The sequence below is a fragment of the Denticeps clupeoides genome, unplaced genomic scaffold (assembly GCF_900700375.1).
Source record: "Denticeps clupeoides unplaced genomic scaffold, fDenClu1.1, whole genome shotgun sequence".
Lineage (NCBI taxonomy): Eukaryota > Metazoa > Chordata > Actinopteri > Clupeiformes > Denticipitidae > Denticeps > Denticeps clupeoides.
Genome location: NW_021629812.1, coordinates 1 through 50,997, shown reverse-complemented (window position 1 = coordinate 50,997; position 50,997 = coordinate 1). Strand labels below are relative to the sequence as shown.

At 42.7% G+C, this 50,997-nt stretch overlaps 1 protein-coding gene and 1 non-coding gene across 6 annotated transcripts; one reads left to right on the top strand and one right to left on the bottom strand.

Annotated features, from left to right (window-relative positions):
• The first annotated feature begins 5,974 nt into the window (after window positions 1-5,974).
• On the top strand, window positions 5,975-33,579 carry LOC114774603 (leptin receptor-like). 5 transcript variants are annotated; one of them, XM_028966405.1, is made up of 20 exons: window positions 5,975-6,102; window positions 15,666-15,780; window positions 17,898-17,950; window positions 20,083-20,274; window positions 21,234-21,351; window positions 21,995-22,185; window positions 24,253-24,386; window positions 24,480-24,624; window positions 25,491-25,763; window positions 25,846-25,948; window positions 26,137-26,339; window positions 26,539-26,690; window positions 26,854-27,007; window positions 27,843-27,925; window positions 28,079-28,292; window positions 28,901-29,107; window positions 29,870-29,953; window positions 30,072-30,165; window positions 30,767-30,842; window positions 32,162-33,579. In XM_028966405.1, exons 3-20 carry the CDS (start codon window positions 17,911-17,913, stop codon window positions 32,981-32,983), a joined length of 3,285 nt encoding a protein of 1,094 aa, XP_028822238.1. In that variant the 5' UTR covers window positions 5,975-6,102; window positions 15,666-15,780; window positions 17,898-17,910; the 3' UTR covers window positions 32,984-33,579. The 5 variants fall into 5 exon arrangements, with proteins under 5 accessions (XP_028822238.1, XP_028822240.1, XP_028822236.1 ...); XM_028966407.1 differs by having other exon boundaries at window positions 5,987-6,102; window positions 15,636-15,780; window positions 29,924-29,953; XM_028966403.1 differs by having other exon boundaries at window positions 5,987-6,102; window positions 15,636-15,780.
• A 14,793-nt stretch (window positions 33,580-48,372) lies between these two features.
• Window positions 48,373-48,536, bottom strand: LOC114774604 (U1 spliceosomal RNA). The gene has a single exon (XR_003744833.1). It is a non-coding gene; the product is annotated as a U1 spliceosomal RNA (small nuclear RNA).
• Window positions 48,537-50,997: the final 2,461 nt, after the last annotated feature.

The window sequence follows — 50,997 nt, the reverse complement described above, 5'->3', positions numbered from 1 at the left end:
AATTCTACAATTTCAGATTTTTAAAATCTGTGGACCAGATATTGATCTTTTAGGTAGATGCTGCTCGAAACTCTAAAGGCAATGAGTGAACAAACTTCAGCCATTTTCAATGAATTTAAATTATAATTTAACTGGCACCTTGTGACTCCCGGGAACTGGACACACACAGCAGTCCACCTAAGGTTATTCTGCTGGGGCAATTAGGACCCGTTCAAATAGACAGAGCAGCCACAGAACGTGGCTGCAGCACTAATGTGGACTCTGTTACTTACCTTGCGTTTGATTTCAGCTCCTGGCCTTATTTCCACATGCATTCGGGTCAGTTTCTGTTGCTCCCTTGTTTCCCTTTGTTTTGGCCCTCGTGACGTTTTTGTTTGCATTCATAATAAATCCTTGGTTCCAAATGTCCTGCTCCCGCGAATCCTTCCTGCCCCCACCCCGAGACATGACACACCTCTACAGCCTTTTAAATCCTGAGTCCCAGTAGAACTGGGGCTTGAATCTATTCTCTCTGCAAAATAAAAAAGAAAAGTAAAAAAATGAAGTGATATTCCTTGTAACATTTTTATTGTTTGAGAGGACACTGTGTGTCTGTTGTGTAACCCATGAAGAAGTGAGGAAGCCAATGTAACATGACAATTCCACTGGGTGGCGTGAATGCTCTTAGACCAGCATTTCTCAGACTACGGGCCGTGTACCAGTGCTGCTCAGAAGCGGAGCCTCACTTCTACACCAATCACAATCCAGTCAGATCAGGTCTGATCTTAGTGCTTCTGTCACGATTCTTTCTGGATTCTTTCTTTTGGAAGCATGCGTCAAATGATGCCAGCTTACAGGATGAGCCAGATGCAAAAAAACATTTTACTTGATATTATGACATTTATGACGAATGTTTAAGGCGCTCTAAAAACACCGAAAGGACGCAAGAACCCGGACGGTCCTCCTCCTGAGTGACGTGAACACTGGCGTGACGCAGCTCGGAGCAGCTTCTCCTGTGATGGAACTCACCTCCAGCCGAAGCTGACGTTTGTTAGGGTGGCCCACGTAACTAACATGGCAGGGCACTTTATGTGCGGCCAGCTTCTTCTTTCCCCTCTCCCAAGAAGCTGGGGACGCGCACCCAATAAAGCGCGAAGAACGTGCACCACCAAAATCTGTTTCTCGTTTATGAACTGCTTACCAAGCAGAATGGGAAAGCAATTTGGAAGTACGGAATCACAAGACCTTGCTCCCTAACATTTATGAGCACGAGTTGGAGCACACCAGTGCTTAATGCAAGGTTTCACTGTTTTCAGGACGTCTATCCTTTCGCCAGCAGCGCTTCAGTGAGATGGTTTTATAAGATGAGTGACACATCTAATTACATCACACCAAGATAGCTGGAGCTCACAGATTTGGGAAATGAGCGAAGTAGCCACATGCATTAGACACATAATCAACTCCATCCCACTGTAGAGTCCTGGAAGTGTTGAGTGCTCAACGTTACTCTGACTAATAACTTTTTTTTCCTGTCCTTTCACAATTCACTCAACACATCAGCAGAATCTCCAGTCTGTTGCACAATCATTATAACTTTATCACAAGAGCCTACAGTTTAAAAGCAAATTGGATTTCCTCTATAGTGACTGATTAAAGGTTTCATTCACTGGAGCTGTGAGGGTTTAGCGTTCAACAACAACATTTATTTCTTATTTAGCCCCAAATCACATACAGTATGTCTCAATGGGCTTTGACAGGCCCAACTACTGACACTTTCCACATTTTAACCCTTTCTGCACACAAGGTAAAACTCATGAAGGGAAAAAAAGGAAGAATCCTCGGGAAGGTGTGAGTCAGAAAGGGACTCCCTTCCAGGGTAGAGTGAGTGTGCAATAGGTGTCCAAGCAGTATATTACTATGCTGGCTTCAAGCCATCACTCCACAATGAACAGGGTGGTAGTAGCCTAGTGGGTAACACACTCGCCTTTGAACCAGAAGACCCAGGTTCAAATCCCACTTACTACCATTGTGTCCCTGAGCAAGACACTTAACCCTGAGTTGCTCCAGGTGGGGACTGTGCCTGTAACTACTGATTGTAAGTCGCTCTGGATAAGGGCGTCTGATAAATGCTGTAAATGAAAATGTAAATGTAAACATCCACCACCATCTGATGATCACTCAGTGTCACCTGCTGCACAGTTTAAATGGGAAAACCAAGCGTGACTCAATGTGGCCTGACTATCTGGAGAGAATTTTTTTAGGACATTCTGACTAAGCGAAGGCCTAGACCCTCTAGTTAGATAACCTTGCAATGAATGTTATATAACCATTTTCAAGAATGATAAATACTAAGATTTTTTTACCAGAAATGATTTCTTCCTCCAGGACTAGATCAACACCATCCTGAATCCAGCAGTGCTCTACTGTAGTCATGCAGTATTACACACATCCTTCTTTCTCACTCTGTCTAACACACACAAATGGACACAGGCATGTGGAAATGGCCCAGAAATGTTCCCACAAAGCATACTGCATTGTGACCTTCAACTAATGCAGACTCTTCTGAATGCTAATCAGTCTTAAACATTTCATAACAACGTTCTGACCAATCTGTCATTGGCCTATGCAAGGACATACCTTTTGCTTTATAATGAAGACAAAACCAACTATATGACCACTGATTTGTGAACTGTAGGATCATCTAGATCATCTAGAGGACCACAAATTGCTGAAATCCTTAATGCTCATCATGATGGGAAATTACTCACTGAATCTGAGGTTGTATTGACTTTGTATCCTTCAATCAAACAAGTTCAATGTGTTAAATTGGACCACATAATGCCTAAAACTTAAATCAATCAAGCATCTGTGGGATGTGATGGAAAACAAGTCCAATCTGTGAAGCCCTCATGATGTACAAGCAGTGATTACCAACTTTTCCAACTTCACCCCAACCCTACTTTTATTAAGCCTAGGTGTTTCGTAATGGCGGAATAATGAGTGTGGCAGGTTGTGAAGCCATGTGGGTTGGAATGAAAATTTACTAGCAGATGTTCCTCCAGGACCAGGGTTGGGAAACTTTGCTTAAAGAATCTGCTGCTTTTGTCATGGTGCCAGATACCACAAACCACCTTCAGAGGATTTGCAGAGTCCAAATCTCTATGGGTCAATGATGTTTTCACAGGAAATGTGCATGTTCAGGTATATGCTGCATTTTGCATAATACTGTATAGTATATTGTGACATGGCAACTGGACCTCTTTCTTTACGGTTGAGATGTTTTGTTCTGCATCCACAGAACTTTGTCAATATTGTGAAATATAATATTGCCTGTCTGGATTATTGACTCCGGACAGCTGTACCCTTCACCCTGCCCAGCGCTTCCGCCCTGCCAGAAGGTCAGGAGTCTGTTAACATAACAACCTACACAAGCCAGAGGGAGCATGGAGTTCATTTTATGGCCCCTGTTCATTTTCTGGCAATGCAAACCTGGAGACTGTAACCCCCCTGGGAATGGTTTGTATTTTATGTGGTGTCACCTGCATTAAAGTTGAGGATTATTGATCAAAGGTGCATCGGCTGAGGCATTTTTTGTTGTTGTTGTAAAATACAGCAATGTGCTGGCAATTTCCACACAAAAAAATCTCTATAGATACCTTCCAAGCAGTCCATAAATAGATGGCTAAATATAGCTTTACTGTTACACAGAATATGCCTCCAGCTGCTATGGAAGAAAAATATAATAATAGAAATAATAATAAATATTTTAAAATACTTTTATGGGAAAAGTGTCTTGCATTCCAGTTAAAACAGGAGAACACATGCTAGAAAAAGTTGGGGGTTTCCACGTCCATTTTGCTCTGGCTATGCTACATAGTGATTCTGCCATAGTAGCTGTCAGGGTGGCATGAGGGCAGCTTTTGATCGCCTGTCACACACACATGACACCTGCAGCCCCTCATCTAACTTGTTATTTACCACTGCTTCTTCTGCCAAGCTCTGTGGCGTGTGCACATTTTTTCCTTCATCATGAAACCTATTCTGTTCCACACTAGGGTCTTTCTGTTTCTTAAGTGTGGCTGACAGCAGCTGTATCCCCACCTTTTTTCAGAATTCATGTATGTTGCTTTTTTTGTGAAGAGATGTAAAATTTAACATTATTTTTATTTACAGTTTGGTCAATGTAGTCAAATTTCGTTACCAGTAATTCATTCATATTCATTCCTATTCATTATATCTACAAACCTGTAACAATCTGCACCGGTGTCCAGGCCCCGCCCCTTCCTGATTCTCTGCACCTTGTTCCCGTCCTTTAAAGGAGTACCTGCACTAGTGTTCCAGGGTCCGGTACTGCGATCTGCCTGTCCGTGGGGTGTGAGTATGTGGTATTGTTGAGTGTGTATTGTGCGTGTGGTCGGTGTGTGCAGGGCAGGACCCCGAGTGGGCCGCACAAGTGTGGTCAGTGGGCTGGCAGGGCCGTCAAGCAGATCCTGACCTCGCCCTCGCCCACAGGTCTTGTCAGAGTGTCTTTGTGTGTGTAAGTTCACACAGTGTGTGTGTGTGTGTGTGTGTGTGTGTGTGTGTGTTCCACGAGTGAGTGTAACCTTTCCTTTCTCCGTCTCTAATTCCATTTGCCCCAAGTAGAGCCCTTCATTACAATAAACTGTTTAAGCACCTGAAGTGAAAGCGATACCAGTGATTGTCAGTGTGAAACATTGCAGCACAGCACACGGTGACACAACAAATTGTGTCGTCTGCCTTGAACCATCACCCTTGGTGAGCAGGACAGGCGCCCGGGGGGCAGTGTGTGGGGACGGTGCTTTGCTCAGTGGCACCTTGGCGGATTGGGATTAAAACTGGCAACCTTCTGATTATGGGGCCGCTTCCTTTACCACTAGGCCACTGCACCTGGGTTGTCCTCTTGCTCGGTGTCGTGAGTGCAGTGTTTTTCAGGATACTGAATGCAATTTCTGTGTTTTTGACACTGCTTTTTAGCCCACCTGGCAAAGTGAAGATCAGTGCTGGGTGATGTTGGTCATGATGGCCAATCTTGATGGTTATGCTGGGTGAACATAGAAGGCTTGCTGTTCAGCTCATGATGACCAGACATAGTTCTAGATGGTTATTGTGTTACTAAATCTATGTATAGCAAATAGTACATAATTTTCAATATAATGACAGTTAATATGATGGTTTTATAGTAAATGTCACGCATAGCATGGTGTTCTGGCACAACTGCTGCAAATATAGCATTCTGCAAGGCAGAATAGCAGAATTATATACTGCAATTTTATATACTTCAATTTTTTTTAATCCCCTATAAAACCAGTATCCACCTGTTACACCCACCTCATAGCCTTGTTCAATGACTTTTAAATAAGAACCCTCCAACAGCCATGGAGACTATGTCCACGTGCAGAATCTGGTTTGCTTTGTCCTTTATTTCTTAGCCACCATGGGTCCTGCTGTGGGCTCATGTGTTATGAAATGTTTCCTCAGCATGAAGAAAAATGCACACTTGGCAGCAGGACGCAGGAAGTGAGAATGAGCTCCTTGTATTTTAGGAGGGTGGTCGTCTGTGGGAACTTTGTGATATCACACACCTAATTCAACTAGATGATGCCCTGGGGAGAAAAATGAAACCATCACCTTGTTTAGATTATGGCTGGAACAAAACTCTACAGGGGGGTCTCAATCCACCAAGATCAGATCTGAGTCAACTTCAACAGATGTTTCTTGTTGGACTCATTACAGAGATCCGTGTTTCAATGACTCAGCACATTTTTGGAGGACTTTACAAATGTAAAGAATTTTAAAGGCATTTAAAACCACTCGGTATTTACATTAGTAAGGGGGGGTATGGGCAAACCTCCAAACTCACACACACACACACATCCCCTCCAAGTATCCCATCGCTCAGAAAGTGTGGTTAATGATTGGTGTGTATTCCGGGCCAGCAAGCTCAGAATAGCAACCTGTTTGCCCAGAGACCCAGTGGTAAGCAGATGAAGACCCTCAGTGTCCCATCCTCCAGAGCCAAGCACCCACTTCTGATCTGCAAGTCATCGCTGATCGGACCCTCTGCGGAAGATCCGCACAGATAACCTCACAGACCAGCAACAGGTCAGTCTGCATACACAGTCTAAAAGCGTCACAGCATGCATTTGGTGATTTAATGATGTTATTAGCCAACAACAAGAGTTATAGCAGAAAAAAATGTCTGACGTGGCATTCAGCAAGTCAGCTAAATCTTCATTGTGTGTCTGCGGAGAAAAAGAACATTTAAAAAAGAATGTGTGTGTGTGTGTGTGCTGTGCAAAAGCTTTATGCAGTAGTGAATTTAGATTAAAGATTTTTAATCTTCCCAACAGTAACTATCTAAAAGTGTAAGACACACAAATACAAGTGATTAAAATGTGAAATTGTCTATTTCATTTGATATGTGAGAAACTGTTGATATCTAAAGATGTGCTATCTGAAGGTTGGTCTCTCCCAGCTCTGTAGACTAATAAATGATATCCTTCAAACCAAAGTATACAAATAGAGAACAATATTGTATTGCTGCTCAGAGAACAGTAGGATAACACAGTTGCTTTCTCTAGACACGTAATGTCATTGTTTCATGGAAATAAGGAAATTCAATATTTGATTAACATTTGACACACTACACACACACACACACACACACTTTATCACACTTTATCAGAGTATGAAACTCAGTTCCGTGTGATCTGAAAAGGTCCCAGTGGAATTCATGGCGCTGGAAGCATGCCTTCATCTCTAAATATCTCATGAGTTTATGTTGCGGGAGAATCTCTGTGATCTGCAAGCCAGATGTAATGTAAACAGCATCCCGCAATCCAAATTTGATGAGCTGCTGGTAGTTGTTTGCTGACATGTATAACCTAATACTGAAATGTATTTTTTAAGCGACGAAAGGTTCTCTCCGTGTCTTATTCTGGCGAGTTAAATTAGGCTCATTACACGTGGACCAGATCTGGCTCTAATGAGGCCTGAGTTATGTCACCTGTTTGCTTGGTTACTGATTAAAGCTCTCGACTCTGTCTTCCCGGAGCACGTCCTCGTTGTCATGTGTTCTAATGAGACACAGAGTCAAAGCGTTCATGCTCCTTAGCAGCCCCCAAATAGGCTCCTCCAGAAACAACAGGCTGCTCAAAGAAGACCGTGACTGAACATGAGACGAAATGAAACGTGTTGCACATTGTGCAGAAGCTGAGCAGTCGAATCGTGGCCGCAAACATTGCAAGCAGTGATGGGAATAACGCCGTTACTGAAAAAAGAAGTCATTTTTCAGTAATGGGTAATATAACCAATTACTGTTTTAAGAGAGGGGCGAGTGGAAGGGTGAGACAAACAGTTGAATTAAAGGTTGACTTAAATTTCATGGCAACAGCCAACCAGAGGCAGAGGTGGGTGGATGTTTAAACAAACACATGCACAGACGCACAGGGAAGACTGCAATGGCGAGTTCAAAATTAGATATTTTATACTGAAATTACTTTAATGCACAAATTAAAGCTAAGAATGGATATGTTAAAGTTACATGATACACTGGAACCAAGTATTTCTCGATTTTTTTCGTTAAATTCAAAATCTGATGAAGCTCTCATGCATCATCAAAACTAGCGGCCAAGAACGTGGAGGTTGATATCAACAAAGCCTTTTTTTGCTGCTAAAGCCAGAAATATACTTGCTGTGAGCTACGTATGCATATCCATGCAGAGTTTGTACTGATATAATTGCAACTGTACTGTGCGCTGTAATCTGTAGTGTGTACTCCTTACCACCATGGGTCAGTGTCGAGGCCACAAACCAAATAAATGAATACCTGCACCTTAAAATAGTCATCTGTTGAGTGCATTTCTCGAAACACTGCATGTCACTGACCGACTTGAACCAGTAACTCAATTTGGACTGCGGACTAAACCTTATGCTACTCCTAAACCATGTGCATGTGCAGTCCAAACTGAGTTTAGTAGTAGCCTAGTGGGTAACACACTCACCTATGAACCAGAAGACCCAGGTTCATTTACATTTACGGCATTTATCAGACGCCTTTATCCAGCGCGACTTACAATCAGTAGTTACAGGGACAGTCCCCCCTGGAGCAACTCAGGGTTAAGTGTCTTGCTCAGGGACACAATGGTAGTAAGTGTGATTTGAACCTGGATCTTCTGGTTCATAGACGAGTGTGTTTCCCACTAGGCTACTACCACTCAAAGGGGGTATGATAAATTCTGTAAATGTAAATGGGTTTCTGGTCCAAATCGGGTAGCCACACTGCCCCTATAAAGTTAGTTTGCCTTAAAGGGACACTGACAGGTTTGTGGTTTGCTGAAGAGCTGCTGACACCGGTAACTCAGACCCGACCTCCATATCTACCGTACACCTGCTCTAGTGGTTCCCATTGTGTTAAGCCCTTTATTCACCTCGATCACATTAACATTAATGACTTTTGGACAACAGCAGGGGCCATTAGTGGGGAGATGTGGCTGCCATGCTTTTGTTGATGGACTGCAAAGCCACTGAGGCCAACAGTTGGCCCCCAGTTCCAGGAAGACACATGCTGATTTATTCTAATGCTCAATTAGGGACTGTGAATCACACAACGTACTTCTAGGCGAAAGCCGCAGCGTCTGGTTGTGGTTTTCTTTTGAGTGTTACCTCCCGTTAATTTGTCTGTCACTCAGAAATGCATAAACAATGTTTTATGGACGTTTAAAGACGCTTGGTTCGAGCATGCGGCCGTAAACATTCTGCACAAAAACGTACCAAATGAGGAATGTTCAGGTTTTTGTGCTTTAGAGCCATTATATTGACTCACACATTAAGCTCCCTCAGACACTCAGTGTGAATGATGTAGCTGGCTGATTTAACCAACACAGCTCCATTCACAAAAAGCTGCCGCTGTGTCACCTGCTTTCTGGATATTGTCTGGGGTGTTGTTTCCACCGCGTGAATCGTTTTATTCTTCGAGGCTCTGATTGAAACAGTAATGTGCTCCCAGGTTCTGGGGCCTTGTTTATTGCTGTTTATGGGATTGGACGAGTTTGAATTGTGCCGAAGCCTAATAACTGTTTAATTCTGTCAGCTTGGCAGCCGCTTCTGTGTGCAGATGCAAACCCCTAACTGTTCCTCACCAATCCTGGCACTTTGTCAAATAGACTATATGTACATGCAATTTATCCACTGTGTCAGGCAGGAATCACAGAGTAGAGTGTGAGAGCGAATGTCTCCAGATCCCGTAAACCCAAGTGCGGTAAGGTGCACATGAGTAGATGAGTATTCGCCTTTTTGCCAAACGCCACCAGTGTCCCCTGTTACATATGCACATGGGCAGTGTGCGTTTTGTGTGTGTTCCAGGTTGTGGGTGTTGCTGTAAGGGATTCTGGGTATACGGAAATAAAAGAGAAAAGAAGCAGACCGCGTGTCGAGAGTCCGCGTAGTTATTCGCAAATAGCAAACATAACATCCCCGTTCCGCGCTATATGAGCTATGAGCGGAGGTGTACAGGGGAATGGGGTTCATGCTTATTTGGAGTTGAGATGAGATCAGAAGCCAAGTCCAATAGGCAGTAAAATCGATACAATGACTGAGCGCTGAGCACCTGCCCGGCGCTGATTAAATGCCAAACGTCACCCGGTTTCCGCGTTCGTGACAGTCACATGACTGGAGTCACGTGACACACTGCACACGCTCATTGCTGAGTATTATGTGCTGCCAAATGTCTCAGTCTTCAGTGAACATTCTGGCCTTTAAGACCTTAAGCAGTGGTATTGGGCCTAAGAGATTGCCATCATCAGCGATGACTGCTGATTAAGCCTTATCAACGGGCAGTGGGACTCACTGATTCTGGCGTCAGGCTTGACAGATTCTTCACGCCACACCACCTGGTTGGTCTGGAGTGCACATTCCCATGAAGCGTGTTTTTAAAAGTAAAAGTTCTGAGTCAGCTGGTAAAGGTGACTGTGATGCAACGATGATAAGCTTCAGCAATAATGCACTGGCTGAAACAGACCTGCCCAACTGACACCAAGTTTCCCCTTAAACCTTGCTGAGGCGAGACAGGGACTCGGGCACAGAGGACAGGAAATGTTTCCATGCCGCACAACAGCCTGAGGCTTTGTGTGTCTGTTTCACCACTCCTCCTGCACAAACTGTTGAAGACATTTTGCTAATAAAGTACATTAATTCAGTTGGAAACAGTTACAACAGGTTCTACAACATACATTTCATCACAGTACGTGGCTGCACCCCCTTAAATTCCTACAATGGCTACATCAGGGCAGAACATAAGGTCTGGAGAATAAGGTCTGGGCTGAAAAAAAAAACACTTTTTAGATTGTGTGTATGGTTAATTTTGGTGTGTTTACCTGAAACATATCCTGAACCACTTGCTGGACAATGAAGCTGATGTCATAAGATATACATGTTTGTGTGTGTGTGTGTGTGTGTGTGTGTGTATATATATCTCTTTCATCAAAGCCTTAATAATATTTCAACAGACCAAGTTATGTAGCAATGAGGCCTCAGGCATGGGCGGGGTTGTTCATACAGTACAGTACTGCTGCAGAAGAATGTGGCAGAGAGCCACTAAAAGCAGGGGCAGGAAGTCTGGTGCACAGACCTTCCACAAACATGTAAAGACAAGACAATATTAACCAGAAACTTTACTCAGCTTTATTCAGGACTACAAATCAGGAAAACTTTAAAACTTTAGTATATCATCCCCCTTCTAATTGAAAGTAGTTACAATATCACTCGGCATATTATAATAAATTTAGAGCAATATTTGAATCGCATTATCGAGTAGTGAGACCTTTTGCCAATTTTACAGGAGAGCAAAAACAAAATACAGTGAACAGAATTTTGAATTTTTCATAAAATAAAGTCGCCATTTTTTTAATTTGAAAATGGTCAAAATGGACACCTTCAGCTGTGTGTTCCGTGTTATAACATTTTGTTTTTGTTTAATAACGTATGATTCCTATTTTAATTATTCATATGTATACACTAAAAGGTTTGGACACACCTACTCATTTATGGGTCTTGCATTTCTACATTTTAGAACAAAACTGAGGATGGACTATGAAAGACCACGTGAGATTATATAATAAACAAAACAAAATAAAATAAGTTTTTCTAAAGCAGGGAGCTTTTGCTGTGATTGCAGCATTTCACTCGGCCACCTTAATTTAGAAAACGGGGATGGTTTTAAACAGTCCTGAAGGTTTATGCTGAACACTTTCTTATAATTCAGTTATGTTATTGAACATCTCATGATTTTGATGAGGACAATAGCAGTCATGAAGGTTAAAAAAGGTGACTCTGATTCATCAAACTAAAAATTCTAGATATGTTTCTTGCATTGGATTCTTTACCCTGACCTCCATCTCAGTCTCCATAATCTCCACAGAGTAGGTGTGTTCTAACTTGTGACTGCTAGTGTATACACACACACACACACACACACACACACACACACACACAGGCCAGCATGTGTGGGGTTAATGTTAAGCGTGTCTGAGTCAGGGCCATAGATGTCAGGCCACTGTCTTAAACGCATCGCTTCAGTTCCAAAATTAAAGGGCTAAATCTACTTGCTGACCTTTCACAATACTCTCACGTCATGTTGCTGCGACAAACAAAGGGAAGTAAGCGAGGAGTCTTGCTGCCTGGGCTATTCTCCATTCCCCCCGATCTGTGTGAGTAGAGGGAGAGGAAACTGTAAAACCTCTTTTTCATTAGAGAGGCTGTAAATTTGGCAGCGAGGGAAGATAAATGCATGACGGGGACAGAGGCAAACAGGGGAAAACTTGCATCTGTCAAGGACAATAAACCTGTAATTCTCTTCGCACTGTCATAAAGTGCTTTGTGTGCCATGTCTTTTCCTGGGGAAAAAAAAACCTTATGTGCTCATATGAAATTTGCTTGTGGACAACAAAAAAAACTTATTTACAGAGGACTTCCCACTTTGCGTACGGGGAGAGCTGCTGTGACCGAGAGATGAGGAAATCCTCCCTGCATATTTCATTAGTCATTCCCTCAAGAGCATGACATAGTGGGTGGGCTGATGTCATCGCCTCATTCTGGCACCATGATGGTGCACGGTGATGTCATCACGCTCTCGTCCCCGTGTCCACCATGTGCTCTCACCCCACTCTCACCTCTCGCACGTGCAGAGGCGAGATGCTGGATGCACTATAATTTAAAGGCAACCTTTTGTTTTCTGAACTATGAAGTAGCGGTTCATCCGGAAATGAAGCTGCACCCTAATTCCTCAGCCCAGCAGCGTTGGTTTTATTCCAAGATTATTCCAGCATTGCAAAGATCACAAATCCTCCTGGAGCGACCAAAATGTATCATTTTTTTTTGCCTTCATACCCATGTACAGCATAAGCAATGGTAACAGGTAACGGCTGGTCACCATGCGTAGCTCAGCAGTATCCACCGTTCCCTTAATCCCTGGAGTGAATCTTAAAACTGGACCTTGCGACTGAAGTTCAGGGGTGTGACTGATACTCCAACTATGTAAATAGATCAGCGCTGCCCATTTCCTCATGTCCCCCCCCCCCCCCCCCCCCCTTCAGTTTTGTTCAGAAAAAGCTCTAGTAAAACATCAGTCAGTGCTAATGCAGCTGTGTTAAGCGAAAGCATTTAACTTTTGGACTCAAGCTGTGCTGTTCTTTTAAGGGTCTTTTTTTGTCTGGTCCTACTTGGCTCATCCCACACTGTCAGGGAGAGAAAAAGTGAAAAGGGAAAGTAGGTCAGGGGGCCTTTGTGAAACTACGCCCGTCTCAGCTTTTCAGACCACTCTACCAAGTGAAGCATCGGACGATGCTAACGAATGTTGGACATTTAGTAGCTTTCATTTGAATCTGAGGAACGTAGAAGACCTGGTGCTTTAAAAAATACTACAGTTTGTCTGTCATATTGTATAATAACAGCATAGAGTTTCTCAAACCCACCCAGGCAACCTTGACATTCAGGTCTGCTCAAGTTCTGCTCAATGCAGCTGAAATTACTGCTTGTATTTTTTTTCACCAGATAACTTAGAACAGTGAAATGTCTGTAGTCATTGTCGAAGTTTATTGCTGTGAATGATTGAAATAACGCCAAATTTCCAAACTTTCTGAGAATGCAATGGGACGAGCTGTTGAACTTGGACGAGAGAAACTCGTCCATAATTTGATAGAACCTTGCGGCACCCTTCAATAGCAGCCTTGCCACAATGCTATCTCACAAAATGCCAACTATTTAGCCTGGTCATTCGTGTACTTGTTCTTGGGGTGCAAATAATTTGTTTGCAGACAAAGAACAACGTTCAAAGAAGATATAAGCTTGATCCACATCAGTGATGTTTGCTGTTTTGAATCATAAGTACCTACAAAACCACATGGCGTTATCAAAGAGACCCAGAAATCAGACTTTTGTGTTCGACCTTCAGCAGTTGATGAGAATATAAAAAGGGCAAGAAGACATTTCAGTCCCACTTTGATCTGTCAGTGGTTCAAGTTTGTTTCTATGGCGATGGACTTGAACAGAATAAAGAGGAGCCTGTTTGTTCCCGGCTGGCAGTACATAGGGAACTGTGAGATGTTGGCACAGCAGCCTGTTCTCAACTTAAATCAGTTAGCAAGATGGGTAGCCCAGTCACACGTGTTCAGCTTCTACAACTGCACTTCCACAAACAATACCTGACCCTGAATATGCAAAGGCAAAATTGCAATTATTAATCATTGTTTCAGTAATTCCTGTAATTACTTTGTTTCACATGATGAAGTATGAATCCATCTGGAAATAGTCTGTCATTAAATTTGGTGTAGTATTTAGTAACAGCTGTGGTGCCTAGTTGGCCCTGGGCTAGCCAGATGCCACCCATTCACATGTGTGCTGGGTCCTAATCGCCCTTAAATATCAGACTCTCCCAACCCCCATGTGTCCTGCATTAATGGTTTGACCCAGGAGTGGGCAAACTTTTAAGCTCACAGGGCCACATTGACTTTTCAAATTTGTCATACTGGCTGGGACGGCACCAGATGCATACATATCAGACATAAACATAAAAAGCCATTACAGTGTTAATATTTACATTGACTTTTAGTGGGAACTGTTTGCTTATCAGCCTTAACTTCGGAGAAAGGCTTGCTAACCTAAGAAAGAAAAGGAAATGAAATAGTTGCATGTTGCATGTTGAGATGTGTGTTACATAGGTGGTTAGGCACCGTCTCCATTCTGCCATGACGCCAGAGAATAAGAGCAGCCACATTCTTGCTAGTAAGTACGTAAAAACGTTGTACTGTTGACTTCGGCTACCAGCTTGTACAAAAAGCTCGCCACATCATTCGAATGTGCGTATGCACACATCTCTTTTACATTGTCAAGAATATGTCGTTTTTGCACTTATTAACCTCTTGGTCCCTCACCCCAGATATGTATTTCGTTGCCGGTGCAACCAAAACATAATCGCCAGAGACTAGAGCCCTTTTCAACTCCACACCTCCTCATTTTTGCATCACCTGACCGCTCATTTACAGCGCAAGTCAGTGTAAAAATGTTGACCTCTATCTGCGCATGATGCGCCTCCTGGTGGAGCGCCAGGCATTACAGGGTGAGTTGAAATGCAGGCCGTCATAATTATGACTTTATTTTGGCTTTTCTATACCAATCTTCAATGGGCTGGATGTGGCCCACAGGCCATAGTTTTCCCACCTGTCGTTTAACCTCACATTAACTTGAGTATTCTGTTTAGCATTGTTTTGTGTGGGGCCATCGTGCCAATTTTTATTTGGTGTCATTAAAACACCACTGTTTTCAAGATATCATGCTTCTGTGCTTCGTCCATTGACCCACTTGGCATGACACCAGTCTTACTCCCACACATACTGGACTGTTTTCATGAACAAATCAACACCATTTCTTCTGAAATGATAATTGTTTTTTTGCTGACTACTCAAATTGCAGGGACTAAAGACATGGACTATGAAGGGATTTGTTTAAAAAGTGAAAGTGAAGTGAATGTCATTGTGATACACAGCAAGCATGGCACACGGTGCACAAACTGTGTCCTCTGAATTTAACTCTGCATCACCCTTGGTGAGCAGTGGGCAGCCATGAAAGGGGCCCGGGGAGCAGTGTGTGGGGACGGCGCTTTGCTCAGTGGCACCTCAGTGACACATTCCAATTACGGGACTGTTTCCTTTCCCGCTATGCCACCACTTCTAACTATGGGGTCTATGGCTTTGAAAAGACCCTTAAGACACAGACTTGATTTTGGTGGAACATTTAGCGAATGTCAGACTTAGTTGCATTACATTTACATTTTTGGCATTTAGCAGATGCCCTTATCTCTCAGTATTTACAGGGTCATTGCCCCCAGAGACTCTCAAGTGTCTTGGGACACAATGGTAGTGAGTGGGGTTGGAACCTGAGACTTCGTGTTCCCATTAGGCTACTCCCACCATGTTTATCCTGGGACAACATGAAGAAAGTGTTATTCCAGCAGAATGATTCCATTTAGCAAGAAGAAGCAATCACTCCCCATAATTCAGGACAACGATCACAGAGCCACATAAACTAATCTGGCGTGGGCTCGTTTATTTATTTTGTATTGTATTTTTCACGCATTGAGTCAGACAGGCCCCGCCCACCTCCCTTTGCTGTAGGGCGCCGGTGACGACGACGGCTCTGGCCCCGCCCCTTCACGCCCCGGCTCGTCTCCAGCGGCTCCGCGGGCGGCACGCGGGCTGTTCCCGGTCAAACGACGGAAACTCGGACGAAGTAAGACGCAGCCCGCTCTTCACTTTTTCTCTGTGTGTGTGTGTGTGTGTGTGTGTGTTTTATTACTGAATTGCCGGGGAATGATGGTTGCTCTGCTTATCCGCATGCTGACCGCAGAATAAGAAATTTCATTCCCCACCGATTTTTATTTTTTTTTTACATATACATCTGAACCTAGCATTCTGAGTAAAATTCAGTTATTAATGGTAATATATACACAAGTACAATATGTTACTGCAGCATTTTATTGATAATGTTTAATTATGATTTTTTTTATTGATAATTGTTTAAATAATGATATGTTTTCGTATTCAATTATTCATATACATACACACACTGTATATGTACATGCACATGTTGTAGAGCTAATTTAGCATACATCAGCATGAAATGTGAAATGGCCTTCATGCAGAGGAGCAGAAGACCTCTTGATGGAGACCTTCAACCTGGCCAGGCTGCCCAGGATGCTGGATTAGAACATGATTATGACCCTTGATTGGCTGTCGGGCCTGATTCCAGGCAAAAACGTCTCAGTTATTATGCCCATTCAGTTAACTGAGAATGGACATAATATTGTCATTATATATTCATATATATTATTATAGTGTGTTTCCTGCTGATTGGCAGAGAGACTTTATTGACCGGAATGGAAAAATGAAACAAAAAATTTTCTAACCTTAACCGTTCCATACTCCACTTGAACACATTCATGTATTAATGAATTTAGTATGAATGAGTTCTCTTTCCACTATCCACTACTATTATCGCTATTGTAACTATTACGTAATCGGAGCGTATGTTGTTGACACCATCGGCAGCCCCGGTGTTCTTGTTTTGATATGCGATCATGTTTGAATATGAGGCCTGTGTTTTTTGTGCTAGTAAGGGCCTTCCTGGAAACTGCCCCATTCGTGTGAATGGACGCTTGCCCACATGTCGCTCCTCATAATTATTCAGATTCAGGTCATGGTTTTATTTTGCAGCGAGTAATGCATATGGTTTAGTGGTGTGTGACATATTTGATTTGTGGTCTTTTTCTGGTCTTGCCCATTGTACGGAGGAACCGTCCCAGCGCACGATGGAGACTGGGGACGTGTTTTTTATAAGCAAAGTGAAGTTGAAATGAATACTGAAGGGCAGGAGCAAATGAAAATCTGAATGAGAAATCTCTCACCTGACTCTGATATGCCTTCATAAATATGCTAAATTAGAGCCTGTTTCAGAGGAAAACAAATGATAGATGATTCTGACAAAGTGTATCTAAACTTCTGTGAACCGTGTGGTGAAAAACACTGCAGCGTGCCATTACGCTCTTCTGGGGAAGCTTGTTCAAAAGCCTGAAACTGCCCACTTGTTGCAATGAAGAACTGGGAGTTTTTTTTTCTTTTTTTGTTCACTTATTCATGAATAAGGCATGAATGAAATTGCACTCCCATCTTCTGCTTAACGTGCAGAGGGGAATGTATGCAGTGTCACACACTTTTTGATTGCTTGTCTCTTTTTGCCCAAATAATTAGTTTCTTACAGGAGGTCCAATGCTACAAAATGCTACAAAAGGTGTATGTACCAGATACTTGGAAATTCTGAAATGTGTATTTCATTTTTTCAAGAAAAGCTCACGCAACAATATTTTGTCTCATTATGAAATGCATTTCAATTTAAATAAAAAACAGATATTGTGTGTATATGCTACATACATTATATATAATATGTATGCTATAAATATTTGCATATAATACACTATATTTATGTATTATGTCCATGTATTATGTACTATGTATTATGTAACCATTGCAATGTCCTAGAACCCAATAACGATCCTTTTAACCAAATACATGGTAATGAGGTCGTTGTCCGATGAACTTCACAGAACTTTTTTAATTCTCTCCAGTTTTTCTCATTATTGTGATCGTCAAAATCTGTCAAAATCCCCCCAGAAATTGTGAAATCCTGAGGGTAGTGTGTTTTTAATTGCGTGTTTGAGATGACAGCATATCTTCTGGCTGAACAGCTTGAAAAGACATAGTTTGTAAAAATACGTCTTTGCTTTTTACTGAGGCCAGTCACTGACGAAATGTTGAATCATTTAACGGGCTCTCTGTTTGTCTCATCTGCAGGACGTGCTCCACGATGCTGACAGTCCTCATTCCGTTTATTATCACCGCTCATGGTAAGTCGATTGCTGCTTAATCTACTCTTCCACTGTAGTCGTTTCATTTTTTCCTAGCCTGTCCTCAGCACACTCTGTCAGAATGGTATGAATTAATTGGCCACCTCCCTATGGCTTCATATCAGTTCTGTTCTCATGTAATTAAAAGGTTTGTTAATTACAGGTCATTTCTGTCATCGCCCATCCCTGTAATGCTCCAACTAATCAAACCTGTTTGCCATTAAACCACCCAGCCTTTGCGAGAGAAGCCTTTGAATCCCGCCACCTTGCACAGAATTATGTTTGCTTGTGTGCCAGTATGAAGCACGTCAGCATATTGTCCCCCAGCAACTTTATCACATCACTTCTTCAAGCTTGCCTGGCTAGTGGGAGCTGGTCTGGATGAATCATCCTCTGTGGGAGTATGCCTCGGGGGATACGCTCTGGCAGGTTAGGGGGAGGTGAAGGCGGCCTGCCTCCGAGTGCGTGCATAAAATATAATTAGAAGCCCACTAGCTGCCAAGCGTACGTCTTAACACATTATTGACTCTTTATTGATATAAAGGAAACACCTCTGTGGAGAACAAATATGGTGAGAGACAGACAGTGAGTGGGGAGACCCGATGGAAACCCATGGAATGTTACACCCTACAACAAGGCCATCGTATTCAACCATGGTGGAATAAGCTTCTCCTAAATGTGCACTTTGGATGCTCTGCCTTATAAACTTGACACACTTTGAACTAGTAGCACCTTTTTGTCTCCCATTGCCCTGAAGGATACATGTTAGGCCTCATCTGTAAGGCCGTGGTGGCCTAGTGGTAAAGGAAGCGGCCCAATAATCAGAAGGTTGCCGAGTTTGAATACCGATCCGCCAAGGTGCCACAGAGCAAAGCACCGTCCCCACACACTGCGCCCTGGGCACCTGTCATGGCTGGCCACTGCTCACCAAGGGTGATGGGTTAAAAGCAGAGGACACATTTTGTTGTGTGCACCGTGTGCTGTGCTGCAGTGTATCACAATCACTTCACTTTCACCTTCACTTTTTGCTGCTAGATGAACAAAATGGAAAATATGAAATGCACTCTCACTGTGCATTTGGTATTTTGGGGCACTTTGGTCTATCTCACCATTATATGGCTATACTTGAAATATGCAATTTCCTAAATTGAACCTCATTGTATTATATTTTTATTGATTAGTTATTATCAGCTGCAGTTGAAAATTGGTTTCAGGGTAATTCTTAACACTCCCTGAATAGTTGGGGGCTAATAAATTAAACAGATTAGTTATAACTAAATGTTACTAATTAGGTTTAACAAATGTGTACAAAATAAAATCTATTCAATTCCTATGAGTTATTAGTTTCACAATGTACTGATAAGAATTTGTTCAATTTTACCTAATTTGTTTAGGTATTTCTTAACTTTGTAAATATGGTACTATTTAAAATTATTTAGTTAAAAATATTACTGTTTAATAATATGTCGATAAGGGTTAGATTTTTACCCTATTTGGTTGAGTGTTTCCTAACTTCAAATGTAAAATACTATTTACAAAAAATATTGCATATAAATTAGCTAAACAAAATGTGTGCAAATTTTTACCTCAATTTTATTGTGTAGGTTCTATAGGTCACTTTTTTTTAGTGTATTGAAAATGTCCAAATATAAATAATAGTTCTCAAACTGATTTATATGCTGCTGTGTGCAGCTCACCATGGGAGCACATCATGTTTCCAGACATTTCAGGTGGATAACTGTATTCAGAGATGATTCAAAAATCCTTCCATTGCACCAGACGTTTCATGACCACTTACTTACCCTGATCCCCCAGAGGATAAGCAGACAGTTGTGTTCCTTTTTCCAGTTATACGAGGCATGATTTTTACCAGGTCTGCTGTCTGTCAAACCAAATTCCTCTGTGTGTTCCTTAGTGGAACTTTCAAAAGTTTATTCATTTAGTTACTGTTTGCCTTGAAAGTAGGATGGCTCAGTTGCACTTTTTATCTGAGGTCGCCGTTGTGCAATGCTTCCGTCCATCATCCTGATGTATAGCCCTTATATGACTAGCAGTATTTTTTTTTATTTTTTTTTTACTGCAACATGCCAAGACCAGGAACAATGAAATCTGCATTGTGAAACCGTCCTCAGGTGTGGCTTCTCTGGGCACTTCAGCTGAGACTCCCATCCAGTATGAAGACGCGCCGTGGGCAGCGGAGCTTTGCTGTGATCTGACCTCGGTCGGCCTCGGAAGCGGCTTGGGGAGCAGTGACCTGGATTCGTACCACATCAAATGCCATAGAAGCTCTTTAGAGCCTGTCAGCACACATAAGGACAGCTCTGGTAACACACTGTTCCATTCTGTTCCACTTTGCTCGAATTCATGAAACATATTTCAAGGAAATTGAGTTTCATTCATAGGTTTCCACTTAAGCACACAACATTCTTGTTTTAATATGCAAAACTAGACAATATGGGAATAAACAATGTGCTTTGCTCCTGAACATTACTAAATGCTGTGGACCTGTGTATGTTAATGAATCTCTGTCTTTGAATGGACCTGGTGGATTGCTAAGTGGTGGATTGAATGGACCTGGTGGATTGTAGGGTGAAGTCTGCGAGCAAAGATTTATTCCTCCTGATCGATAAAGGAAGGCAATTAAGCATGTTAGTCAGTCCTCATTACATGCCTCTGTCTCTTTCAGCGATAGCCAGGAGAGAAATAATTAAACCATGCTGTTATCAGTAGACAGCTGCTATTGATGCTGCCATTTTCGTAGCTCCAAAATTCAATAAAATCTAAAACAATAGCCTAAAGGCATATTAAAAAAAAACATTCTATGGTAAATAAGAACAGCTTAACAGTGATTCTCTAAACTTTGTTCCTCTATTGAAGGGATCCAATAGATCTGGTTTCTGGAGGTCCTGAGCCATGCTCACGTCTTGTTAATCATCATCCCTTTGCCCAATAAGTCACTTTGAATTGATTTGCAATGAGGGGACAAGTGGGCCCAAATCACCCCTCCTTTCTACTCGGATTTTCAGGTTTTTAATCTGTAATTTGTTCCCTGTCTCTATCAGTAGTTACTGCTTCCAAAAAATCCAAAAAAGGGGTTTAAAAATATGCAGCAGGTCCAATCTTCACATGAATACATTTTATTATTTTTATAGGTTTGTGCATACCTAAAAGCAGGTTAATAGCCAGCTCTGTGATGACTCTAAAGTGCCACTGCTTTAGCTGCTTTTGAGCTAATTGCTGTAGCCCTCAAAACTAACGTGTTAATTGAATCCCCCTCTTCCAGTCGTCTGTTTGAACATCCTGTGCTGGCTTGATGAGAGGCAGACAAATCTAATTTGTAACCGTAAGACAAGGAGCACACCGGCAGACATGACCATCACAGTCAGCTTGCAGTGGTGGGCGTGAGTATCGAGTGTCTGTTTCTAAAGAACGTTCCTCCTCCACCTATCCTGTGACTAACCAGTGCAGCATACTGACATACAAGCTTGCATACGATCACGGATTTGAGAAATTGTTTTTTCAAATAAACTGTACATATGTACATTTTAATAACAGTAGACAATCAGCTTCATTATTAGTGAGGGCACAGTGTAATACTGGCTAAAAAAGAATTTATTAATTTACATCATGCACAGTTTCCAGTTCAGAAAGGGCTGTTCCATTACCTCTGTCATCACCGAAGGGGAAATGGAATGACACCGAGGGTTGGGAAAAGAAACAGAGTTTATTAGGAGAACATAAGTAGAATGGGCACGCCTCGTGCTGAAGACTGTCCCATCTGGTGCTGTGGTGTGCGTCAGCTGCAGATCTCTGCTACCCGCTTGTCCTACGCCGATGAGTTGATGAGCTGCTGGGCGTCACAACCTCAGAGCTCTTACATTATTTGACTGAATGCACTTCTTCACATTCACTGAAACAGCTGTACACAGCCTGTTGTTGCCACAGGCCATGTCATAGGTTAGATCATTTCTCTGTATTTAGGCCACAACACCATTCATCATCCATATCACATCTAAGTATTTGTATTTTCTCTTTCTCTGTCAGGAGTGTGATGGACCCACAGGCACATGAAGGTTGGTCAGATTGGGATTATGGGCACTTGTGCAAGGAAGATGGCCAAACATGTTCAACTGGACTGAGAGGTGGAGACGCCAATGTATCGGTGGTTGTGAATGTGACCAGTGGCGGAAGATCAGCACAGTCTCAGAGGATGTTCATCAACACACGCCAACTAAGTTAGTGTTTATCAGACTTACATATTTGCAACCGCTTGGCCACTCTCTGTGTGGTAATTGCATGCTCCTCCTTATTCCTGCACTCCAGTGTTACTTTCACCCAACACATGGCTTTGGTAAATGACCATTTACATTGTGCCAACCCTCTCAAAATAGCATACTTGTTTTTCTGAAATATATCTTTCATCTTTTTACTCTATATTCAGTCTTGAATACTAAAAAAAACTTCACTGTACAATACATAATATATGTTTCTCATGTTCAATCAATCGCCAACACCATTTATTATTTGTATTTCCTTTTATTTATCTGAAAGCATCCAAACATTCTTCTCTGTGCATTTTATAATTGGACACAAACCTTATTTACTTTACTTTACTTAGCAGACACTTTTATCCAAAGCGACATACAAGAGGAAGACACCAGAAATTCTCATTCGGTTTCTATAGATTTTGAGTTACAAAACTAAGAGCCCTGATAAGGCCTAACTTGTCAGTAAAAGAATATGATTGTTATTGTAAGAGCCATGTAATGGTAATAAAATACAACAGTGAGGGCTACTGTGCTGCTAATTTGGGATAAATCAAGTGAAAATTGTATATTGCATTGGTGCTCCTTTTATCAGTCCTTCTGATGCAGAGACGTTCAGAATGAATCATCTGAGCATTTTTCCCCCTTTACCCTGAGCACTTTCATCAGTTTTTTCCCTGGTTTATCGTGTGGCTGTAAAGTTTAGATATCTATATAAAGAGCAGCTTCCTGTGGGGAAGTTGCACCATCTGAGGGTATCTGCTACCCTTTGTGAGATAAATTTTCACAGAATGTGCAGAAAGCACTCAGGGAAGGTCTGGCCCTACAGATACACTTCAAGTCAAGTCAAGTCAAGTCAACTTTATTGTCAATTCTGCCACATGTACAGGACATGCAGAGAATTGAAATTACGTTACTCTCTGACCCATAAAAGTAACATTAAATACAAAAACAGTAACAGTAACGAATACAGAGTATAAATACAATTTAAAAAGAAAGGCACAATATACAATTTTAAAAACACCATATACAAATAAGGGCACATGGTGGAGAGTGCAACATCAGGAGAGTGCAAAAACCAATAGTGCAACAGAGTTTTAAGTTTAAAGTGACGAAGTGAAAGTGAGGTAGTTGGCAGACCAAAGCTGCACAGAGTGACTGGTGCATGGTCAGTTTGTGTGTGTTAGGGTTCAGAAAGTTTGTGGAGCAGAAGAGGGGAGTGAGGGGAGTGGGGGCAGAGCCGGGAGGGAGTTGAGTTTCCTGACCGCCTGATGGGTGAAGCTGTCCTTCAGTCTGCTGGTCCTGGCCTGGAGACTCCGCAGTCTCCTCCCTGATGGCAGCAGGCTGAAGAAGGTTTGCATTGGGTGGGTGGGATCAGCTGCTATGCCGAGGGCTTTCTTGGTGAGGCGTGTACTGTAGATGTCTTGGAGGGAGGGGAGAGGGACACCGATGATTCTCTCAGCTGCTCTTACTGTGCGTTGGAGAGTTTTTTGGCAGGACGCATTGCAGGCTCCAAACCACACAGTGATGCAGCTAGACAGGATGCTCTCGATGGTTCCTCGGTAGAATGTGTGCATGATGGGGGCTGGTGCTCTTGCTCTTCTAAGTTTGCGGACAATATGTAAGACAATATGTAAGCGAATGTTTGTGACAGGTTGCACCAAAATCAAGAAAATTACAATGAGTAATTGCATTTGCAAGTTTAGAATAGAATATAAGAAATTTGTAGGGATTATATTACTGGGTTTATGTAACTTAAATGTATACTCAGTCATTGAAAGCTACTATAGCCAGGATAACCATTACACATAGTTTCAGATAAAGTGATAAGGTTTATTAGAACACACTATCAGTCAGTGCATTTTTCAAATCAAAGCATAAGTGATGAATCAGTCAGAAAATACGGATCATATTTGTTTCAATCTAAATAACAGGTTCAATTATGATAGGTTGCAATTTAAGGCACACTGATTGCTTAATTCTTTGCTTGTGGATAGTTCATAAAGGCATTTATATTGTTCAATTGCTTCTTTGCAGACCCTCCAGTTGGTGTGAAGTACATCACCACAGTAGAGAATGAGGGGATACTGAAATGGCAAGCTCCCATGGCTAGTAGTGAGCCACTCCATTACCAAGTACGCTACTCCAGCAGCAAACTGCGTGGATGGAAGGTAATAGCTTTTTGTGCATGATTAATGTATTATTGTTTTTCTTAACCTGTACTTTTGTGTTGAAATGTCACTTTTTTTCCCCCTTATTTTCAGCATTTACGGGAAATTAATGAGACCTGGGCGTCTCTGAGTGACCTTTCCCTTAACACTGTGTACACGGTTCAGGTGCGTAGCCAGAACCTGCTGTTCCTGGATCACTGGAGTAATTGGAGTCAGCCATTTTACCTGTGTCCAGATGGTAAGTCACCTTGTTTTATGGCAGGGTAGGGGTAGTAATCAGTTTGATGTTTTAAGGGAGTTTAGGTAAGTCGCACTACATAAGAGTGTCTACCAAATGGGGCGTGGTAGCTTGGGTGTCCTCAGGGTTCTCGGGTTTTCTCCCACCACCCAGAGGCATGTACTCTTTTTTCTAAATAGGCCACAATTCTTATTTAAATGCTCAAACAAACTGGCTTTAGTCAACACGTTCATACCTCTGACCATGAAGGGTTAGAGGTACTACATCGCACAATCTATTCTGCCTGCACAGATTACAGCAGGAATAAAATATGCAAAATATTTAGGTGATATATACAGAGCAATTAGTTAATCATCCTAAGTCCTTTGGCCAGTATGTGTGTTTTTGAAGTAGGCGTTATTCTGCTGTCTGTGTTCTCTGTTTGTTGACAAGTCTTCTATGACTGTGTATGACCATGAGATATTACTCTCTGTGAAAGCAGTAATAATAATCCCATTTTAATAATAATCCCAAATCTTTGCTTGTGAGGTACACTTTAATTTTGTTGATGTGCTATGGGAAAAAAAATGGTCTCCGAAATACGTAAATGTGAATATAACGTCCTGCACATTCAGACCATTGTTGTTTTTGTAGACTGAAAATGTTCCCCCACTTTATTCTCAGATTTCAGAGAAAACTGACACAACACTTAATGTTTTTCAAAAATGTATTCATTGCCCAATGTCCTCTCAGGATGCAGGTAATATTTCTGTGTTCTGCTGGGCCCAGTTGCCATGGTAACTATGGCTGGAACGACGGCCTCAAGCCTGAGGGACAAAAGTAAAAAAACTAGATCTAGATGTTATCCCCTTCTTCTTGTGCTCTAGTTTACAGCTACGAGCCTCAGGTGGTATTCACCAACCCTGGAGAAGAGGTGACCATTCGCTGCACAATGCACAACGCGCGCCGGAATGCCACCAGCATCCGCTGGTGGCTGAATGGCCAGGAGCCGATCCCAGAGAGCCGGTACACGGTCATGAGTGAGAGCGCGAGCGCCGTCAGCTGGAGGGCCGAGAGGCCGGGGTTTGATATGCTCCTCTGCTGTGACCAAGGAGAGAAGGACCACTGCAGCCTCACCTATGCAAAAGTCTTCACCAGAGGTGGGTGTGAAACTGCACTGTACTGAACTGTGCTGCCCTTCACAGCCACTTTAATTTACTTCTGGACGTCTTTTACTTACAGGAGGGTTCAACGCAGGCATTACATGTCAGACAACTGTTGACTCCACTAATACAATGACCTGCAAGTGGAACAAGAGCTCTTGGGATGTCAGATTCTTGTACAGGTACACAACTTTTTGTCTCACAGCAACTAAATAAACAGTACAACATGAATTGAGTTCAATCGATTAAGTTTTAATGTAAAGCCAAAGACCTTTAGTATAACCAAGGTATTATGTTCACAATAACGTAAGGCATTGTACTGCATTTCCTTCCTAATACCTCTGTGGCTTTGTGTTTTTCACGTGACCAGGCGTTTTGATGGTCCGTGCGAGAGTATGTCCAAGGAGCTAAAAGGTGCAATACCCGAAGTGGAGTGTGATCGAGTGGAGCAGATGAGAAAATGTACCTTGCGTATAGTCCGGCTGATCTCCTGCTACGAACTGTGGCTGGAAGTGGTTGGAGGGCAGGGAGAAGTGTGTTCACTTCCTGTATACATAACACCCATTGATGTGGGTGAGTGTTGCCACATATCAGATGTGGTGTCTTAGCTTTGCAAGCTACTCCCTGTTCCAGGGCAATGCTTGGTAACAATAAGATGAAGCTTTAAGACATTTTTTTTCTTGCTCAGATTCCACATAAATGGACTTGATGCCAATTGCAACATCTGATTGTGAATGACTGTAGTCTTAAAGAAACTTTTTTTTTTTTCCAGTGAAGCCATTCCCACCCACAGATGTGCTGGCAGTCACAAGGCCCAACGGCAGCCTGAGGCTGGAGTGGAGCCGCCCTGACCTGCCTGCCTATGCACTGCAGTATGAGGTGCGCTACGCTGCTGCCCTGGAGAGATCCAGCACACCTTGGCAGGTAGGCTTGCCAGAGCACAAGTTGAAATTTGGTTCTTGGTTCCGGAATTTTCAGGTATTTTAGTGGAATGCACACTGACATGACTGACTGACTGGAGTGGTGGTGGATTTGATTTCTGTTCATATTACCATAAAGAATATTTGTGTGTATTTCGTTCCTGCAGAGGCTTGGACCCATGCTGGAGCCATGGGCTGAGGTTGTTATCACAGAGCCATGTGCAGTATATAAGGTTGAGGTACGCTGTGTAAGGCATAATGGCTCAGGTTACTGGAGCGACTGGAGCGACGTGCATTATTCTACCATTTCTAACAGCAAAGGTGAAGCTCTTTACCTACCATTATTAGGAAAGTGACTGTGGGAAAGTGTCTCTGCATGTGTACATTTGATAATAGATGTGAGCAATCTACATGCCAGTCAGCCTCAATGTTAAAACCACCTGCCTAATATTGTGTAGGTCCCCCTTGTGCTCCCAGAATCCATTGAGACATTGGTTCCACAAGACCAGTGGTATCTGGCACCAGGGCTGTACAAGCAGATCCTTTATGTTATGTAAGTTGTCAAGTTGGGGACAAATCTGACTTATTTTTTCCAGCACATTAAACAGGCACTGAGATCTGGGGAATCTGGAAGTCAAGTGAACTCATTCCAAAACCATTCCTGAACAAGGTTTCCAGAGGTTTTTTTAAAGTGTGATCCTATTAGATGAGGTTATAAGAAGGGGTTTATGTAGTCTACAGCAATCAAGCCTTCATTTTTGGTAGGCACTAACCAGTGCATATTTTAAGCGCTGCTATTATTTCGATCCAGTCATAAACTGTCCCTTATCTAAGTCACTCAGAACCGAAGACTTTCAAAAAATACTTTTCACTCACCTTGTAAATCAATGTTATATGCTTTAGCCTTTTGTGGTTTTAATGTTGTGGTTGATCAGTGGAAAGCATTTCCAAAATCTTAATGATTTCATGTTCAATGTAGCAATTTTGAATATGTCTTAGAAAAAAAGCAGTTCTTTAAATTTTAATTAATTTAAATATTTTTTAAAATGCTGTATTTCTTCTATCAAGTATGTGATACTTGACCATGAGTGTCTAATGACTCAGTACAGCAATGCAGCCATGTAACTCTCATGACTGCCTGCTGTGTTACCTGCAGCTCCTGACAGTGGACCAGATTTCTGGCGAGTGCTCCATGAAGATCCCTTAAGGAATCAAACCAATGTCACCCTGCTCTTTAAGGTATGTACGTTTCTTTCAAGTGAAATTAATGCTGGAATGCACTCCATTTCTTTCTAATTTGTGAATAGTTACCAATTTCCATGGCAACCAGTTTGAGAGATCCTTTGTTCCAGAATAAACAGAGAAAAGATTTGTGTGCATTCTCTCGTTTAGCCTCTACCACCAGAAGATCCACCAAACTGTGCAGAAGGATTTAGAATTCAGCACCAGGCTTCTGGCGGGGCTGCTTGGTCAAATGAAACCGATCAGGTGGCTTCTTACGTGTTCCAGTGGGGACAGGAAGACCATACGGTCACTGTTATGTCCCGGAATGCCATGGGATTTTCACACAAGAATATCAACATGACGTTAACCAAGCCCTCAAAGTGTGAGTATCAAAATAATAACTTGGTGGTGTAGACAGCCTGTTGCACGGGGTCCCATTTATTATTCTACGTGTTCCGTTTTTAAATGTAATACGTCATGCTAAAGGCCAGGGCTTTTTCGCAGATTAAATTAAATCAGTGTTTGCTGAACGTTTAGCCACTCGCTGAAGGTCAAGATGTCCTTTAATTATAACATTGTGAGATCATGTATCAGACTCAGGCGATGGCATTAAAAGACGCATCAGAAAGGGCACCGTCATGCATATTTCTACCGAAGCAATGAATCTAATTGACTTTGCGGCATTTTAATGCAGACTGCATAAATAGCTGTGACCATGAGGGAGGTTGATAAAGCTCTGCTGCTCTTTTTTTTTTTTAACACTCACTTATTTGTATTTTCATTATTAGTGTGTAATTGCTTTGACGGAAGCAATTTGTTGTTCTAATGTAACAGCGGACCTATTAGCTGTCACAAAACTCTTATTTCTCAGCTAAGTAGGACCAGCTTGGCTTTTTAAATAATTAGATTTGTTTCTGAAATATGTCATCTGAAAATTTTAAAAGGTGTCGCTGGTGTTTTTTAAATGACTGTCTGCTGTTTACTTTCCAGGCCGTTGTGTACGTGCGTTCAGTGCTCTGGTGGTGAACAGTACCTGTGTGGCTTTATCCTGGACCCTGCTGTCTGATAGCCCAGCTCCTCTGTCCTTTGTAATTGAGTGGTCAGAGGAGAGCCTGGATGGGGAGCTAGGAGGAGTGGCCATGTCAAGACCGAAGTGGGTCAGAGTGCAGGCTTTTGATCGGACTGCCCAACTACATGGTATGTTTGGCCCCCATTCCCTTTACATTTGCATATATGGCATTGCACAGATGCTCTAATCCAGAGCAACATACACGAGTACTTTGTAGTTCATATCTGATAATTCATACCTGTATGAAGAATTAACATTAACAGAATTAACATTAGTTAATGTTTTTGGAAATGGAGAAGTTAAATGTCCTTAATCCTTGAAGAGACTCTGCTGGGGAGTCACAACTTAAAAGTCTGGATGTAGATCTTGGTCATCTGTTGATGAGAGGAGGCTCAAGATGAGAAGGACAAGAAATGATCTGATGCTCCTTCAGTGATAAGCATTTACATTTACAGCATTTATCAGACGCCCTTATCCAGAGCGACTTACAATCAGTAGTTATAGGGACAGTCCCCCCCTGGAGACACTTGTCTTGCTCAGGGACACAATGGTAGTAAGTGGGGTTTGAACCTGGGTCTTCTGGTTCATAGGCGAGTGTGTTACCCACTAGGCTAGAACCACCCAAGCACCACCTTGAAGGCAGTGCATGTGTTGCAGCAGAGGCGTAGTGTGTGAGAATTTATGAATTCATATTCCTATATTAAGACATACATCTGTGCATAATGATTTATTTGCATTCTAACTAGCTAAAAAAAAGTAAATTATCATATATAAAGTTTATTAGTGTTGACTAACTATGTTTTCTTCTTTGACCTCTTCTTCCTCCCCTCTGTTCAGCACAACAGCACAGTAGTATAATAGACATTGTTACTCTTGTGCTCTTTGTTCAGGTCATTTCTCAGATTCGGGGAAATATCAATTTTCTCTCTACACTGTGCTTGTAGATGGAGAAGGTGAGCCAGTTCACTGCACTGGTAAGTCCTTTTTTAAAGGATTACATTTGATTTTTTTGATGGAGATGATTGGGGTAGATTGTGGTCATTTTTGCCAAAGATTGAGCCTAATGATTGGATTTTCTCTTCTACCTTCCAGTCACAAGAGATGACCCTGCGGCCTACATGCTCCTGATGATTATAGCCTTTCTGTCTGTGGTCCTGTTTGTCACTCTCATAATCTCCCAAAATCAGTAAGAAGCCTCTGTTTGTTTCCAGGTTGCAAGATGTCTGGAGTACCAGCCTTTCCTCCATACAGCAGTGCAAGGACAACATTTGACTGATTAAAAAACATTTCTAAATGACCAGGGACTTTTTCAAACCCGCATCTTGTGATTTACACATTAATTGTTGTGATTTACACATTAAAATTTCTATTTATTTAACACATAATTATAAATATATTTAATCTGACAAGAGTTAGCTATTACTCAACAAACAGTGCTTCTCACAGGAGGTTGAATAATGTGGAGCAGAAAAAAATATTGATACCTGGGTCACATAGACAGTTTGTTTGAAATAACATTGATATGATCAGATGGCGAGATATGATTTATAATTTATTATCCAAAAAAGCAAGAGGCCCAGAATACTAAAATACTCCTGTGTCGGGTGTTGGCCTCTGGTGGCAGAGGTCTGCTCGGGCTAATACATGACAATACATACATTTGCCAATTATACATGCTTACAGATACTAGGCTAATCATATATGTAAATGTTATGTAGATATTATCTATTATAAATGCATCTATTATGTAGAATAGATGTTCATGATGTTCTGCTCCTCTGTTTCAGGATGAAAAAGCTGGTGTGGAAAGATGTACCAAACCCCAACAACTGCTCCTGGGCTCAAGGCATAGACCTTAGAAGGGTGAGATATACTTGTGCTTAATTTTTTTTATACATCATATTAATAGCATAATAATAAAATTTATCCAGTACACTCTACCTAATCTGCAGGTAGAGTACCTTCAAGCCTTTTATTAAATATTGGTTGATTCTCAAGATTCCTTGAGCGGAGATACGTTTTGTGGGACATTGTGGGACATTGAGAACGGAGGAAAACAGAGGGGGAAGGAAGGAGACTGGACCTTGCACATATATTTGCTTCTCCAATTTAAAAGTTTCTTCCTGATGCATCATCATCCTTCATCTTCTGGGTGACAGCCAGCATGTGTAACTAGCCAGCAGTCCTTTCTTGTTTATTTACATGTATTTATTTTGATGTCCAGAAGACATACTTGGTGTGACACTCGCAAACACTTCTCACATGTCTGTCACTAAAATCAGTACCAGTAAGCTTTGAACACTGCTTCAGAGGGACTTGATGTAAATTTAATATTGACCATATTCTGGCATATTCTATATATATTTATTGCCTTTTAATATCTAAAAGGGGCTCTTTTGTATTTTATATTTTAAAGCACTTGTTTAAGTCATTCAGAATAAGTTTCTGCAAAATTATGTAAATGTACATTTCTTTTCCTACTGTACCAGGAAAGAAATCTTAGTTACGGCTGGAAATTAGATCTATATTGAAATTATGTGTTTACCGCTCATACTGAAAGGTTCAATTACTCATCAGGCAATTGCATCGTGTTGCTAAGTAGCTAACGTCTTTACTTGAGTAAAATGAGTGTTATAAGTCATATTTGATCTTGGATAGAATGTGTGCTCTGTAGCAAGTCATGTGGGGAAAAACCACACCTCATGCTTTTCATAAAGCTGCAGCCCATTGTTATGGAAGCCTGGGTAACTTCACAACCATTATTCCATCATGTGCAATTTCCTCATAATGAGGAACAGCCATTGACGAGCACTTTTTAAAGGCTTCATTTAGGTGCCTGGATGTGTGTATCAAATGAGGGTTTATTTTGGGCAGTGGGAAAGGAAGTGTTGGACTGACCCTCTCAACTCATGACCTTTAGCGAAAGACTTAATGGCTCTACTCCAGGAATCATGTGGCACTGAGCTCGGCCCCTTCATTTCAACGATACAGTAGGGCAGAGAAGGGGATTAATAAAAGGTCAAAGTTATACTTCCTTTCTGTCTCTTGTTCGGTGGGTAGAACTAGATGTCTGTTTGCACTGTGAAGATCTGCTCATTCATGAAGGTTTCACGTGTGAAGCAGGGGGAGGGAATGATCCTAGAATTAGCCACTTATGAGTCTTTAATGTTTTCACCATACAGGTGGAGAACATTGAGAGCCTGTTCAGACACCCAGATGGCCTCACCTCTTGTCCTTTGCTGCTGGTCTCTGAGATAATCTCAGAAGCTGAGATCATAACCAAGTCCGGGCCACCAGTGCCAGAAAAAGAGAAAGAAAACGAGAGAATTCCAAGGAACCTGAAGCTCACTCAACTTATAGAGAGCGATGAAGCTCTTACTGTCGAAACTTCAACAAAGACCCAAGAGTCATCTGGCCAGTCGTCAGTAATGTACACCACAGTGCTGCAGTCTGACAAAGCCAGACTGTCCCACAAGCAAGAGGAGAACCAGAGCAGCTCCAGTGATGAGGGCAACTTCTCCGATATCTCCGGCTCCTTCACTGGAGGTCTGTGGGAGCTGGAAAACTTCACCCCTTCCTCCAGAGAGCTTGACACCCATCGCTCCTATAACTCCATGGCCGAGTTCTCTGAGACATCAGAGCATGATGATGAAGCTCTTGAGAGCAGAGGGCTGGTGAAGGATCTTTACTATCTGGGCATGGGGTCTCAGGATGAGGAGGATGAAGATGAGGTGGAAGAAGAACACAGAGACGCTGACGATGGTGATTATGATGAAGGCAAAGAGAGCAGTGGGGACGAGCAAGATCTGAACTCTAGAAAAGAGGCGCAGACACGCGTTGAACCACCTGAAGAGCACAACCCTCTGTCGGCACGACACAGTTCAAGGAACAGCACCTCAAGCTCTGCCTCACAGAGGGCCGTGCCACCCTACCTGCCTCAGTTCAAGGCTGCTTCCTCCAATCCTCTCAGAGGTAGGGCAGGAGACAGCGCCCTCACACTGTGATATGTGGTACTGCAGCTTAGAAGGAAACAGAAAGGACTGTGCTCTGGTCACACTACGGCCCTTAGCAACTGGTTTTAGATCAGTTCGGCAAGCTACGGGGATGACCTCGCCACAAAACGCTGGCCCCAGATCAGCTGACAATGTGAATATTCGTGACAATGAGACTCCTGTGCCATCTGCCTGTAACTTCATGGATCTGAATGTAAATTTGACAGGGTTATCATGATGCCTGTCATATCTTTGCACCTTGAGTCAGGCTGAAGGATGAGGATGAATAGTCACAGCAATTCAGAGAGGAATAAAAGATGGATTCTGCTCCCAGAAGCAAGGCACTGGTGTATGGTCGATGATCACAAGATCTCGAAGTGCGTGACTGGCGCTGGAAAACTGCATTTTAAGCTTACACGAACGTCTATTTTTGTTGTATGTGCACAATCTTCAAAAGGTTTAATATATAACAAAAACAACAGCAAAAACACATCCCATTAATTTTCACTGCGTGATATATTTTTTTTGTAAAGAAGGCTGTGTGAATTTACATTTGTGTACGGTGGAAGAATGTGTAATATATATATAAAAAACAGAGACCAAGATAATTGTTGAATGTTTCTTGTCAGTTTATTTGAGCAACAAGAATAATTTTTTTGCAATAATAGCTGATTCCATTAGCAAGTCACAGAATGCCTAAGTTGGGGGTAGGGGTCTGTCAGTACTTCTACGGAATGTTTCTTTGGATATCTGAAATGCGGTGATTCACTTTTCTTATGTAGACAGCCTTGATGAAACAAAAGACATGAACCACAATGTTCAGAATGCATCATGAAGTGCACCGGGAATACATACAAAGAGAGGAATATATTTCAGGCTCACAAACCAGGTTGTTATGGCACCTGAATTCTGAAACATTTTGTGCATGGCAAGTCATTATGAGAGCTTTAAGAGGCTCCATTTCAGGATTCTATACACTGTGAAGCATGTTCCTTTTATAATTTCTTATTTTGGTGATGAATTACTAGGTAAGTCCTCTGCTGTCACTGAGAGGTTTCATTTATTTGCTATTTCGTTGGTACTCACTGCTGAAAAGGTGTGACTGGATGTGACTCCTAGATCATATAAATTGTACGTCTACTTCTGTGATGGCCTGCAGAGGGCGCTCCCGACCAATTATTAATGTCTTCCTGCAACGATTCATCATGAACAATACAAACAAGACTACTTTTTCTGAATTTGTGGACAAAAGAATGTATATCATAAAATGCTATAGATTTATGGGGGGAATATTTCATAATGAGATTTTCTGGTTACACCTGAGGGTTTCGTCCTGGGTACTCTTTTGAGCCACACATCCAAATCCATATGTAGTTTTCAGCTCATTAGTTCTTTTACTGTAATAGCTTCTTAATAATGCTTTATTCTGATTCACAGAGGCCCAAAAGGCTTGAAAGTGAGCAGTGCTTGACTCTCGCGGTCATCAGTTTGAATGGCCCTTCTGTATGCAGTCATGTGTCTCTTTGCACTTCCACCCCAGTGATATACATTCTCCTACAGGCATAATAATATAATGACGCTGACTAAAACAGGCCAGGCAGTTTTAACAAGGTTCTCTCTCGCATTCTTCCTGACTCATCAGCTTTGCTGTGGGGTGGATGTCCGCCTGTCCAGTTAAAAATGCATGCAGGCAATGGGGACCGTGTGGATCGGGTTGGTCTCTGGCGGGTAAGGCAGCAGCATGAAACGTGTGTTAAACCATACCTTACACCTTTAATGGTGGAGTTAATGGTTAAAACCCTTTCTGCTCTTGTGAAACTGTAAAACAGGAAAATTCATTAATCCCTGTGGAACCAAACACTGACAAATGGACAGGATTTGCACTTCAACGGTTTTGTAAGATCCAGGGCTTCATTTATCTGTAAAGGTTTGACGTGCACTCCCATCACGGCACAAGGCATCTGTGCCATGTGACTGTCATCGACCGATCACAGCAGAGGGGTTAACAATGCCTCCCGCTTTTCAGTTCATGTGATTGGACGTAAGACAAGACTGGACGTAAGCAGGCCAGGAGAATCGTGAGAGACGACCTTTCTCTCACTACTCACCCTTTCATGTAGGCTAAGCCAAACCTTTACACAATTTTATAACATTAACTCGGGGGGCTAATTTGTATTTCCGCATTAGAGCTCGCATGTCACGCTGGAGTCCCTGGACTTTAAAATTTCGGTATAATTGCAGCCTCGGAATAAAGGTAGCTTCTTTTATACTGGGCTGGGCCAGGCTGTGCACTGTGGAGAGAGTGTGGGGGGGGGGTTTCTAATTGAATTTTTTAAAATTATTTTTATTGATGTGATTTCTTTATGATTACATTTTTGTACCATGGCTGAATTGCATTTTAGGCCACAGCTTGAAGGGCTTTACCTATGAAGGTTTTGAGAGGACAAATCTGTGGAAAAGCGGAGCGTTTAATCACGCCTACTCACCTCTCAGGCGGGCTTTATATTCCACTTCGACACGGATATGAAACATTTTTCATGAATTCCTTCCACATTTTTTTCCTTTTCTTTTAAACACTCTCTGCTCTAATTTGTCTTCCTTTGTTCCTCTAAATGGTCTGCTCTGCACACTGACACAGGCCTGCATATCACCAGCCATGGTGACTATCCTAGACTATGAGGAGCCATCTCAACGCATTAAGAAGATCATTGAGCGAGCGTGAGGCTAAACAGAAACGTGAGTCACTCATACAGGTAGAGGAGGCTGTGCGCTGTGCGCTGAGCCGGCAGAGGATGAAACTGCGTTGGGCCTACGCTGGCAAGTTAAGTGCAGCTAAGTGCTCCTCCACTCTCTAATGGGTTTCATCGTTGCAGTTTTAAGAGCCTAAGCCCCCTAGAACCAGAGGCCCCGGGTGAGGCATGGTGCTGCTGAAGCAGCCTTGAATTAGATTGGGAACGTGTCCAGCCAATGACCCAGCCCTGTCCCTGCCGTATGGGCCACGGCCATAAGTAAACAACCAGAGCTTTTTGTACATTTGTTTTGCTACACGAAGCATTCATTTTATTTGCAAATCTTGGCCACCGTCATCAGGTGATGCATTTTAGGCATGAGGTGAAATGGAGGGTTATATTTTAAACCCACACATAACCTTTCCCTCTTAGTCTGCCGCTCGTAGAATGTGCAAAAAAAAAAAATGCTGGAGCTTACAGGGTCATGGCTGTATAAGAAAATGGAACACTGACTGTGTGACTGTCATTTATTTAAATTCACCACACAGCACAACAGTCAGCTCAGATTGGATCAGGCATAACCTTTAAGAACCTTAAAATAGACTCAACCTACAAAAACAAAAACATCTTCTGTTCATTGTTTTGCTAATGAAAGTGGGTAATTAATCATTTTATTCCTTTAATGTGTGTATGCAGTAAGGAACTGGGGTTGGGGGGTCCTGGCTTGTTTTGGACACAGACATGAGGCATAGACAAGGCTGGCATCTGACCACGGTGTTAGACAAAATTGATTAAATGTAGTGTACAGAGAGACAATCAAAGTTTGCAAGGTCACTGGTACAGCAATGCTTTTATAGTCATGATAAAGGAAGGCAATGGAGTCCTTAGATTGCTGGTAAACACCACTATCTTATATCTGTCAACAGTTTTAAGCTCAGGTGTTCAATATTTGAAGAGGACAGCATGAAAAAGAGAAATTTTCCTGCATAATGCATGAGATGGGAGTACTTTACCATGAACCATAAATTCTTCAGCAGACTTGACTATTATGCATTGGAGTCTCACAGGTTGTCACATCTCAGGGTCGAAGGGGAAAGAAGGCGCACAAGGGAGGCATAATAATGATAAAAGGGAATTATTATAACATAAACTTGACAAGTGGGCCAAAAAGGGCTAAAGAAACACAAATGAATGAGTTCCTTACAGGCGTGTGTCTTCAGGAGCAACACCAAACACAAAGTAAGGGTGAGTCCACATCAATGCAGCATTGTTGTTCTGCTGCAGTCTCTTCCTTTTACAGAACCCAGCTGCACCCAGCCATGATACAGATGTGTTATTCTCCATCTACTGTCAGGATTGACTGCAGCTGTGCTCAACACCGGTGGCCAATCCTGACGATGCATAAATGCCGGATATTTCCGCCCCTTCGAAATCTCCGGCATTTTCGTGAACTCTGTGTACGAACTTGACCTGTTTATGTTAAAGGTGTATTTTTGACTTCTGGCAATTGCCACACGCCTACGGGCAAGTTTACATTCTTTCATTAAGTAAAATTGTTTTCGGCCACCGCGCCATTCTTTATTTGTGTTTATTGTTTGTTTAATAATAAAACTCGTTCCCAGCATGTCAGACCTCTGCGCTTCCATCCCCCGTAAGTCCGTATTCGTGACATCTACATTCTCTTCTTTGACCTGGTTGTCACCCAGATAAAGAGTTGAGAATTTTACCTCTACACAGTTACTGGAACAGTAACTGGAAAATTACGTAATCTTACAGGTTAAGTATAGCTGAATGTGAGGAGGTATAGTTACAATTCCTAAGCCTTCCTTTCACTTATCCCGTTAGGGGTAGCCACGGCGGATCATATGCCAGATGCCCTTCTGGTCGCAACACTCCCCATTTACCCAGGCTTGGGACTGGCCCCAAGAAACGCACATGCATCTCCAGGGCCTGGCATAGTAATTGTTATATTTTGGATATAAGACTAAGTATTCGTAAATCAGTGCCACCATCCAATATTCATTATACACATTTGAATGTAATTGGTACAGAAATAACACAAATTTATGTAGAAATACCAGAAATACCACTAATTTATGCAAGACAATTTGTGTTTAGGCACAAAATCCAGGGTGCACATACTGCTATAGTCATGACTGAATAATGATTGAAAAATAGCAATCAAAATGTGAAAGCCATGATTGAATATTGACTGAATAAGTGATTGACTGCTATTGATCGAAATGTACAAAATCTATTCATAATTTTAAAATTCGTTTGAGCTGCACTTTTTAAAATGGCTATCGTCTCAAATAAATACCTTGAAAAGACTTATTTTCTCACAATTTGTGTGTTCACAACAACCTTTCATATCCCACATCAAGGTCACAGGTCATACTGGCTGCTCTCCAGCCCCCTGGCTACTGGCGCGATTGGTAGGGGTTGTGTTTCTGTGTGGGAACTTTGGAGCTGTGGTGACAGATGGGCTGGTCCTATCTTCCATCATCATCCTTTATTAAAGAATTAAGCATCTTTCCGGTTTGATGTAGCCTAAAAAATGGTTTACTGACACGTCTGATTTGGGGTAATCTGGAGAGACGTCATCAAGTTTATCTAGGGCTCATTAAATTAATACTGACCTGGTTAGTTTGAGGCCTGGATGTCTTTCTGGTTTGGTTGCTTCTGATTTAGTGCAAAAGCAATAAATGCTTAGATGCTGGAACTCTTCCAGGACAGACTTAGACACAAGTGTTTGCCTGATGAAGATTTCTTTTCTATTAGAATAAGACTATCTTATGCTAGTATATAAAAATGACTCAAGTTGACCCCATGTTCCTTCTGGCCATTTATCAAGTCTGTATCTGCCATCTATGTGGACTGATGAAAAAAACTGGCCACAGATCTCTAAAAACTATGCCAAAGTAATCATCATATGACTTGCATGTCTGACCTGTAGTGATGAAAAACTATGACTTGTTGTGGTTTTGGTCTTGCACTGCCCTAGATGTCCTAGATTGTGGCTGATCTCTGGCCAGGTCTTGGCATTATTGTGTATTTCAGGGAGCAGGCTTTCTTATTACAAGTCCATCACCATGGGAAGTCTCTTCATTAGTGACAGTTGCTGAGGTGACTAGTGATTATCTGAAATAGAGAAGGCCCTCACAGTAATATCCCACAAGGCTTATGATTCGCACAACTCTGGCAGGATTTGTTCAAAACACGACATGTGTTTGAAAAAAAAAAAACAGGGAGGAGACAGAGCAGCCGTGGTGGGGCGGCCTAGCAGGTAACGAAGCAAACTCATCACCAAAAGGTTGTGGGATTAAATCCTGAACCATCAAGGTGCCACTGGGGTCCCATTGAGCAAGGAACCGTTCCCTCAAACTGCTCCCAGGGCGCCTTTCATGGCTGCCCACTGCTCACTAAATGGTTTTTGGTTAAATGCAGTGATTTTGATTTGTGCACAGTGTGATGTGTATCACATAAGAGAGGATAAAGTAAAGAAACACAGTGGTCAACAGGTGTGTGTGTGTTTGTCTGGGGACAATTTGTTGAACATGTATGGTGTCACATCTGTGTCCTGGTTTTTATCTGACTCTCTCTGCAGTCTTAGTTTTGATAAATAGTCCTGATTTTCTTTGTCCTTGTTGGCTTGAAATTATTTCAATGCTCCTGCACCCCTGTGTGCTCATGGCCTCCTGCTTAAACTGTGGTAATCAGCACATTGATTGAATACAATCATTGTCATACACCTTTCAATCAAAAATGAATATTTTAGATTTCTCTACTTGAAGTATTCGTGCAGGCACAGACACCTGTTTACATTTACTGTAGTCCTTGCAAAACTGTGATTTGTTAATTACCAGTTAAATGTACTGGGAGGAAGTGAGTGGAGTCTTGTATTACATAAACGTGCTCAACTGTACCAGGGGCCTTAAATAGACTTGTGCTCTGTGATCTGCTGATAGAGATTTCAGATAAGAACACAGAGCTTTGAAGTTCTCCCCTTTGATGGGGAAAAGAAAAAAAATGGCATAGCCATTCTTTATATGGTGTCATCCTTGTGATGGGTACAAGCTAAATAAAGCCACTATGGAAATACTGAGCCATCTCTGTTTGGTGTATTTAAAGATAAATGACTCGATTCTTTCTTGGAGTAATCAGTTTTCCTCTGCTTTGTCACTGAGGTAGGCTGGCTCACTGCATCCTAATGGGATAGCTGTGCATAATCTATCTAGAGTGTCACATTGTTATGGAATCAGATGACATGTTTGTTTTAGTGTTAAATTTGATTTTATGGGGAGAGATGTCAAAATAAAATACCTCTTAAAGTGGTTTGAGAGCACACGGCCATAACTCTGGGGAAGGCACCACTTTGTATTCAGACTCGCCTCGAGTCCACCACCAAGGCCTGCCAAAGAAACACATTCATTATTTAATAAGGATGTCTGGCTGTGGACTTGCTATAACCCCAAAGGCTAGCTGGGCTGCTCCAAGCATGGCCAATAAGTGGAGAATGATAATGACAATCACTGGCACTTCAGAGCTGGGTGGGGAAAACAGCGATTCTTGTCCTACTGGCTGTCACGTGGCTCATGGAACCTTGGGTGCAGGATAGGAAGTGAGAGCAGCTTGCTAGAGCATATTGATTATGATTTGAATATGAAGGCCATGGCAGCTTAACACCCATCATTGGTTTCTTTGGCATTGTCTTTGTGTTTGGCAGGTCTGCATGCATTTCTGTTTCATTGTTTCTGCCACTAAATTTAGAAATGGAAGAGATGATAGCTGGAGAGGCTGGGGGATATCTCTCAGACACACACACACACACACACACACACACACACACGCACACACACACACACACACACAACACACACACACACACACACACACACACCACACACAGAGCTCAGTACATGGGCCAGGAGTGAAGGGATGTCTCTCAACATGGGCTGCCCACTGTGCTGCAACTGCCAGCTGTCTGGCCATGAAGAGGTTGCGGCTTAACAGGGATGATGAAACCTGTCCAGGAATTTTTAGATGTAGGACACCTATTTAAATACAAACAAGGAGGTTCAAAGTTTTGAGGGCTTTCGTGATTTATTTCAAGTTATTAATTCATAATTGTTTTAGGGAGTGGTACTTGCTGTGCTATTCCCCATGTGAATGTAAAAGCAACAGGTTTGAACCGGTTACTGCACATAACTCTGAAAAACCCATGTAACCATTACATGGTGGCACATCTTGTGGTACATGGTATATTATCTATATAATTATAATAGGAAACCAGGAGGGATCCGATAGAAGTTTCTACTAGAATTTCTTAGGGTTGTTGAAGGACTACATGGGCTGATTAGTTCTCTATGCGTTAAGTCTTTGTTTATTGACAGACAATATTTTAATTTTAAAAAGAATCAACAGCTATAGTGCATCAAGGATGGGTGTGCTGTGCACAGATTCTGGCTGCTTTTTTAAACATCGAAGGCTGTTTGATATTTTGAGATTGAGTTAAATGTGACATGATGAGTGCTTTGATCAGTGTTTTAGAATCAACAATTTAAAGTGATTGATAGAGAAAACAATATTTTGGAGGTTGATATGATGCCAAGGTGCTGTTTGATGTGATTCTGCATGTGTGTTGTGCCTTTGTGTTGATAATATGTTGCCCAGTCCTCCCTCACTCAGTTGTTGGTTGGTGTTTGACCTGATGTTATGTTGAGCATTATTTATTCTACCTTACATAAATCACTTGTTTGAAACGTTGTGGCTCTGTGCCTCATGCCTCATCCCGCTTAGCATGACAGTTGAAAAATTGTGGTGAGAGATTTTTAAAACATCTAAAATGTTTTTGGAAGAACCAACAACAGTTTAGCACATCCAGTTTATCATATCCACATAACAAAACAAAGACCATTTTTGCTAATATTTTGGTTAAGTGATAGCATATACAGCTCTATACACACACACACCCCACACACATACACTCAACCAAAATATTAGCAATATACACACAATAAGAAGGCAAGGACCAAGTTCTGGCCCCTGTGGAACACTGTGAGGATCAGAATCTTAATGGAAGAACTTCAATCCATATGTACAATTCTATAAACATATGTCTGTTCACTAACTGACACAAGGACAGACAAATATATGACTCTCAGATTAAATATTAGCACAACAATAGCAAACAAAAAAACAAATAAAAGGTTGTAAGTGACGTTCCATACTCAACATTTCTCAGAAAAATAATATTTTTTATTAATAGTTTTTATTCATCTCTTCCCATCATATGGCAAAACAACTGTACTTTTTTAATAAGACCACATGCAGTGACTGAGACTGCCGATCCCTGGTTTGCAATTGGGGCATTGAGGGGAATGGTTAGCATTAAACTTGTGACACTTAGAGGGGGATAAATGAAACATTTGTAAAATATGTAGTTAAATTACTTTTATTTACAATTCTCGCATTTTCCCATGCCTCATCCCATCTGAAATACACACCATTTAAAGGGGATAGGACATTGAGTGTTAGGTTGATGCTTTAAAATGGGACTATTGTAAAACAATTTAACCCAACTAATAAAATGTTCACCAAGTCAAAATCTTGTTAAAGTATGCAACATGAAGCAGCTTTTGTTGATGAACAATAATGAACAAAGCGGTCATGAAGGAGAAAAAGAGGCGACACTGAAAAAAAACTATTGACTGGTAATGTATGGATGTTCAAGTTCAAGTTCAAGTACTTTGAACCAAGCATAATTAATTTTTTACCATTTATACAGACATATAGGACATCTAACAGGACCCACAAGACATACTAGCACAACGATACAGTGCCATGTAAAGTGTTGTGGGTCTCTGCATTATACACAATGAGGTGCATGTAAGTTTGTTTGACTGGCAAGCAAATTTTTTTTTTACATCCTTTACCCCTCTCCACAAAAGTGAATCTTTTACAAATAAACTTTGCACAAGGCTGCCCAAAAAGCATGCCATGAAAAGAACATGTTCTTTTGGTACGGTGTGGGCTGATGGATGACAGTCATGTTTTATGATCGGTAAAATAGACGACAAAGTTCAGGTGATTGCCCAATATCAGATGAGTGCTTCAGGTTGCAATCAGTTTGTATCTGGTTACCCTGCCTATAGCTGATTGGTTCTGCTCATGACGTGACTCACATCGGCAGGTCAGCCTCCTTGGTCGGTTGGTACAGCATTTATCCTCAAACAGTGTGGGCGAAGAAACAGCACTTCTGTTTGCACTGAGCTCCGCGTGCCTCTCGCATTAGTCAACTAACATCACTTTTGCCAAGTGATATTTGAATGCTGCCATGATTCACAGGCAACACCAGCCCTGAGGTGGGTCCCTGTCTTACTGGGAGGCTCCACGGAAGCCAATCTAGAGATGATAATGAGAGGAATTTCATGGTGTTGCAAACTTTTTTAATTGTGCCCCCGGGGACTAGTGTCCCGGTGGGTGGTTACCCAGTTTATTTGGTAACCTTTGCCTCTGTAGTCCTTAGAGCTGCTGTATCATGCACACTCTGACAGGCAGTTTGTATCTCTGTAGACAGGTTGGGATGAGTTTGCCTAGAGTAACGAGGCTAAAGGTGTCAGTGGTCATGCCTATGCATATTTCAAATTGTCCAATTGTTGCCAGGCAACAACTTAAAAAAAAACTCTTGTTTTGACAGGTCCTGTAGATGTTCTCATTGTTAAATTAATGATTCCCAGCAGAAGGTGTGAAGCTCACAGACAGAAAGGTGGCAGGTGAGACATCTATAACATACATGAAAGTGGCTGATTGTGTGCATCTACTGTCACAGTTACCATCTTCACAGCTTCTCCAGGCAATCAATATAATACAACATTACGCTCAACTACGCTCAAACTGTTTTTTTGTTATGCTATATAAAATATATCCATCAATAAAAATGTTTCATTGCACAATTTTAACTTGATTTAAGCCCTTGATCTAACAGTGAGTCAAAATCCCTCTCCTTGTATTTAAAGAGGAAGTGAAAGTAAAGTGATTGTTATTGTGATACACTGCAACACACCACACGGTGACACAACGAAATGTGTCCTCTACTTTTAACCATGCATCAACTTGGTGAGCAGTGGGCAGCCATGACAGGCGCCCGGGGAGCAGCGTGTGGAGATGGTGCTTTGCTCAGTGGCACCTCAGTGGCACCTTGATGGATCAGGATTCGAACCCTGCAAGCAACCTTCTGATTATGGGGCCGCTTCATTAACTGTTGAGCTACCCCATGGGGCAGTAATGGCCTAGCGGTTAAGGAAGCGGCCCCGTAATCAGAAGGTTGCAGGTTCGAAATCCCGATCCGCCAAGGTGCCACTGAGGTGCCCCTGAGCAAAGCACCATCTCCACACGCTGCTCCCCGGGCACCTGTCATGGCTGCCCACTGTTCACTCAGGGTGATGGGATAAATGCAGAGGACAAATTTCACTGTGTGCACCGTGTGCTGTGCTGCTGTGTATCACATGTGACAATCACTTCACTTTACAAAGCCTCCACTATTACCACATAGTTACTGCATAATAAATTAGTAGTCAATGGCATTAGTTTCTCAAGTAATAAAACATTTGCAGTGGTTGGTTCACCATGTCATATCGATCACCAAATGGTCAGACTTCCTAATCACTGCCATTGTACTTAAGCAGTAAATCCCTGTTTGAACCCGAGCCTTTTTTTCTGCTAAGGGTCATGTCACTTATGATATGACCCAAACCTCCCATGAAAGCATGTAATTTTAATTCTTCTGTCAAGAAAGATTAGGATTGTCGTAAGAAGGGACATCATTTCCACAAAAGGTGTTTTTGAGAAAAAGCACACATTAAGGTCACTGCCCTGTCATTGGTCATGGGTTCAAACTGAGAATTACTAAACAGCTGATACTTTTTTTATATCAAATTGTGTAATCATTTAATATATAAAGATGAAATCAATTTGTCTGGCATGAAAACATCATGACATTTTATAATCATGTACATCTGAATCCATTGCCCAGAAAATATTTAGCCTCACAGCATACAAAAAAAAATATGGGTAAGCATGCAAGGCTATAATATCCTTCTTAAGCATGGCGTGGGGAAAAATGGTTTGGAATCCCAAACTGAATCTTTCAGAACAACGACCACAACGTGCACATCTGAACGTACTGATGGAACAACATTTGTTCGTGGCACCAACATTTTCCACGTCCACTGAACTGCAGTACCAGAAGAAGCATTAACCAAATGGAACCTCATGCAAAGCCCTGGGTTTTCTTTCTCAGTTTTGCATTTCCTTCCTCGGTCATTTGTGGAGGGATAATACAAGTGGCAACAATACATGGTGCTAAAAGCAGGATGTAGTGTCGTGAATCATTGTCCTCTTCTCATGAATAAAAATGAGAAGCAAAATACTGACAGCAAGACTTTTTTTTGGAACGTAAAGAGAGTATCCTGCCTGTCTGTGCTCTCAGTTTAGTCAACAAGCATCCACACTTTAATGGGTCCAAACTCATCACCTTCAGCTTGAAGGACAGTGTTACATACAGTCAGATCCATAAATATTAGGACATCAAAACAATTCTAAACCTTTGGCTCTATACACTACCAGAATGGATTTGAAAGGAAACTAAGCATATGATAGAAGCATCATTTGTTCATTTCTCCGGTTACGTTTGGTCCCTTTTGGTTAAAGCACATCTTTTCTTCATTTCAAATTCTTTGTCATGGTGTATAGAACCAAAATGATTAGAATTGTGTCGATGTCCCAATATTTGTGGACCTGACAATACATATGTGTAAATTAAAATGACCATGTCTGATGCTCCATATGTTGTCAATCAATAAACAGTCAATGAAACCAGACAATTTACCAGTTATTCTATTGGACACATGTGGACATCATTTTACGACTTTCCATGACTGCTTAGTATTGCTCAGGGTCACAGCTCTTGGGCACAGCATGCACACACACACACACACACACACACACACACACACATCGCTGGGGCAGTGGTGGCCTAGCAGGTAGGGACATGGACCCGTAATCAGAAGGGATTCGCGATCCGCCAAGGTGCCACTGAGGAGCCACTGAGCAAAGCACCGTCCCCACACACTGCTCCCTGGGCGCCTGTCATGGCTGCTCACTGCTCACCAAGGGAGATGGTTAAAAGCAGAGGACACATTTCGTTGTGTTACTGTGTGCTGTGCTGCAGAAGACGATCAATTCACTTTCACACACAACTATGCACAATTCAGAGTTGCCAATTCAAGCCTTTGGATGGCAGAAAATCTGGAGAACCTGGGTGAAACATGAAGACAGTCTGTAAATGTCCAGGCACTCATGTACGCATTCATAGTTCTCCTCAGTTCCCTTCAAATTAGACAAACTAACAAAAATACATAATTAGATGATTAGATTAGATTCAACTTTATTGTCATTACACATGTACAAGTACAGGGCAACGAAATGTAATTTAGGTCTAACCAGAAGTGCAATAAGCAGCAAGTGCAGGATACAGTTCAAATAAGTTAAGTTATATATATATACATAAAGTGATATGTGCAGTACAAAGTGATATGTGCAGTACAAAGTGATATGTGCAGTGCAGTGATTATCAAGAGTGTATGGGGGGGGCAGAGGAGTTCAGCAAGGAAACAGCTCTGGGAAAAAAGCTGTTCCTAAGTCTGCTGGTTCTTGTCCGTGGTAGCCTGAACCGTCTGCCTGAAGGCAGGAGAGAGAACAGTTCGTGGGCCGGGTGGGAGGAGTCCTTAAGAATACTGCGAGCTCGACGCAGACAGTGCTTCCTCTGGATTTCCTCAATGGATGGAAGTGGAGTCCCTGTGATGCGCTGGGCAGTTTTCACCACCCGCTGCATCGCCTTACGCTCAGCAACAGTGCAGCTTCCATACCACACTGTGAGACAGCTGGTAAGGATGCTCTCTATTGTAGAGCGGTAAAAGTTCAACAGGATGGTAGTGGGTAGCTGGTTCTTTTTTAATGTTCTCAAGAAGAAGAGGCGCTGGTGAGCCTTCTTGACCAGGCTGGAGGTGTTAATGCTCCAGGACAGGTCCTCTGAGATGTGGGTCCCCAGGAACTTGAAGGATGTAACAGGCTGCACAGTCATCCCATTGATGTGGATGGGACCATGCGAGCCTCTTCTCTCCCTCCTGAAGTCCACAATGAGCTCCTTGGTCTTGGTGGTGTTTAAAAGAAGGTTATTTTCTGTGCACCAAGTGGCCAGATGCTGGACCTCCTCCCTGTAGGCAGTCTCATCGTTGTTGTCGATGAGACCTATCACCGTGGTGTCATCTGCAAACTTAATAACGGAGTTTGATCCATACATAGGTCGGCAGTCATGGGTGAAGAGGGAGTAGAGGAAGGGGCTCAGCACACAGCCCTGTGGTACACCAGTGTTGAGCGTGACAGTAGTGGAGCGGATGTGGCCTGACCTTACATGCTGTGGTCTGCTGGTCAGAAAGTCCATAATCCAGTTGCAAAGTGAGGTGTTGATGTCCAGGGCTCTAAGTTTAGAGATTAGCTTAGAGGGGATGACAGTGTTAAATGCTGAGCTGAAATCAACAAACAGCATCCGTGCATATGTGTTTTGCTATGGAGACTGCATCCTCTGTGCTCCTATTGCTACGGTACGCAAACTGGTGTGGGTCCAGAGTTGGTGGGAGGAAGTCCCTCAGATGTGCCAGGACTAACCGCTCGAAGCACTTCATGATTATGGGTGTGAGTGCTACAGGGCGGTAGTCATTCAGGCATGTTGGGCTAGAATGTTTCGGCACTGGTACAATGGAGGTGGATTTGAGGCATGTTGGAACAGCTGCTTGGGCGAGAGACATGTTAAAAATGTCCGTGAATACGCCAGCGAGCTGCTCTGCACATGCTCTAAGAACGCGCCCCGGGATGCCGTCTGGTCCAGCAGCCCTGCGCGCGTTTATCCGACTCAGTGCAGTGCAAACATCTGAGGAGGTGAGTATGATGGGCGAGTGGTCGGTAGATGAGGGGATCTTGACAGCAGGTTGCTTGTTGTCTCTTTCAAAGCGAGCATAAAAGTCGTTGAGCTCATTCAGAAAGAGGACATTTGTGGTTGTGGGGGCTGAGTTGCTGGGTTTGTAGTCTGTAATGGCCTGAATGCCCTGCCACAAGCGTCGAGGATCAGCATTGGAGAAGTATTCCTCTAGCTTTAGTTTGTAGCAGTGCTTGGCCTTTTTGATGCCCCTCTTCAGGTTCGCCCTGGAAATGCCGTAGGCCTGTGCATCACCCGATCTGAAGGCATTGTTGCGTGCCTTCAGCAGGAGACGCACCTCCTTGTTCATCCAAGGCTTCTGATTTGGGTATGTGGTGATCTGTTTCTGAGTAGTAACCGTGTCTATGGTGGTGTTAATGTAGTTCAGAACAGAGGAGGTGTAGATGTCGATGTCCGTGTGAGAGCCACAGGTGGCCTGTGAAGCAAACATACTCCAGTCTGTGTGTTGGAACCTGTCCTGGAGTGTGATGTCAGCCCCCGCTGGCCACACTTTGATGGTCCTCACTGATGGCTTCACACGGTTGATGAGGGGGGAGTACTTGGGGGTGAGAAACAAAGAAAGGTGATCTGATTGTCCGAAGTGGGGGAGGGGGGTCACAGCATAAAAAAAAAAAAATCAGGGGAGAGCGCGAACGCAGTCCCCCACTACCAGAAATTATGCAGTCGAGATTCCCACATTTGGGGAATTCGCAGGGGTCAGCACAGCCGAAGTGCAATGGCTGAGCCTCGCCCTGGGTGAACCGCCTTCTTGATCACGGTATCTCCCCTGCCAGGGAGATACCGTGGGGAGGGAGATACCAGGGAGATACCGTGCTCTGAAATAATGATTGAATGAGGAAATGTATTTTATTCTCATAATCGTTGTCCATATGGTGGTAGAGGCTGGTGTCGCCATCAAGAGAGAAAACGCAGGGACAGCCAGTATATTCAGGACATCAGATGACTTTTTATTGCCACATCATGTTGCCCAACTGAAGCAGTGACGCCGCGACATAAGTTGTTTAAGAAACGGGAAGGCGTCATGTATACGATCCGTCGTGTCGCAGACTGAAGCCATTTGAATCCAGGTTAACGAGCGACGCGGGAATAAAACTTTATCCAGAAGACCGCTGCACCGCGCACGCGCTCAGCCCAGATGTGTTGAAGGCGCCTCGGACTGACGGACGGACGGACGGACGGACGCGTTCCTCGCCGCGGTTACCGAGTTCATCTGGTGGCGGGTGACCAAAAAAAGGGAAACTTTCAGTCGGGAGGACGGCCGCGCAAAAGCCGGTGCGCCGAGCGCGTACGAGGAGGTTACAGAGGAGGAGGAGGAGGTCTCCGCCTTCATCGCCCTACAGGGAGCCGGACAGGGAGTCACTCACACACACACAACACACACACCACACACACACACACACACACACACACGCGCGCGCGCGCACCATGTTTCATCGTCCAGCCGAGCAACTGGGCTAACACGAGGTGCGTCGGGCACAAAGGAGCCCGGCCGGCGGACGCTGTCGCCCGACAGGAAAGTGGAGCCCGTTTCTGAGGTAAAGGCGCCGCGCTGCATCTCCGCGGTTCGCTTCGGTTCGGTGTTCTTCAACTTCGCTTCTTTTTTTTTTTTTTACCGACGCGCCGTGCGTGCAGCAGCCTTGACGGCAACTTGCGTCGCTAATCGTACTCACGCCATCGTATGTGTTATACAATAATTGTCACCTTGGATAAAGTAACGAGGTCCATGTGGCGGAGCGCTGTAGTGACGTGATGAACGTGAAACGACGCAACGGAGATTTTCGCGAAAGGTCTCCTCGTGTGTGCGTTTATCGTGTGTGTGTGTGTGTGTGTGTGTGTGTGTGTGTATATATATATATATATTATATGAATTTTTCATATACACTTTTGGTTTACGGTAATATTGTCCCTCGGACCGGTGACAGCGCGGTGGTCACGTGAGGGTTTTGTTTACGTCACGAAGGCCGTGGCGCCTAAGAACAAAAAAACGTGTTCTTTATGTTTTACGTACTTTTCAATCATATGGCAAAATGGTGTCTAAACTACAATTTTTAAAAAAAAATATATATATATATATATATTTTTTTTGGCTGTGCTACTCACACCAAATGAATGCTGAGATGTGATTGGCTGAGAAGTGTTTTTGACCCCCCCCCAAGTGGGATGAAGTCTGATTTCTGGCGGGATGTTGGACTTCTCTGCAAATGACTCCATCTGTCACTCCGTGATTGTCGCTCCATTTCTGCCCCCAACAAATCATCATGTTGAGATGTGCCCATTTTCCACTTAATCTTTAATGAGAAATGTAAATATATCTATATTTATAACAGAACGTCCGTGATTGGGATCCAGACACAGCCGAAGTTGTTTGCAAACGAAACACGATTTTATACTGTCTGCCCAGAAAATGCCACATGAATGTTTACTGCCAACTGCCAGACGTTTACTGATGGGCCTCAAGCATGGGCACCGAGAGATCTGTGCTGCGAGATTGCGCTCCATCACGGTTGTCAGATAATGGGAGCGATCTGTCATAATTCATTTTGCCGGTACGGGCGATCGTACAAGAGCGGATGGTGAGAAGCGTAACGAGATGCCGCGCTGAAATCAGAATGTGCCGTCGCTTGATCCCGTCTGCTGTAGAACCGGCAATTGGGTTTTAGTTGATGAAGATGGGTGTACGCAGTTGAGCTAATTGATTATCATCTCTGTGAACATTTGTCATCCCGGCCTGCTGACCTGTTAGCAGTAAAATGTTATGGTCCATGAAGGACTTACGAACACCACCAGCGTGAGTGAGAAGACCGTGTGCATGTTTGTGTGCGAGCCGCCGGCTGCCCTCCTCATTATCGAGCCGTGGTGCCGCCGTCTCTCGGGTCATCAGTCAGCGCCTGGAAAAGCGGGGAGGAGGGGCGCTGGCCTCTGGTGGCATTGCTTGATGAATCGGCCCGGGTTCTCCAGCACGCTCCCAAGCGCTTGCTGGCAGCTCAGTGTATGTCCCCGGTTCTGTCCCCGCTTGCTTGTCTTTGGAAATGGGCTGTCTGTTCGGCGAGTCGGGGCCGAGACCTCATCAGCCAGCTCTCAGTCATCATCAGACACACCGTAGCTTCTTATTTCCTGTGTTAAGTGAAAAAAAAAAAAATGCATCTAGTTCTGAAGAAGAGTGAATGCATTTTTGCAACTTTTTAAACCAAACAGTCCACCACCCACCTCATGCCATAATGCAATGATAGTTGTCATCTGGT

Excerpts from the sequence above, each read along its gene's own strand:
- LOC114774603 (XM_028966405.1), top strand. The coding sequence starts at position 17,911 with ATGCTGACAGTCCTCATTCCGTTTATTATCACCGCTCATG. Across the intron at positions 17,951-20,082 it reads GTTTATTATCACCGCTCATG|GTGTGGCTTCTCTGGGCACT; the intron begins GTAAGTCGATTG and ends AACCGTCCTCAG. Across the intron at positions 26,691-26,853 it reads GATCCAGCACACCTTGGCAG|AGGCTTGGACCCATGCTGGA; the intron begins GTAGGCTTGCCA and ends TCGTTCCTGCAG.